Consider the following 72,089-nt stretch of genomic DNA (forward strand, 5'->3'; position numbering starts at 1 on the left):
GAGTCTGTCGTATCCTTTGAGATAGGGCCTAGGCCCACCCCCTTGTGTCTAGGCTCAGGGGGTATCCCTCCATGTGGGATGGGCTCCCAAAGTCCATTCCTATGCTAGGGATAAGTACACTACAAGGGGCCTCATAGATTTCCGAGGTCTCACTGACACCCATATTCAGGGGATCTGGATCAGTCTCATGCTGGTTTCCCAGCTATCAGTCTGAGAACCAAGAACTCTCCCTTGTTCAGGTCAGCTGTTTCTGTGGGTTTCACAAGCCTGTTCTTGACCCCTTTGCTCATCAGTCCTCCTTCTCTGGATTTCAGTTCAGTTCAAGGTTTAACTGTGAATGTCTGTTTCCACTTCCCCCAGCTGCTGGATGAAGGCTATAGGATGGCATACGAGTTAGTCATCAATCTCATTATCAGGGGAGGGCATTTAAGATAGCCTCTCCTCTGTTGCTTAGATTGTTAGTTGGTGTCATCTGTGTAGCTCTCCAGATATTTCCCTAGTACCTGATTTCTCTTTGAGACAGGGTTTCTCTGTCGCTTTGGAGGCTGTCCTGGAACTAGCTCTTGTAGACCAAGCTGGCCTCAAACTCACAGAGATCTGCCTCTGCCTCCCGAGTGCTGGGATTAAAGACATGCGCCACCACTGCTCTCGTATTGTAACTTGTTATGCCATGTTTGTTTGATATCCCTGGGAGGGCTGCTATTTTTATTTTTAAAGGGAAACAGAGAAGGAGTGGATCTTGGGCAGAGGTTAGGTGGGGTGGGGTGATAGGAGTGGAAGTAGGAGAAACTGAGATCAGGATGTAATTTATGAGAGAAGAATAAAAGAGAAAAAGATGAGACAATTCGAGAGATGAATGCTTCAGATATCTTTGTCTCATCTCTACTAACATTATAATTTGGTTGTTTTAGAGCTTGTATTAGCGCATGCATTTGAAATATATATATATATATATATAGATATATTTGGGCAGACAAGAGGACACTTGAGGAGAGTAAATTGGACAAGGGAAGGTGATGCGGGGGTAAATATGAGCAAAGTATAATGCTATACAGGCGTGAAAATGACAAAGAAACCCATTATTCTGAACACTTCCTAAAAATGATTACTAAAAATAGGAAAAAGATGAATGTTGAAAATAGTAATGTCTCAAGGAAGACTGAAGAAATGGACTTAAAAGTCACACAGCAGTCCACAGAGAATGGTTATGTTGCAATTGAGTGCCAAGACTATTGGCAATAACTTTCATGCTGGGTTTGAACTTTGGCTGAGTGATTGGCATTTGAATTTTCCTCATTAAATACACACCTATTGAGAAAGCATTTCAGGGCTGGGTCAGGAGTGGGAGGAGGAGAAAGACACTTTAAATGTCATTCCTAGAGCTTTAGAAATGGACACATTTTATGTTTTTATACAAACTCTAGTCTTGCACTAAAAATCTGAAATTGCCTGGCTAGGAGCAATAAATGAATATTGGGATGTGGGATAGCTGCTGTTCTGGCTTGAAAAATAGTGTAGTACTTTGTGTTTTCTTTGTAATATTACTCTCTGTTTTTATATCCCATTTCCTCTCATGAACTGTATGTTAAAGGCAAGAAAATCCTAAGAGTGTCAGTTAATCAGGCCATTCCACCAACCCTCTTTCATTACTCTCCTGGACAATAGATCTATCTATTTATGTATCTATGTATGTATCTATCTGTTTTTTATTTCTCTGTGTGTACACATGTGTGCAGGCATGTGTAGAGACCAGAAATCAATATTAGATGTCTTTATCATTCTCTGCCTTATTTTTTAAATTTTCTTTCATTTTTAAATTATACTACAGTGACATAATTTCTCCCTTCTTTTTCGTTCCCTCAAGTCCTTCCATATGCCCCTCCTTGCTTTCTTTTCAAATTCATGCCCTTGTTTTTCATTAGTGGCTGTTACGTGCATATATTTGCATATTTATGTATTCCTAACTATAACTTGCTCCGTCTGTACAATGTTACTCATACGTGTGTTTTCAGGTCTGACCACTTGGTATTCAATAACCAGCTGGTGTGCTCATCCCTGATGAAGACTCCCCCACTCCCAGCATCCCTTAGTTGCCTACAGTTGTTTGTGTAGGGTTGAAACCTCTTTTGCTTTCCTAGTTCACTTTGGCATGTCTACTGGTTTTGTCCTTGTTCAGGTCATATTTGCATAGTCATTGTTGGTGAGACTTTCTGCATGTAGCTTCTGATATTACTAAGAAACCATTTCACACCAAACACCCTGCTCTCCAGTCCTTAAAAATCTTTCCTTGCTGGGCATGGTGGCATAAGTCTTTAAACCTTGCACTCAGAAGACAGAGGTAGGCAGATCTGTGTGAGTTCAAGGCCAATAAGGCCTACATAACAAGTTCTAGGACAGATAGGAATCCATAGAGAGAAAAAAATCCAAACAAACAAACAAAAACAAAACTAAAGCCTAGTGGTGGTGGCACATGCCTTTAATCCCAGCACTCGAGAGGCAGAGGCAGGCGGTTCTCTGTGAGTTTTGAGGCCAGCATAGTCTACAGAGCGAGTGCCAGTACAGGCTCCAAAGCCACAGAGAAACCCTATCTTGAAAAAACAAAAAACAAAACAAACACCCCCCCAATACACACACAAAACCCCAAAAATCTTTCCACACCCTCTCTCTCAATGTTTCTGAGCCTTTGGTGGGGGAGTTGATGTGTAGATGTCTCTACTGGAACTGGGTTCTGCAACTCTTCATTTTGATTGGTTGTAGTTTTCTGTAGTGGTCTCAGTCCTTTGCAAAGAGACCACATTTGAGAACACATGTGCTAGCAAGAACACTCCTACTTAAAGAGCAGGATTGCCCAGAGTTGGAGTGGACATGAGGAAGGATTAAATCATAACAAATCTTAACAGGTGTGTTTGAATTAGGTCCTGAGGCCTGTCAAGTACTAACACTGGTACTCAATAGTTGGGAAATGGACTGCAAATCATCCTATCACCCAAGACCCATTAGAATTTCACATTTCATAAAGCACAGCCATGGAGCCCAGTGTTGGAAGCCTTGGGAAGCTTTCCAGAAAATGTTGATATACATAAAAGTTTGAGAGAGATTACTTTAAGGATGTGTCTCCTTAATTAAGTATAGAATCAACCAGGACCAAAACTGAAATAGGATCTGGATGAAATCAAATCCCCATGGAATGACTTTGGGGATTTCACCAAACAACATGGCGAACTAACCAGACTACTTTTAGCAAGGTAGCTGGCTGACAGCAGGGTTTGACAGAGTAAAGGAAGCTGCTTGCTCTGTTGCGATGACTGAGGAAATTGTTACTTTGTTGCCGCCAATTGAGACTTATTTTGAGAGGTTTTTTTTTTTTTTTTTTTTGAATTATAAAACTTTTGGAAGGTTCTAAACGACCACTAGATGGCAGCATAGCGCCACTTCCCGGGAAATCAGCTCCACCCGAATTTAGGCGAAAAACAAGCCTAAGCGTTAGAAAAGAAAGCTAGCTAGCTTTCTACCGAGCACATTGCTAATCCGTTTTTAGAACATTTTGTTTTAGAAGAGTTCTCCATTAATTTTGACGCTCAAAGTTTTTGTTCACTGAGAAGAAAGCCAAAGCTGTAATTTAACCCTTAAGGGCATGTATTCAAGCCGTAGAAGAGAGTTGACCATGAGCAAGCCTTTACATAAATGTCTAGTCCTTACAAACTCACCCTGAGACAGCTGTTACCACATTTTATGCTGAGAGACACCAAGCGCCAGATTGAGTAAAGGATTTCACCTGGATGGCAAGTTTAAGTCTGGAGCTCCTGTTTGTTTAATTTGCCAACAGACTCTACACACTAAATCCTCATATGCACTGGTTTTATTAACATCCCAGTAAATTACAGCCATCTCCACATCCAAGCTTTTAAAGACATGAATGCCACTTAAGGCTTCAAAATAACTCGCTGTACACTTCAACATAATATATATACCATGAACTTGTTTTATCTAGGTTTAGTAATAGTGTCATTGATTAGCATTGATCATTACTGGTTGGTAGGACTTAGAATTAAAATTTATTTCTCTTAATTACACAGAAAATTATGATTTTCTTACGGCATGCATCACTTTCTATTTTGTACAAATACTATTTTTTGTATTAATTTTTTCCCATAAATTTGGAATGATGGGGTTTGTCCCTCAGTTTATGCCTTGCATTCTTGTTTTCTATTGATTTTATTGAGTTTTACCCAAAGAATTTAATTTATTGTGGAAACAATGCATTCTCTTTCTCCTGTACTCACTTTTCTTAATTGCACCTATTTAATTGTACTGTTTAATTACATGTATACTCATAGCAAACCTCAAACTCAGCTGAAGGGAACAGAAGTGTGTAGGCAGTCTGTAAGGGAATCTTTAACATTCAAAATGTCCTGTTTACTGGGCTGCTATTTCTCAGAGAGGCAGAGTTGTGGTTTATGCAGTGAGTCTAGTAAGAGAATTTATGTTGGGTCTGGACTGTGTGTATCCAAATGGTAAATGAAACCACAGGATATATGCCATGGATTGTGGAAGTCGGTCTCACATGCAAAACAATTTTTAGCTGCTCTTTCTTCTGAATTTTTCTGAATGGAATACCATCCTAACACCATACTGACACAGTTTCCCATTGGGAGAGAAATCCAGTTTGAATGACAGATAATATACAGAGCATTTGATCTTCTTAGATGAGAGAGAGAGAGAGAGAGAGAGAGAGAGAGAGAGAGAGAGAGAGACAGAGACACACAGAGAAAGAGACAGACAGACAGACAGACAGACACACACACACACACACATAGAGAAAGAGAGAGAGAGAGATAGAGAGAGAGAGAGAGAGAGAGAGAGAGAGAGAGAGAGAATTATAGCACACAAGAATCCCCACAGAATTCTGATGAGCCTTTTGGTGCTTCTCTGTGCTATGGTTTAAACACATCCTCTCCAAAATTCAGATTTCAGATGTTAAAAATTAACAGTCAATATGATGAAAAGAGGTGGAGCCATCAAGAAATGGTTGGGTTACCAGGGCTACTAGCTCCTGAATGGCATTAAGGTCTTCATGAAAGGCTAGAAGCAAGTTGGGCTCTTCTGCCTTCCCTCCTTTTACCATGTGATGAAGCAGTCACAAAATTCCGCTTTGGGAGCAGAGAGCAGCCCTTACTAGATAGCCACACTTGCTGAGCCTTGGTCTGGAAACTCTCCGCTGATAGAACTGTAAGAAAATCCAATTTTAATATCTATAAATTCTCCTGCTTCAAGTGATTGTTAGGGTAGTGCCAAAAGACTGAGGTACCGGGTTTATAAGTTCCAGGAAGGAATGGAGATTTTCACACATGAGGATCAGTTTCCCTGACAAATCACCCAGCTTAAGCTGTGCTATTCAATTATGCAAATAGACATTATAATAGATGGGCCATTAGAGAGATTCTTTTCTTCCTTGATCCACAGCTTCTTGATCCTATTCTCAGCCTAGCTTACTCCTTCACTTTCCTGCCACATCTTTCTCACAAGTTACACAAGAAAACTTTCTCACAAGAAAACACACACTCTCCGTCAATCTTTCCTTTGAAGATAAAACAGCCCCATCTTTCTGAAGGTATACCTTTTAAGATGATGCAGTGGATATAAGGGTGCCTGGCTGCCTGGCTGGACAACTGAAAAGCTTTTTATCTATGTTCATTATCAGTTAGATAATTGACAGTAAGAAATATTGAACTCAGTCATTGGAAATTCAGGCTGTAGAGCATTTGTTGTCATAATGACTCATAAGAAAAAAAGATCCATCATCATCATCAAAAGATTTTCCTTTACTGGAAAATAATCACTTAAATTAAATGCTTCAAAATTTAAGTAGGTGACCTTTGGGCCTAGATTGTCCAGTTTTGCTTTCCCACTATAATGTTTCTCAGAAGTGAAACTTTATTAGCTTATTTTTCTGAGCTCCAGTTCTCTCAGCTACAGAATAGAGATAATATTTGTCACATAGTATTGCTGTAGGAATTAAATGAGGTGTGTTAAGTGCTTGGCACTGTGTGCTTAATAAATATTAAAATTTGCCATTGTTATTCAGCTGATTGATCATCAGATAGCTGCAGCCACTGATGAAGTCAATTCTGGAAGGGGAAAAGTTAGAGCATACAACCCCTGTTTGCTGTTTTGCAAACTTTAATATTAATACACTCAATTCACAAGATGAGCTTCAGAAAAAATGATAGCTGAAGAAGAAAATTACCTAATCACCAATGTGCTTTAAAAAGTTTGTTTCAAATCACACCAAATTCTAGCACCAAACTGCTAGGGAATATGAAGATGGATACCTCATTCCCAGTGCTATTTAGTCTGAATTGTACTCCACACACTTATAAAAAACTACAGTTGACAAGAAACCCAGTGTATATGTAAGAATATGTTTCCTATGTAAACTGTTTCTTTAAAATGAATTATAATGGTGTTTGCAAAGAGTTTTAGTAATTAGAATTTTACAAATGGTTGGACACACACACACACACACACACACACACACACACACACACACACACACAAAGGACAAAATGTTTTAGAGTCACCATTTGTATTACCAAGTGAACATATGTAATAATTTGGTTTAGGTGGAAGAATTCCTACTTCTGGACCATTCTATATATAAAGCTAACATGAATAAAAATATTTGAGTATTTATTACTGGAAAATCAGGGATGCTAAAATACCCCATTTCTCTTGTTCTCTGAAAGGAGTCAAGAGTCTATTCACTTATCTATCCCATGAATATTACTTACTTACCTAGTTCATATTTTCAAGATAATCACCATCAGTCTTAAAATAGCTCACAAGAGAATGTTACTTATTTTAGTTTAGTGTATTTTCAGCATAGTCGGCCAGCAGCTTTGTGGCATGCCTTTCTACTGAGACTAGTAAGCCCTGAATCTTACTTCTTTGCGGATTGTTTACATTAGGCTGATTTACTGTGTGGCACTACTGGCAGAAAGGGTATGGTTTCAGACCATTGAAGGGAGTCATGTTAAAGACTCAATCAGTACATGTACAGGCAGTTTTCAGAAGAAGAAACACAAACGGCCATTGTGTGTTTTAAAATATGCTCAAGATACCTAATCACCCGAGAAATGCAAATTAAAACTGCTTTGTGATACCACCTCATCTCAGTCAGAATGGCTGTCACTAGGAAATCTGATAACACATTTTAAGACAAAATGTGGGGGAAGAGGAACCCTTATTCACTTCGGGTGGGAGTGCAAATTAGTACAGCCATTATGGAAATCAGTATGGAGAGTCATCAAAAATTAAAAATAGAACTACCATATGGCCCATCTATTTCACTCCTGGGCATATACCCAAGGGAGTCCATCCCCTGCCACAGAGACACTAACACACATGTTTATTGTTGCTATATTCATGAGAGCAAGGAAAAGGATCCAGACTAGCGGCCCATCAACAGATGAATGAGTAATGAAAATGTATACACATGCACAATGGAATATTATTCAACTGTGAAAAAATGAGATAATGAAATTTTCTGGAAATTTCAGTTCCCAATTGCATTTGTTTCTTCTTGCTAGTATTCTCTTGGAAGACATAGAAAGTAAGAAAGGATACAATAAAAATAAAAAAAATAAAGAACATTTGTTGATCTGCCTGTTTGCTCAATTCCTGTTGTAATCCCTTCACATAATTTCAGACTTTTTTTTTTTTTGGCTTTACAAGATAGGGTTTCTCTGTGTCTTTGGAGGCTGTCCTGGAACTCACTTTGTAGACCAGGCTGGTCTTGAACTCACAGAGACTTGCCTGCCTCTGCTTCCTGTGTTCTGGGATTAAAGGGATGTGTCACTACCATCTAGCTTCCTCTTTTTTTTTTTAAGATTTATTTATTTTGTACAATAAAGGAACTTCTGGAGGCATCACCATCCCTGTTTCAAGCTCTATTACAGAGCTATAGTCCTGAAAACAGCTTGGTATTGGCACAAAAACAGACAGGTAGACCAATGGAATAGAGTTGAAAACCTTGATATTAACCCACACACCTACGAACACCTGATTTTTTGACAAACAATCCAAATCTATATGATGGAACAAAGAGAACATCTTCAACAAATGGTGCTGGCATAACTGAATGCGGACATGTAGAAGACTGCAGATAGACCCAAGCCTATTGCCATGTACAAAACTTAAGTCCAAATGGATCAAAGACCTCAACATAAATCCAACCTCACTGAACCTATTAGAAGATAAAGTGGGAAATACCCTTGAATTAATTGGTACAGAAGACTGCTTCCTGAACATTACACCAGTAGCACAGACACTGCGATCAACAATTGATAAATGGGACCTCCTGAAACTGAGAGGCTTCTGTAAGGCAAAGGACACAGTCAGCAAGACAAAACGGCAGCCCACCAACTGGGGAAAGATATTCACCAACCCCACATCTGACAGAGGGCTGATCTCCAAAATATACAAAGAACTCAAGAAGCTAGTCTCCAAAACACCAAACAATCCAATTAAAAGTGGGTTACAGAACTAAATAGACAATTTTCAATAGAGGAATCTAAAATGGCTGAAAGATACATAAAAAAATGTTCAACTTCCTTAGCCATCAGGGAAACACAAATCAAAACACCTCTGAGATACATCTTACTCCTATCAGAATGGCCCAAATCAAAAACACCAATGACAGTTTATGCTGGAGAGGATGTGGAGAAAGGGGAACACTTCTCCACTACTGGTGGGAGTGCCAACTTGTACAGCCACTGTGGAAATCAGTATGGCGACTCCTCAAGAAAATGGGAATCAGTCTACCACAAGATCCAGCAATTCCACTCATAGGCATATAACCAAAAGAAGCACATTCATACAACAAGGACATCTGTTCAATGAGTTCATAGCAGCACTATTTGTAATAGCCAGAAACTGAAAGCAGCCTAGATGTCCCTCAACTGAAGAATGGATAGAGAAAATGTGGTACATTTACACAATGGAGTTCTACTCAGCAGGAAAAAAAAAAAATGGAATCTTGAAATTTGCAGGAAAATGGATGGAACTAGAAGAAACCATTTTGAGCGAGGTAACCCAATCACAAAAAGACAAACATGATATATGCTCAATTATATGTGGATTTTAGACATAGAGTAAAGGATTACCAGCCTACAATCCACAGTGCCAGAGAAGGTAGTAAACAAGGAGAACCCTAAGAGAGACATACATGGTCCCCCAGAGAAGGGGGAAGGGTCAAGATCCCCTGAGCAAAATGGGAGCATGGGAAGAGGGGCCAGGGAGCTAGGAGAATGAGAAGGGGAGAAGAGGAGGGATGCAGAGGACATGAGGGAGCAGAGGGGTTGAGTCAGGCGAAGAATAGAAGATAACAAGAATGGAGATACCATAATAGAGGGAGACATTATAGGTTTACAGAGAAATCAGGCACTAGGTAAATGTCTGGAGATCTACAAAGATGACACCAGCTAACAATCTAAGCAACAGAGGAGAGGCTACCTTAAATGCCCTCCCCTGATAATGAGATTGATGACTGACTTATATGCCACCTGATAGCCCTTATCCAGCAGCTGGTGGAAGTAGAAGCAGACACCCACAACTAATCACTGAACTGAACTGGAATCCAGGTGCAGAGAAGAATGAGTGAAGAGCAAAGGGGTCCAGACCAGGCTGGTGAAACCCACAGAAACAGCTAACCTGAACAATGGGGACCTTTTGGTCCCCAGACTGATAGCTGGGATATCAGCATGGGACTGATCCAGACCCTGGCCAGGAACATGGGTTTCAGTGAGGACAACTCGGAAATCTATGGGACCTCCTGTAGTAGTTCAGGACTTATCCCTAGCATAGGTGTGGACTTTGGGAGCCCATTCCATATAGAGGAATACTCCCTGAACCAAGACACACGGGGATGGGCCTAGGCCCTATCCCAAAGGAAACGATAGACTCTGATGACCCTCTATGGAAGGCCTCACCATCCAGGGGGAGCAGAAAGGATAGGCTTTAGTTGGGGGAGGATGGTAGGGGAGGATGGGAGGGAGAAGGGAACTGGGATTGTCATGTAAAACAATCTTGTTTCTAATTCAAAAATATCTGCAAAAAAGTTTTATTTATTATGTATAGTGTTCTGCCTGCTTGTATGCCTGAATGCCAGAAGAGGAGACCAGATCTCATTATAGATGTTTGTGACCCACCATGTGGTTGCTGGGAGTTGAACTTGGGAAGAGCCAGTGCTCTTAACCCCTGAGTCATCTCTGCAGCTCTTAAGTCTTTTACTCTTAATGGAGTATGCTATGGAGGCCCCCAGTCTGCAGATGAAGCGGCTCCATCTCAGCATCCTAAATCTAGTAAATGATAGATCTGTATTCTGCAGCCTGATTTGTCTTCTGTTTACTATTTCTACAGAGAGATTATCGCAGGTAAACTAATGGTGACACATGGTGCCCCCTTGTCTTCTGCACACCTTCTTTTTGGAAGAACCAGCTTAAATTGGATACTTGTGCTATTTGAGAATGATGGCTAAGGAAGCTGTGGCATCTGTTGAAGACTTCAGTAATCTAATTATGTGTATATGTGTGTTTCTGTGTGTGTCATGTGCATAATGGGAATGCAGTGCCCACAGAGGCCCAAAGAGATTCTAAGATCCCCTGGAGCTGTGAGCTGTGAGCCACGCAGTGTAGGTGCTCCGAACTAAACCTAGTTTCTCTACAATAACAACAAGTGCTTTTAACCATTGTGCCATCTTTCCAGCCCCCTGCTCAGCTCCTTTTAGCACAACATTTTTCCTTTGGTCCTTTGGCTGTCTATATCTAAAGACTGATTGTTGGAAAGTTAGCAGTCCTGTAATTAGCATATTAAATAGACTTTTATCCCTCCTGCCAACGTTGAAACAACTAATTATCAGCCGTGGTTGGGAGCAACGAAAGTTGACCTCTGGTAGACCAACAGAACTCTTCAAAGAGGAAAGGAAGAATGGGGTCTCCTGTTCCATCAGTTCCTGTCATCTGATCTAATTGCCTGAGAATAGAACTCAAGTACTGGAGTCTTCACCGATGCGAAGCCTTAGAAATAATGATTACAGCAAATCAGGCCTCATGAATATGCAGCTTATGTCTGCTTTGAGACATTTCAGCTACCTAAATTAAAAATACAAAATTATGGATCGAAAAGAAAGCAGTAGGGACTTTTGTATTTTAACAATTGGAAAATATCACTGGAAGTGAAGTCTTCCTGCCAACTTTTAACACATAATCATTGTGCCAGGAAAAGGATGCTTTTCTAAATAGTTGTTTTAAATACCCGCCCCCCAACATATGTAAAGATAGACTACAGAAGCTTTAATTCATGTGTTTTTTTCCTGTGAATTTCAGTTTCAGGGCTATCCATTTCAGGATTGAGTCTAACACCAGCTCGTTCACAGGATGCACCCTACATGCAGCATCTACTCTCAGAAATTAAAAAATAAGGACATTGATTTTTCTGCCTTTTCCTTCCTGAGGCACATCACTTTTCTTTAGAATATTCTGAAATGTTTTAACTCTTTTTTCTTTTTAAATTCTTTAATTAACACTCATATTTACATATCCATTCCCCCATTCCCTCACCCTCCCATCCTCCCATGTTCCTCACCAACCCCCCAACCCATCCCCCAATTCCTCCCCAGGGACAGTGAGGCCCTCCACCAGGGACCTTCATAGTCTATCATATCGTTTGGGGGAGAGCCTAGGCCCTCCTTGCTGTATCTGGGCTGCAAAAGTATCCCTCCAGAGGGAATGGGCTCCCAATGTCCATTTGTGCTCTAGGGTTAAAGACTGGCTCCACTGTTAGAGGTCCCATAATTTGTCTTGGCCTCCTAGCTGGCACCCACATTCAGAGGGCTTGGTTCCGTCCAAAGCTGTTTCCCCAGCCTTATGACTAGGGTCTCCAGCTCTCACTAGGGCAGGTCCACTGTTTCTGAGGGTTTCTGCAGCACCTTCTTGGATCCTTTGCTCATCCCTCCTCCCTCTCCACAATTGGATTCCAGGAACGTGGTTCAGTGATTGTTTAGCTGTGGGTGCTTGTTTCTGCTTCCAACAGCTACTGGATGAAGGCTCTAGGAATGGTAACCAAGGCAGACATTGATCTCATCATAGGGGAAGGACATCAATAACATTTTCTCCACCACTGCTTGGATTCTTAGTTGGGGTCATCCTTGGGGATCCCCTAACATTTCCCCTGTACCAGACCTCTCTCCATACCTGTACTGTATCCCTCTATCAGGGCATCTCCTTTCTTGCCCTCCTCTAATCCTCCCCTGTTTCAGTCCTCTTGTTCTCCTCTCCCCTCCCAGTCTTGCCTTCCCATCTCCTTCCTCTCTACTCCAGCCCCACACTCCTACTTTGTTCAGGGGTTCTTGTCCCCCTCCCCTTCTTCAAGGGATTATGCAATCTTCTCTTGGGGTCTTCCTTGTTTCCTAGCTCATCTGGCAGTATGGATTGTAGACTGGTAATCCTTTGCTCTATGTCTAAAAATCATATATGAGTGAGTACATACCATGTTTATATTTTTGTGACTGGGTTACCTCACTCAGGATAGTTTCTTCTAGTTCCATTAATTTTCCTATGATGTCAAGATTCCATTGTTTTTTTTTTTTTTTCTGCTGAGTAGTACTCTATTGTGTAAATGTACCACATTTTCTCTAACCATTCTTCAGTTAAGGGACATCTAGATTGCTTCCAGGTTCTTGCTATTACAAATAATGCTGCTATGAACATAGTTGAACATATGTCCTTATTGTATGAATGTGCATTCTTTGGGTATGTGCCCAAGAGAGGAATTGATGGATCTTGAGGTAGACTGATTCCCGTTTTCTTGAGAAACTGCCATACTGGTTTCCAAAGTTGTTGTACAAGTTTGCACTCCCACCAGCAATGGAGGAGTCTTCCTTTTTCTCCACATCCTCTCCAGCATAGACTACCATGGGTGTTTTTTGATTTTGGCCATTCTGACAGGAGTAAGATGGTATCTCAGAGTGGTTTTGCGCTCCATTTCCTTGATGGCTAAGGATGTTGAGCACTTTCTCAAGTGTCTTTCAGCCATTTTAGATTCCTCTGTTGAGAATTCTCTAGTTCTGCACCCCACTTTTTAATTGGACTGTTTGGTGTTTTGGAGACTAGCTTCTTGAGTTCATTGTATATTTTGGTGATCAGCCCTCTGTCAGATGTGGGGTTGGCAAATATCTTTTCCCATTCTGTGGGCTGGCATTTTGTCTTGCTGACTGTCCTTTGCCTCATAGAAGTTTCTCAGTTTCAGGAGGTCCCATTTATTAATTGTCGATCTCAATTGTTGTGCTACTGGTGTTATATTCAGAAAGTGGTCTCCTGTACCAATTTTTTTGAGGGTACCCCCTACCTTCTCTTCTAGGAGATTCAGTGTAGCTGAATTTATGCTGAGGTCTTTGATCCATTTGAACTTAAGTTTTGTGCATGGCAATATAGATGTCTGTTAATCCCAATTGGGCCATAACTTCTGTTAGTTCTTTTGTTTCTTTCTTAAGTTTCTGTCTGGTGGTCCTGTCTAGTGGTGAAAGTGGGGTGTTGAAGTCTCCTACTTCAAGTGTGTGAGGTTTTATGTGTGATTTGAGCTTTTCTTAATGTTTCTTTTACAAATGTGGGTGCCTTTGTATTTGGGGCATAGATGTTCAGGCTTGAGACTTCATCTTGATGGAGTTTTCCTGTGATGAGAATGAAATGCCCTTCTTCATCTCTTTTGATTAATTTTAGTTTGAAGTCTAATTTGTTAGATACTAAGATATCTACCCCAGCTTGTTTCTTGGGTCCATTTGATTGGAAAGTCTTTTTCCAATACTTTACTCTGATGTACTGTCTGTCTTTGAAGTTGAGATGTGTTTCTTGTATGCAGCAGAAAGATGGATTCTGTCTTCATAGCCATTCTGTTAGCCTATATCTTTTTATAGGCAAGTTAAGACCATTGACATTGAGGGATATAAATGACCATTGATTGTTGATTCTTGTTTGTTTTGGATTTGTTGTTGGTGGTGTTATTATGTGTGGATTTCCCCACTTTTTTTTTTGGTGTTTGGTAAAGTGGGAGTATCTATTGCCTATGGTATTTTGAGCATAGTTATCTTCATTGTATTGGAGTTTTCCTTCCAGTAATTTCTGTAGTGCTGCATTTGTGGATATGTATTGCTTAAATCTGGTTTTGTCATGGAATATCTTGTTTTCTCCATCTATAGTGATTGAAACCGTTGCTGGATACAGTAGTCTGGGCTGGCATCCATGTTCCCTTAGCATTTTTTCAACTTTTTTTTTATTTGAATTAGAAACAGGATTGATTTACATTACAATCCCAGTTCCCTTCTCCCACCCGTCCTCCCCTACCACCACTCTCCCAACTAAAACCCTATCTATCACATATCCTTTCTGCTCCCCCTGGATGTTGAGGATGTTGAGGCCTTCCATAGGGTGTCATCAGTGTCTATTGTATCCTTTGGGATAAGGTCTAGGCCCACCCCTGTGTGTGTTGCCTCAGGGAGTATACCTCTATATGGAATGGGCTCCTAAAGTCCACACCTATGCTATTCCCTTAGAATTTGTAGAACATCTATCCAGGATCTTCTGGCTTTCAAAGTTTCCATTGAGAAGTCCGGTGTCATTTGGATAGTTCTGCCTTTATATGTTACCTGGCCTTTTAATATTTTTTTCTTTATTCTGTAAGTTTGGCGTTTTGATTATTATGTGGCAAGAGGATTTCTTTTTGTGGTCCAATCTATTTGGTATTCTGTATGCTTCTTGTACTTTCATAGGCATATCCTTCTTTAGGTTGGGGAAATTTTCTTCTACAATTTTGTTGAATATCATTTCTGTACCTTTGAGCTGAATTTCTTCACCTTCTTCTATACCTATTATTCTTAGATTTGGTCTTTTTACAGTGTCCCATATTTCCTGGGTATTTTGTGTTAGGGATTTGTTGGACTTGAGATTTTCTTTGGTTGATGACTGTATATTCTCCAATGAGACTTCAACACCTGAGATTCTCTCTTCCATCTCTTGTATTCTATTGGTTATGCTTACATCAGTGGCTCCTGATTGTTTACCCAGCTTTTCTATTTCCAGCATTCCCTCATTCTGTGTTTTCCTTATTGTTTCTAATTCTGCTTTCAAACCATGAACTGTTTGAATTGTTTCCTTTACTTGTTTGGTTGTTTTTTCTGGACTTTCTTTAGATTCTTTAAGAGATTTGTTTATTTCTTGAATTTTTTGGTTTGTCTTTTCTTCCATTTCATGTAATTTTTTGCTTGTTTTTTCTTCTATTTCTTTAAGGGATTTTCTTGTTTCCTCTTTAATGGTCTCTATCATCTTCATAGGATAATTTTTAATGTCCATCTCTTCTTCATCCTCTGCATTGGGCTTTTCAGTTCTTGCTGGTATGTAATAGTCCCTAGATTCTGGTGGTGTCATATTGGTCTTTCTGTCGTTGAGTGTGTTCTTATTCTGTCATCTTCCCATCCCTTCTTCCAGTGGGTGCAGGTGGGGTCACTCCCTCTCTCAGGTGGCAGGCAGAGAGCAGAGTGCAGATGGGGAACCAAGAGTGAGGTGTGTCCATACTCAGGGTGCGCCTTCCTGTATGGGCAGGTTCACTCTTGTCCAGGGGGAGGCTCAGGAAGCAAGCAGGGGCTGATCGGGGAAGGTGGAGGCATAACAGTGTTCAGACTCACCTCAGGCAGCAGTCAGAGGGCAGAGAGCAGAGGGGCAACCAAGAGTGAGGTGCATCCGGACTCCTGTTCTAATTCTTATAATCTCATTTTCTGAAGATTCTGCATCCTATTGATTTTGGCCCTATAGACCTTACACTCAGGCTTGAAAACACACCTCTTTCCTCCACTGCTTCATGGAAATGACTCATCTGATTCTGTCTTCATTCAGCATCTTGGAGACAATCTGGATAGTAAGTGTAAGTGAATGTGGTAACGTTTCATAACGTGTCAGGTTAGCATTGTCTTTTGGTAAGGTAAATTTGCTAACCTAATTTTCAAAGCCCTGAGCGATGCCAGGCAGCTAACTACTATATTGATAAAATAGAGTTGATAATGTGACAAAGCAACTAGGCATAAGAATGTATGACTAAAATGACATGTGTGCTTGATCAAGGTAGTAAAAGATAGTGTGAAGTTCAGTGATACAGAGGAGAAATGCAAAGGCATAGCAGGTAGTTTTTCCATTTTGCAGTGAGAACGTCTCATTCGTGTGCCACACTTTCCCTCTAAGATCTTCCTGCTTTACATGGCAGCTGAAGCAGCCCCTACCAACTGAAACATGGCATTTGGGATAAATCACTTATTTTTTTCTGAAAACAGGGCAAGTTTAATGAAGCAACAGCAAAGACTTTGGTTCATTCAGTTGGTAATGGGAGAGGGTACAGATGACCCTTGGCTAAAGAGGTGTGAGTTTGAAATGAATAAAACAATTTATGCGAAGACAGTTGCAGAATCCAAAGGAGAGGTCCAGTCCTGAATCCCAAGGGCACACAGAAAGGCATAAGCAATCCCGAGGCAAAGCATGCCTGCTGGTTGGATTGGGCAGGTTTGGAATGAGAAAGAATGTGTTGAAATGGAAAACATTTTGCAGCCTTATTTCTGCTTAAGCCATATGTATTTCAAAGTCTACTTACAAGAAAAACAGCTTGGCATTTGTCATTGTAAATGCATATGCTGGCACAGTTGTCGTGTTCTTTACATTCCTGAGTGCGCCTCTGCAATTGGGTGAAGTGCCATCTTTTCTAATAAAAAATAATATAAAAACCAAACCCGTGTGTTTATTTCTTGGGTGATGCTATACCCCTAACTCTGTTTTGCTTTTACGTTTGCTTGTGCTTCCAAATGAGATTGTAATAACAACAATCTGACATTCCCCAGACTGTCTTGGGACTAGTTGACAGCCGCCTTCACTGAATTCTTTCTTGTTATCTACTTGCTACTGTAGAAAAAAAAAAGAAAAATTGAGTTTCATGCCCAAGTTCACCACTGAGTAGGTAGCTATGACTCCTACTATTCCACCAGTAAAGCAGCCTTTAAGAGAAACTGGTGGCCACCATGGTGTTAGGAACTATTATTTTATCATGTTTATCTAATGATTTATCATCTCATTTTCTTAGCTACGGGGGTTACAAATACGGTCAGAGCAGAAAAGATGAGAAGAGTCAGAGAATCTCCTAAGCAGATGCAGCATCCCTAATGTTACCTGACAAGTGGATTCTCACAGAGGCTGGGCTCCTTTTTCCTTTCCATTGCTCTCCTCATTCTTACTCCATCCTGAGTATAGTTAAATACATGGGCCCATGCAGCGTTGAAAGAGAGGATTATGGCAGACATTGGAAGTACAGCCAAGCTGTTTACTAATCAGGAATATGCTAGAAGAAAGCCCAGCCTTTGTCCACATGTCTTTGGATCAATGAACACAGATACTAGAGGAATTAAATCATCTTGGACCAAGGGTGGTCTGAACTAGTTTACACGAGGTCATGTGTACTTCACAGTGAACAGCCGAAGTTACAGCTAAGATTTTTTTTTATTAGTTCAAAATAGGAACAAGCTTATTTCACATGTCAATCCCTTCTCCCTCTCCCTCCCCTTACCCTTCCTACCCAGCCCCGACCTACCCCCCACCCCATCCACCCTCCACTCCCCAGGCAGGGTAGGGCCCTCAACCGGGGCTCCACAAAGTCCACCACATCATCCTGGGCTGGGCCTAGGCCCTTCCCCATGTGTCCAGGGCAAGAGTGCATCCCGACAGCTAAGATTTTAATATGGATAATTCTTAAGTTGTATCAGGAGTAAATCTAGTTTTACCCAGTAAAACAAAGATGAATTTTGGGTCTGTGTTACAAAGGCAATTTTCTTGCTTAATGATTTTTATTTGATCTCGAGAGAAAAGATTAAACTCTTTGTGAGAGAAAATACAATAATGTAATAACCAAGTTGTTCTCACAGGCAATCTTCTTTCTTTCATTTCTGACATGTTTCTTGCTCAACATAGATTTCCATGGCCACTTTAATAAGCACCACTAATTAGGAGATTTATACAACAGATATTTATTGTATCATTATTCTGGAGGCTGGATGTCCAGGTCAAGAAGAAGGCAAGCTTGACCCCTGGTGTGGAGTAGGAAGAAGAATCAGTTCCATGGCTCTCACTGCCTTCTGGTGGCCTGTTAGTAATCTTTGGTGTTTCTTCTCTGGGGAACCATCTCATCACTCTCTTTCTTTATCTTTACATCATATTTTCTTTCTGTACATGCTTGTTTCTGAATTTCCCCTTCATAATAGAACCCATGCTAATGTCCTCATTTTAACTTGGCTTCTTTCACAAAGGCCCTATCTCCAGATAAGATCACATGCTGAGGTGTGTGTGTGTGTGTGTGTGTGTGTGTGTGTGTGTGTGTGTTATTATTTCTAAGATGGGTGTGTTGGTACATACCTATAATTTAATTTCAGCATCTGGGAGGCAGGTTCAAGAGAATTATTAGTTCAAAGTTACGTGTGGCTATCTAGCAAGTTTGAGATTAGCTTGGGCTATATGAAATCTTACTTTAAAATAAATAAATACAAATAACCCATTTTTAGGGTCCCTTCTGGATCAGTGGAGCTGCTTTTTCAGAAAAAACAAACACAGAAACAAAGGGATAAGACTTCCATATTCGGATTTGGGCCATAAACTAATCACTCTTGAATGAATTGTGTGGTTCTCTGATACACACATAGAATCTATACATATAAACTACAATCAAAACAAAACACCATTGCCTTTGAAAAGACTCTGGTTGAATAAGAATTTTTCACTCTAACTTGAAATTGATCAATATCTATCCAGCATTGTGTTGGAACTGGGCAGTAATCCGTTTTCCTATCTGGGAAGTGGAACCGGATGGACAGCTGGCTGTGGAGTTTGCAGGAAGAGCACATAATCCTACTTATATAACCCAGTATGTTTGCAAAATCTGCACTGCAGTTTGGGGGAGGAAAATGAGATGTTTGGAAATAAAATCTGCTGTGCAGGAGTGGAAAATTTATCCTCTTTCCACATGGTTCTTGTCTACATCTTTTATTTGCATCCTCAGGAGTCACATGTCCTTGCTTGAGCATTCTGTCTTTGCTGCTCATGTTAGGGCTGCAGCAAGGGTGAGCTGTGCTGCTTGTGCTAAGCCCTGACTATGGATCAACATCAGAGTTGATTAACCCCTCTAAGGCTGGGCTTCCTTACATCAGCTGGGGCCTAGCTGATGAGATGAAGAAAGAATGCATAGTCATGCAGCCCTTCAAAGTGTGAATGCTGCTTGAACTACAGCTCTGAAAACAAGGTCACTCATTATACTCATTACATCCATGTAGCACAGAGAGAGAGAGAGAGAGAGAGAGAGAGAGAGAGAGAGAGAGAGAGAGAGAGAAAGAGAGAGAGAGAGCTTTTTTCTTTTGTAATAAAGCCAGTATTTTTATTGCTCTTTTGTGTCACAGCCCTATTCCCTGCTTTTTTCCTCCATTTTTAAAATTTAAATTAGAAACAAGATTGTTTTATCTGTCAATCCCAGTTCCCTCTCCCTCCCCTTCTCCTCTGCCTCCCCCAACTAACACCCTACCTATCCCATACCCTTTCTGCTCCCCAGGGAGGGTGAGCCCTTCCATAGGGGGTCTTCAGAGTCTGTCATATCCTTTGGGATAGGGCCTAGGCCCTTCCCCTTGTGTCTAGGCTCAGGGAGTATCCCTCTATGTGGAATGGGCTCCCAAAGTCCATTCCTATGCTAAGGATAAGTACTGATCTGCTACAAGAGGCCCCATAGATTTCCGAGGCCTCCTCACTGACACCCAGATTCCTGGGGTCTGGATCAGTCCCATGCTGGTTTCCTAGCTATCAGTCTGGGGACAAAAACTCCCCGATGTTCAGGTCAGCTGTTTCTGTGAGTTTCACCAGCCTGGTCTGGACCCCTTTGTTCAGTACTCCTCCTTCTCTGCAATTGGATTCCAGTTCAGTTCAGTGTTTAGCTGTGGATATCTGCTTCTACTTCCATCAGCTGCTGGATGAAGGCTATAGGTGGCATATAAGTCAGTCATCAATCTCTTTATCAGGGGAGGGCATTTAAGGTAGCCTTTCCTCTGTTGCTTAGATTGTTAGTTGGGGTCATCCTTGTAGATCTCCAGACATTTCCCGAGCATCTGATTTCTATTTAAACCTATAATGGCTCCCTCTGTTATGGTATCTCTTATCTTGCTCTCCTCTATTCTTTCCCTGACTCAACCTTCCTGCTCCCTCATGTCCTCCCCACCCCTCCTCTTCTCCTCTTCTCATTCTCCTAGTTCCCTCTCCCCTCCTCCATGCTCCCAGTTTGCTCAGGAGATCTTGTCCCTTTCCCTTTCTCTGGGGGACCATGTATGTCTCTCTCTTAGAGTCCTCCTTGTTTCCTAGCTTCTCTGGCGGTGTCTATTCCCTGCTTTTTATGGGAGCTGTCATTTCCTCATTACAGGTTCAGCTGACAATATTGGCTATAAGAATGTACATGTTGGGTCATCAGGAAATCATGTGATGAAGCAGTCACAAGATTCCACCTTGGGAGCAGAGAGCAGCCCTTACCAGATAGCCATACTTGCTGAGCTTTGGTCTGGAAACTCCCCGCTGATAGAACTGCATTAAATCCAATTTTAATATCTATAAATTCCCCTGCTTCAAGTGATTGTTAGGGTAGTGCCAAAAGACTGAGGTACTGGGCTTATACGTTTCAGGAAGGAATAGAGATTTTCCCACATGGGGATCAGTTTCCCTGAAAAATTACCCAGCTTGTAACAGTCAGCTAATTAGAAACACACCTTGGATTTTAAGTACCAGTAGAATGGGCTTTGGGGAAGAAACTTGCACTTTACCCTGGGCTCTCTAAATGTGCATGGTGAGTCCTGTGGGAACTGTCCCTCTACTCAGTGTCTTTTTGCAGAAGCATGTGAGTGACTGACAGGAAAGGAAAGGGTTAGATAACACAGGGGCAACACTAATACAGAGAGGAAAAGAGACAGGGAGGGAGGGGGAGAGAGAGAGAGAGAGAGAGAGAGAGAGAGAGAGAGAGAGAGAGAGAATATGATATGTCAAATTCTTGAGTCAATAAGGTTATCTATCTCATTGCTTAAGCTGAATTTTGCTGGTATTCTGTCAGTAGTAACAGTAATATAGTCCATGAAAGAAGAAAAAGCATCAATGTGAATAATAAAAGCTCAAACTTTCCTCGGGGAACAACAACTGGAAGGTGTTTTGAATCATGGTGTTCTCAAATGCTTATTTAGTATTGACATCGTTTCTAATGTAGTTTCTCTTCTTATTTTATTATTCTATTATTGCACAGGTTTTGCTTTTCAGTGTCCTTGTAACCCCTGAGTCTCCTTCTGCTTGAGGAATGAGGTTCAAACTGTTATCTGACCTCTCAATGGTCTGAGAGAAAAGTTTTAATTTTTATCTTATTATTTTTGTGTGTGTTTGTGCGTGCATGTGTGTGTGTGTGTGTGTGTGTGTGTGTGTGTGTGTGTGTGTGTGTGTGTGTGTGTGTTGTACATGTGAGTGCCTGTAGAGGTCAAAAGAGGGAGTCAGATTCCTTTGCAGATGGTGTGACAAGTGATTGTGAGCCAACACCCATATGAGTGCTGGGAACAGAATTCATAGCCTCTGAAGAGCTCCAAGCCATCTTCCCAGCTCCGCGAGAAGCTCTGTTTTCTAACAGGGATACTCTTTGCTTTGGTCCCTCACAGATAAGATCTGTTGAGTAATCTTCAAGCCATTTGTAAAGCAGCACTGTCATTCCAATAAGTCATAATCACAATAATGACTGTCACCTTGAGAGCTGTTACTGTGGCGCTGAGAACAGTGCTAACTAAGTGCTTTAGATTTATTGCCACAGGTAATCCCAAGTGGGTAACATCAGGCGGCAACGCTGTAATCTTGCTTCATGGATTAAAGGGGATGTTGTTCATAAAGTTTGAGTGACTAGCCTAAGGCTAGGTAATAGTGAATCCAGGGAGTAGAACAAGTCTGACCCAGTTTGCTTTGGAGAGGAGAATTTTGTTGAAGAAGAGGGAAGGAAAGTCTATGAGAGTCTCCTATTGCACTTTATTGTAAATGTGTTGGTGAATTTTCCTTTGCCCTGGCCTTTGGAATCTCATTTGTCATTGGCTGTGTAATCAATTTGTGACTTCAAGCTCCCTGCCTCTTCTGCTTTCATGGCACTATATCAACTCTTTTCTTGTCTTCGTGGGTCATTTTTGCAGGCTTGTTGGACAATTCTAATTGGGAGATAGAAGAGAGTTAATCCAGAAAATACTGACATTGTCTCCATTCTTCCACAGAACAATGGCAAGCATTTCTGGTCTGCAGGAAGAAAGCTAGAAGAATTCTCTGTGTTCATTGCTCAAAGCAATTGATTCATCCCTGAGAAAGCAAGCTGATGGCTGAAGCTGCTTTGTGTAATGACTTAGCTCCAGCTGGGAATTAGCTTACTGGATTTTATTGTCTTTACTTTCTTAGAAAACAGATCAGGTTCTTACAATTTGGTGAGATGGCTGCAATATTTGGAAGTCTGTATAAAAATTTCAGTTAATATCAAGCATTTAAAGAAGTTCCCATTATGGCCAGGTGGTGGTGGTGCATGCCTTTAATCCTAGCACTCAGGAGGCAGAGGCAGGCAGATCTCTGTGAGTTCAAGGCTAGCCTGATCTATAGAGTGAGTTTCAGGACAGCCAAGGCTGTTACACAGAGAAACCCTGTCTTGAAAAACCAAACCAAACCAAACTAAAACAAAACAAACATCACCAGTATGAGTTTTTCACTATTTCAGTCAGCTATTCTAAAAGAAAAAAATTCAGTTTCCCTTTCTTATTCAGTAGCTCTCTGAGTCTATGCAGCCCAAAATACACTCTTAGGGCCTACTAGTGTGTAATATTTCTCTAGCTATATATGCTTTTTTCAAGTCTTAACAATCAAGTTTATTTTACAATATGAGGCTAAGACCGAAAAGAAGAGAATAGGAGCATCCAGGAAGCTGGTGAATGAAAAGACTAAATGCCAATTTAGTAGGAAAGTTGAGCCTATTTACAAGTAGGAAGGCTGTGTCTCTGGGTTGAATCACCATGGATAATCTCAGCAAGTTTCTGCTTTCAGGGACATATGACAGCAGTGCCAAAAAGAGCCCTGACTCTGCACTAGTCAGCTGCAGGAGCTGGACTTAAAGTGAAAGGCTTGGCCAAGTTCAACTTCCTTCAACTTCAGTTATCTGGGAGCGTGTCATTTTAAACATCCTATCCCACCACTAGAGTTATGATACAGCAATAAAGCATCACTCCTAGGCTATCAGTAAACACTTTCCTCATTATAATGTTTGTCATTTCTCACTTCTCTGTGCCTTTTCCTAAGTTCCAGATGGAAAGCCTGCCTCCCTTCTGTGAGCTATGAATGGACCAATTGTTGACAGTAGCAGCACAAATAACTACCCAGCACCAATGGTGATGGCTAACCAAAGTAAATTTGGAATTCTTCCCTTTCAAGTTCTCAATCTAAAAAATAAAATCCAGGTAGACAAGGAGGGAGAGAATGTGAATGAGATACATGGTTAATTACTGAAGATAATTGCATCAGTTGCTCGATGTTATGCTTCATAGGATACCAAAAGCGTTACCTTTTCAAAGATTTTATTATTTTTTTCTTTGTGTATGAGATTGTATGAGTTTATGTGATGATATATTGTTTATGATTTAATAAAATTTGCCTGGGGATCAGAAAGCAAAGCAGCCAGCCAATAGCTTTTACCTCTACCAAGGCTGAAATGGGGATCCTGTCTTCCCTGTGACAGGAAACTGAATTTCACATGAGACCCTTTGCTTCTTCCTTATATAGTTCTCCAGTGCTGGGATTAAAGGCATGAGCTCTGTTATTCTTTTAGATTGATTCACTCTCATGTAGCCCAGGGTGGCCTTGGACTCAGAGATCCACCTGCCTCTGTCTCCTAAATCCTGGGATTAAAGGTGTGTACCACCACTGCGGGACTTCTATGGCTGTCTAATGTGGCTGGCTTTGCATTCTGATCTTCAGTGGCTTTGTTAAATCATAAAAATATATCATCACCACAAGTTTGTATGCACCATGTGTGTTTAAGTGCTGTCAGATACCTTGGAACTGGAGTTACAGATGGTTGTGAGCTGCTGGAGGTGGGTGCTAGGACTGAGTATGGGTTGTTTGCCCTCTTAACTGCTCAGCTATCTCTGTAGCCCAAAAGATTGTTGTGTTTTTCATTTGGGGAGAGTTGTTTCCTCTCAGTTTGCAAGAGAATAAATTGAGTAAGTTCCCACTAAACACAACTAACCAATCAGGTAAATAAAAGAAAGATACCAAAACCACTAAAGGCAAGCATGCTTTACTCCAAGGATTTCAATAAATACTAATCACCATAAAACAAAAAACAAACATCTGAAACACACACACACCACCACCACCACAAAAAACTTTGCTGGCTTGCTCTGTCATCTGTCTGTCTGTCTATCTGCTTACATATCTATCTGTCATCTATCCTCAATCTCCTCTTCGATTTAACTGAGGTAAGTATATAAGGAAATGTCCAGGAGAGCTCACAGCCTAAGGGTGGGTCAGAAAAGAGGAAAGTGGTTCTGAGGTAGGAAAACCCAATGAGGGAGTTTGTGGGAACAAGTGAGACACCACAGCCACCAAAATCTCTGGCATTTCTTTTGGAAAAGGGCCCAGGAATGGAGGGAAAGAAATCTAGACAGTAGGGAGGTCTTAGATAAAAAGGTGTGAATTGAAGGGCTGCCCAGAGCTGCTCAGGAAAGACGGGCAGCTCATGTTAAAACAGCCCAAGCTTTGCTTAAACATAACTAGAAGAGCAGACCACAGCCCTAGGCCTTCCTCTGGCTCCCTGGCCACCAGGCCCACAACCATCATAGTCCATCCTTAGGAAAGGTAGAAGGTGAGGATGTGGAGGGTGCTAGGTAAGGTCTAGGAGGAGAGCTAAGAGGCTGGGGAGAGATGCATGGAGGAGCTCAGAACTGAGGACCTGGAACTTTGGCTAAGTTTGGGCTGTAAAGACTGTTTTCATTAGTACCTTATTTCTTTCCAGTTGTTGCCAGTCACCAAGGAGGAAATTGCAATATTATTATTATCATTATAATTTTTTATTAGAGATTGAATCTAGAGCGTTACTCATGCTAAAGAAAACACCGTGTCACCGAGATAGCTTCATCCCCAGCTGGGGATGACAAGATGATTTTTACTTATTAGCTCCTCATTCTATGGCATTTTTAAAATAAACTGCCAAATCAGTAGGAAAAAATGACTTACATATCTTTAGTTTTGATAGTTTTCTTTATAACAATTATTTTCAAGCAACTGAGTTCTTTTTTCACTATACTTTTACATTTATGAACAAAGACTGCAAGGAACTGAAGAGAACAAAGACTGCAAGGAACTGAAGAGAGCTCAACCAGAACTGGCACTTATATAGTGACACATGCTCAGGCTTGGAGTTAGGAGTCATGGTTATCAGTTTTAGATCTACCACTTGCTATGTGGTCTGGACAAATTGTTTAATTTGAATCTATTTCTTCCAATGCACAACAACAATAACCAGAATGGAATGTCATTGTTGCCAGTAGTCATACTTTATATTGTAGTTGTTGGAGAACGGGAAGAAGAGATGTCTGTGGTGACATGTTTAAAGAAAGTGTAACATTGTGCTGGGCTGTGAGGTGTTTATCAAGTCCTTTTCTAAGGACAAAATAGAACACTCATATATTCAATATACTGGCTTGACTAATGCTTGCTAATAAAAAGAGCCCCTACTTAATGGTTTGCAATCATCTGTAATGTGTTTATGAAAATAAGGGCTTATGATGGGAAATGTGTATCTTTGGCAGCTTGGAAGCATCCCTTAAAGATCCAAGGGCCATTCTCAGGAACGTATCCATCAAAGCAATAAGATCTCAGTCCCACTTGTTTTTCATTTGCAATATGTAAAATGTTTAATCATGTAACGGATACAGAAAACACTTTTTCCTTGTATTCATTGTAATTGTTCACTGAAAAAATAGAATGTAACCACACTGTAAATTTTAAACAGCTTTAAAGATTCTACTGGGGTGTACAAGCTATAAGGGAAAAATAAAGACATAAGGGAGGGAAGACACTGAGAAAAATGTAAAAGGAAAGCTAGAAGGACAGCATCAAGAGAGACAGAAGGGATACATCAGGGCAGAAAAATGAAACAGGAAAGAAATAGAGTAGAACAAACAACAGTAAGAACAGTAAAATGAAGCTTTGTTCCTCAGAAAAGTCTCATGTGTCTATTTGTCTGTTCAGTAGTTCATCTGTGCTGGCTGAGTTTGGGCTGTAAAGACTGTTTTCATTAGTACCTTATTTCTTCAACTCCTCTTCAGTTTCTCAGAGCTGCTGAAGACTTGCCATTCATCAGCACCCTAGGTATGATCCTAACATTTTGGAGGCCCATGTGTGATGGGGAAAGTCCTTCTGCATATATGTTTGTCTTATTGGTTGATAAATAAAGCACTGTTGGCCAATAGGGGAGCAAATTAGGCGGGACTAGGAGAGAAGGAGGATTCTGGGAAACATAGGTAAGGGACACAGTAGCCATGTGATTGGCAGGAAGACAGGACACATTCTGCCGGTGTCCTCGATAAGATAAGTCTTTATAAAATATATAGATTAATAATTATGGTTGATACTTAAGACAGACATAGCAGATAAGAAATCCTAGCCAGCAGCATTGTAATTAATATAAGATTCTGTGTGTTACTTGGGACCTTAACCTGGTGGCAGGCGAAATTCGGGTGGCTTGGCTGAAAAACTTATCGTTATAGGTGTGTGTGTGTGTGTGTGTGTGTGTGTGTGTGTGTGTGTGTGTGTGTGTTCTTTTTTAGCTGGCCCCAGAGAGTTAAGTTTTACTCCCTCAGTTAGAAAAGTCAAGTTGAGTGATAGCCTGCCTACTCTGTTGTCTCCTCCTCACTGGAATCTGGTCCTCATAGCCCAATAGTTATTTACTTTGTGTCTAGTGTCCACTTATGAGTGACTACATACCATGTTTTCTTTCTCTGTCTGGGTTACCTCACTCAGAATTATCTTTTCTAGTTCCATCCATTTGTCAGCAAATTTCCTGATGTCATCATTTTTAACTTCATTTTGAGTAATACTTCATTTTGTAAAAGCACTACATTTTTTTTTGTCCATTCTTCAGTTGAGGGACCCTTAGAATGTTTCCAGTTTCTGGCTATTATGAATAAAGCTCTATGAACATAAAAATACTCAATCCACAGGTCCCCATGGGAGGACAGAATCCTATGATAACTACCAGCCATCATTGTCCAAGTGGCCAAGTCTCATACAGACTAAACACCTTTCACACTTTTTACTCCCCTGATGCTGAGCCTCATGCAGTTCCTTAATTATTTTGTTTTATTTGTCTGTATAAATGACAAATTTTGGAGCTCACAATGTTAAGCTATACCATTAATTCTCCATGAGTTTTATTCTAGTTAATATTGATAATTTGTAGGTTATGATAATGGCAGTTGCTTACGTGAATTTTCAGGATCCCAAAGACCATGTTTTTCTGATGGAAGAGGCCATAAACCCTCACTTTCTGGTCATACTGATATTCTAATTTTTCTAGGCATTTATTTCACAAAAAGCCACAAAGATTGATTATGCACAGGATATTTCAGCACCTGTCTGTAATAGAAGCATTCAGTAGGAGAGGTCAAGGTCACCCCTAGCTGCACAGCAAGTTCAAGGCCAGCGCAGTTACTCTGATTATGTTTGCACTGTTCACTGATTGACTGCACTTCAATCACCCTTGCCCAAATGCCTTTAGTATTTTTGTTTTCTTATTTATTTACCTTTATTAATTCTTTTACACAGAACATGTTTTGATCACATTTCCCCCCATCTAACGACTATTCCCAGATCTTCCCCATCTCTGTACTCACCCAACTTTGTGTTCATTCTCTCTCAAAAAATCCCAAACAAACAAATAAACAAACAAAAAATAAAAGGAATCAAACAAAAACATTAATAAGCAAAGATTACCAAACCAAGCCAAACAAAACAAAAAGTGCACACATAAAAGCAGAGTCCATTTTCAGTGACACTCCACTGGAGAAAACTGATTTTCTCTTTCTCCATGAATATATAGCTTCTTCATGAGGAGTGGAATGTTGTGTCTAGTTTCCTTTCTCAATGCTGGGATTTTTTCTTGTTTGAACTTGGCCCAGTCTTGTGTGTGCCGCCCCAGTCTCTGAGTTCTCATGTGCATCTGTCCTGTTGCATTTTTTTCTTTGGAGCAATTCACCACCTTTTTCAACCTCTTCTTCTGATCCTGAAGCCTTGAGTGGAAGGATTTGATAAAGACATCCCATTTAGGTTTGAGGACTCCAAAGTTCCCTCTTTTTGCATATTGTTCACTTATGACTCTCTATGCTAATTACCATTTATGGCCAAGAAGAAGCTCCTTTGATGAAGGAGGAGCCATGGTTCCCTCTATGAGGATAGCAATGTGTCATTAGGAGTCATTTTATTGCTATGTTCTTTAGCAGAATAACAATAGATTTCCCCCTAAGGCTCATGTCCTATCTAGTCTCAGGTTCTTGGCCACTTTAACAGTGTCAGGAGTGGGTTTCATCTCATGAAGCAAGCCTTGTCTATGGTCATACTACCCTGAATGTGCCCAGTTTCCTCTGGTTTCAGAAGCTGAACAAGTGTGGGCTGGTGAGTGCTTGGATGGGAGACCTATTAAGTCATTCTTTATTCTATAATACCTCTAAATTCTATACCTCAAGGGTCAGATTGAAGATTTGGGTCTCCAGCTGGGTAGTAGTGGCACACACCTTTAATCCTAGCACTCAGGAGGCAGAGGCAGGCAGATCTCTTTGAGTTTGAGACCAGCCTGGTCTACAAAACAAGTTCCAGGACAGTCAGCTAGGACTACACAGAGAAACCCATGACTTTAAAAAACAAACAAACAAAAAGAAAAACCTAAACAAATAAACAAAAAAGATTTGGGTCTCTTCATCTATGCTCTTAACTCCTTTTCTGGTTTGTAAAACTCATTGTTTCAGTGATGGACCTATTACGTCACAGGAAACACTAGCACACTGGATTTGAATTACAAGTCTGATTTGTCAGCATCTTCTTCTTTCCTAATAATTTATTTAACTTTATTTTATGTACATTGGTGTGAAGGTGTCAGATACCCTGGAACTGTAGTTCCAGGTAGACATTTGTGTGCTATCATGTGAGTGCTGGGAATTGAATTCAGGTCCTCTGGAAGAGCAGCCAGTGTTCTTAACCACTGAGCCATCTCTCTAGCCCATGTCGGTATTTTAAGTGAAACAGAAGATTGACAAATAGGGACTGGAATGATGGTTCACTGGTTAAGTGTGCTTACCACTCTGCTCTTTCAGAGGACCAGAGTTTGGTTCATAGAACCTACGTAGAGAGGTTCACCACCACTTGTAACTCCAGTTCCAGGTGATCTGACATCCTTTCCCAGCCTCCTTGGGAACTTGCACATACATGAACATACCCTGACACAGATACACACATATCCATAAATAAAAATAAATCTTTAAAGAAGGTAAAACCCTGATAAATAGTTATATACATTACCATAAGAGGAACACCCCTAATTGAACACCCAGTTATGAAATGCTTGGAATGGAAAATCCTTTACCTAACATCATGTAGTGGAGCCCCAGAGCATCATTTGGGGAGGCCCAGCTGAGATGCTGCCTTTTGAGGGCAGCTGATATGTTGGATCCAGGGGTTAAAATTGGGTGCATGGTGCCATTTGAACAACTACGGTCTAGAAAAATTTTGAGTTCAATCCCCAAAGGCCTTTACAGACAAAGATAATGTGTACTTGGGAATTTATTTTGAGAGACTTTCACACATTTCAAAGCAGAATTACATATTAGAGATTTTGTAGTCATATGGGAAAGTAATGAAGAACACTAAATGTAATATTCTGTTTCAATGCATTGGATCTTGTACTTCCTCAGTCAAAAATTTTTATTTATTTATTTATTTTTGTACTGACGACTGACTCTAGGGTCTTACACATGGTGGACTAGACAAATTACTACTGAGCTTCATTCTAAGCCCTGGCTTAGAAAGATAAAACAAATGTTATTGCCTACTCTAGATCTGGGTTATGGTTTTAATTTTAAAGCAGGACAAACCGGAGAAACTTTAAAAAGATAGTTATTGTATGTGTGTCTGTGTCCATGTCCGTGTGTGTGTGTGTGTGTGTGTGTGTGTGTGTGTGTGTGTGTGTGTGTGTGTGTGTGTGTTCACAGAGACCAAAAGAGGATCCTAGATTCCCTTGGAGCTGTAGTTGTAGACAGTTGTGAGTTGCTCATCATGGGTGCTGGGAAACCCAGATCTTCTGAAAGTTCACCACTTGGTGAACTTTCTACTTTCTTAATTACTGTCTCTCCAGTGCCTAGGAGAAATGATTTTAGAAACTACAGACTTCATCACGAAATTCTATTTTTATTCGGGTCATTTAACATTAGAAATTATTGATACATTGGTTCGTATTTAAAATTAAGAAAAACAAGCATTCAGTAATGAAGGCAAATAATTAAAGTTATATTTATTAAGGTAATTATCCATCAGTCAGAGGTTTAAGATTTAATTCTAATTAGGTGAATTATCTCTGTATGTTCCAACACAAATATTTAATTATTTTATCAATTTTGAGTTAGATTTCTCCCCTTGTTATAAAACAGTAACTTGTGGCAACAGGGTGATAAGATATTTGGCACATAAACTTGGTGGCTTCAGTTAGATTCCTATAATCCAGGTAACTGTGGACAGAAACAACCTAGCCCACAAATGATGTTTGACTTCTACATGTGCACTCTGACATATGTATCCATACACATACATCTTGTTCACACACACTCATCATACATACACACAATAATAATAAATTAAAATCTGTAACTTTGAAATGCCTCTACCTTATAATAAAAGTTTAAGAATCAAACCACATCATTGGTAATTTAGTTCAATTGTCAAAAGAAAAGGTATACATGCAAGAACTATTACCCTCTTATTTCTGAGGCTGGGTCTCAAACTCATGCTCTTCCCATCTTGGCCTCCAAAGTGGTAGGATTATAGGTGTGTGTTACCATGCCTCTCTGGAGTCATTATTCTTCTCTATCTCTCACTCTCTACGCCCATCTCTTGTGAAAGAAAGAGATCTTGCATGTGTATGTGTGTGTGGTGTGTATGTATGTGTTCATATGTGTACAGAAACCAGAGGTTGATGCTGTGGGTCTTCCCCAGTCCCTCTCCACTTTGCCTACTGAGGCAGGGTCTTGTCAAATCCCAAACTCATCAGTTTGGCTAGTCTAGCTAGCAGGCATGTCATGAACATCCAATTTCTGCCTCCTGAGCGCTGGGCTCACCCACTAGGCTCTACACCTGCCCTGCTCTTTGTGTGGCTGCTTGAGAACTGAACCCCTGGCCTCCCTAATTAATTGCAAGTGTTTTATTGACTGAGGCATCTTTCAGCCTTCAGAATCATTACTCTTACTGGATTTTTTTCCAACCCTAAATTAGGAATGTTCCTAGAACCCAAAGAGTAAAGAGAGAAGTTGCATAAAAACATTTACAACATGATAGTAACAATAAATCTCCAAACTGGATTATGTTGCTGGACTCAACTTCTAGTCCTTGTTATACAAAGGGGTTATATAGTTAATTTCACTTTTTTTAAAATGTCTGAACCATAAAGTTAGCTACATGGCATCAGTGCAGCTCTTGAAGGGCAGGAGAGCCCATACCTTTTTTTTTTTAATTCTAGCCTATACAGTGCTAGATTGTTGTTTAGAAGAATCTTTGCCATGTGATACTATAACTCTTCTATTCAAATCAAGCTGTTAGCTGGTGACCTGAGCCAGCCGGAAAGTCATGATGAGATTTCCATTAGCAGGTAGGAGCTTTCAGGGGCATGAGTTCAACCTGTCTGCAAAATAATAAATTAAAGCAGTTTCCTCACAAGCTATTGTCCATAGAATTGATCGTTTTAGAAATTTTCTGACCTTATATAACCACTGAAGTTAAATATTAAATATAGTCATTATAAATAACAAAGTCATCTTTTAAATTAACTTTTAAAAATTAATATATATTCAAAGGATTATTGTGACATTAAAAAGTCATTTCCTTATCTGATCGTTCTGCCAATTGAGCAGAGTGAAAATTAGCTCTGGACATATTCTAAAAAAGGCCATAATGATCAAGTTATTCTCCTTTGTTAGCTGATTGATAGGGAAAGAGAGATAGCTGCCCAAGGTCACCCAGAGTGACAATTCAAACTCAGTTCCCTTTTGAAATTGTTTTTTAGAAACACACACAAAAGCAATCCTTTACAGTATAGAAAGACACTATTTTAGACAAATGAAATAACATGATTAGTTACCTATCACTTCATTCATGAGACTTGGCTGCAAATTATTTGGGGTTTAAAGTGTGTTTTTTTATATGTTTGCATGAAATTGTGTTTAGTTGTATATGTGAGGGTGCACATGTGTGTGTGCAGGCCAGAGGACAATCCTCAGATGTCCCCTTAGGAATGCCACCCACTTCTTTTTTTTCCATTCATTTATTTAGCTCATAAATAAAGTCATGCACAATTATGATACACAATACAGTATGTTCACGATGGCATGGCTAAATTAAACCAATTAACATGTTATATCACACATATTCATCATTTTTGTTTTGAGAACACTTAAAGTATACTATTTCACAACTTGTAAAATATAACATATTGTTATCAACCATATTTATCATGCTCTCAGTAGACCTCAAGACTTCAGAGAGTTCATGCCTCTTGTTCAATTGCAGTTTTATATCCTTAAACCAATCGTTTCCCCATTATTAAAAGACCCACATTGAAGCCTAATAGCCACAATTCTGCTCTCTGTTCCTATAAGTTCATCATTTATAGGTTACACATAAAATTGAAATTGTGTGACATTTGTCTTCCAGTGTGTCACTTTTTTTTTGGCAAGCCTATAACTTTACTACTTACTAAAGATGAAATCAAATTTGCATGCACAGGTGAGCACTCACTGAAACACCTTGGATTCATCACATATTTGAGTTTCAATTAGCATATATATATATATATATATATATATATATATATATTGGCAATATGTTATGCATCAATAGCAGCAACAGCTTTTCCAGGTTCTTCAGTCATTTGAACAAAATTGTAGAGAAATCCAGCACATTCCATTTAAAAAAAAACAAAAAACAAAAAACATACAAAAACAAAAACAAAAAAACAAACAAACAACAACAAAAAAGTAAAAAACAAAATCCCAGAAAACAGCACAGTTCTGTTACTCTTGTGGTACTTGGCACCATTTTTTTTTTTTAAATTAGCTTCTCAGTCATCATCTGGGAGGAAACCATTCTGAGCAACATCATTAAAAACAGCTCTGATAAAGCATGGTCACTGCTATGTATCATAAAGCAGGTCCACATATGATGAGTACATATCATATTTGTCTTTTTGTGATTGGGTTACCTCGCTCAGAATGGTTTCTTTGAGTTCCATCCATTTTCCTGCAAATTTCAAGATTCCATTGTTTTTTTCTGCTGAGTAGTACTCCATTGTGTAAATGTACCACAATTTCTCTATCCATTCTTCGGTTGAGGGGCATCTAGGCTGCTTCCAGTTTCTGGCTATTACAAATAATGCTGCTATGAACATGGTTGAACATATTTATTGTAGGTTATTATTTAGGAAAGCCACATATTTCTACACCTTTCTATCTAGTTTGCATTGTTATATGAATGTGCTTCTTTTGGGTATATGCTTAGGAGTTGAACTGCTGGATCTTGTGGTAGACTGATTCCCATTTTCTTGAGGAGTTGCCATACTGATTTCCACAGTGGCTGTATAAGTTGGCACTCCCACCAGCAGTGGAGGAGTGTTCCTCTTTCTCCGCATCCTCCCCAGCATAAACTGTCATTGGTATTTTTGATTTTAGCCATTCTGACAGGAGTAAGATGGTATCTCAGAGTTATTGTGATTTGCATTTCCCTGATGACTAAGGCTGTTGAACACTTTCTCATGTGTCTTTCAGCCAATACATTCCTCTATTGAGAATTGTCTATTTAGTTCTGTACTCCACTTTTTAATTGCGTTGTTTGGTGTTTGGGGGACTAACTTCTTGAGTTCTTTGTGTATTTTGGAGATCAGCCCTCTGTCGGATGTGGGGTTGGTGAATATCTTTTCCCAGTCTGCCACCCACTTCTTTGAGACAGTGTCTCATGTTGGTCTGGAGCGATCAACTATGCTAGACAGGCTGGCCAGCAGATCTTAGGGATCACCCTGCCTCTGCCTCCAGGTAATGAGTTTATAAGCAGCCGCCATCATGCTTACCATTTTTATATGGGTTCTAGAACTTACTTGAACTCAAGACATCAAGCTTTTGAGGTAAGCATTAAGTTGTTTTATTAGAGAAACTTTCAAGTATATACAGAATGACACACAGGTAATATATTCCAATATTCCTGTCTCCCACTTGTGACAACACAAACATCTTGTCAGCCTTCTTTTAGATCCTATCCCAGCTACTGCTAATATTGGGTTGATCCTATTGATCCTATTATTTTGGCTATAGAGTATTTCATGTTTCATAGAAATCACCAAGGGACATGTCACCTCACTTGTTTTTTTTTTTTTTTTTTTTTTTTTTTTTTTGTTTGTTTGTTTTGGGTTTTCGAGACAGGGTTTCTCTGTGGCTTTGGAGGTTGTCCTGGAACTAGCTCTGTAGTAGACCAGGCTGGTCTGGAACTCACAGAGATCCGTCACCTCACTTGTATTTCTATTTATGCATACATGTTATAAAATAACACCTAGAATACATCCACGCAGCCATTATAGTTATCAAATTGACTTTCATTTCCTTCTTCTCTTCTTTGAGACAGGGTCTCACTGTGTAATCCTAGATGGCCTGGGACTCAATATATAGACTGGGCTGGACTTGAACATACAGAAGTCCACCTGCTTTTGCCTCCTGAACCCTGGGATTAAAGTCACCTGTCACCATGCACAGCTGACATTCATTTCTTTGTTTTACCTATCTCAAGTCCATTTTTAGTTTCCATGATTATTTAAATTTCATTTTTTTGCAAGAATACAAATCCACTTTTTTTTAAATTTAGTTTTTGTTAGTCTAAATCCTCTAGGGAACAGCATTACAGATATTCTGTTGCAAATAAATGGCCCTAATAAGAAATTTGGTTCAGACTTTGGCACAAATGATGCTACTGTTTCCATGGCTACTAGCTTTTTCTAAAGATCATTTATTTTCCCACCTGGTAACCTAGAATTACTCCTTTTTTTTCTTTCTTTTTTCTCTCTTTTATTTTGTGTGTAAGCATGTCTCCTGCCAAAGTAGAGTTTAGTTTCATCCTAAGTGCTAATGTCTTTAGTTTTTAAGAGAGTTGTCTCCTCCCTTTGGTTCTGGAGACGCAGGTTATAGCCAGCAGAAATAACTTTATACCACAGCCTTCCACAAATATTCATGTTCTAGAAGTCTAGTCCCCACCGGCCTACACAGGTTCCAAAATAGAGGAAAGGGGACTTAGAGGTTTTTGTTTGTTTATTTCTTTGTCTGAGGTACCAAAGGAGGCATGCCCATCACTTTTCTTTTTCATATTACTAATTCAACTTACTAGAGTTTCTCCATTAAAACTGCTTCTTTTGTTAAAGGAAGCCATTTATTGAATAAATTAAACCTTTTGTTCTACAAAATGTGCTACATTTTAGGTACGTTTAATTGCTTTCTTTTGATGATGTTTCCTTACTTTCCCTAGCTCCTATGTTAAGTGTAAATATGGATAAACTTTAGGATTCCAGAGAATGGAGAGGTAGCTCAGCTTAAGAGCGAGTACTGCTACTACAAAGAACCTGAGTTCAGTTTCAAGTACCCTAACAGGACAGATCACTACTACTAGAATTCCAGTGCCCGGGGACATTTGAGGCCTCTGGTCCCTGCTGGCATCTATGCTCATGTGCTCACCTCAACCAGAGACACACATACATAATTAAAATAAAATAAACCTTAAAAACATCAGGACTTAGCCGGGTGGTGGTGCCACACACCTTTAATCCCAGCACTTGGGAGGCAAAGGCAGGTGGATCTCTATGAGTTTGAGACCAGCCTGGTCTACAAGAGCTAGTTCCAGGACAGCCTCCAAAGCCATACAGAAACCCTGTCTCCAAAAACCAAAAAAAAAAAAAAAAAAAAAAAAACCAAAAACCAAACAAACAAAAAAAAACCAAACAAACAAAAAACAAAAAAACCCCCAAAAACCCAAAAAACAAAAAAACAAAACCAAAGTCAAAAAACAAAAAAAAGCAAAAGCAAAAACAAAAACATCAGGACTTTCTGGGCAATGGTGGTGGCATACTCCTTTAATCCTAGAGATTGGGAGACAGAGGCAGGTGGATCTCTGTGAGTTCAAGGCCTGCCTGGTCTACAGAGTGAGTTCCAGGACAGGCTCCAAAGATACACAGAAAAACCCCGTCTCAAAAAGACAACCAACCAAACATCAGAACTCCGGAGTCATGTTTACATCCATTTCTCCCTTAAAGCCAGTGTTTTGCTTGTTGTTTTATGCCACATGAGGAGACACAGAACTTTGTATGGCCCACTCCCAGATGAGTTCAAACTCATAAAATCTTATCTGATATTTCTATTATCTACTATGATCATTGCAAGGTAGTGATTTTTCTAAATGTATTATTCTTACTGCATTTATTATCTAGAAATGCTCTGTAAGAGACTTTTTCCTGCAGCAATTATTAGTTATGCTGCTGTATATTTTATACATGAAAGCTGGGCTAGAAATGATTGATTTCACCTGTCAGTTCCACAGAAATGGATTGGAGATACAACAAAGTCCAGTGACTGTGAGTTCTTTGGCTTATTTAGTATTAGTATGGCTTTTGAAGCACACACACACACATACACACACACACACACACACACACACACAGAGTCACTATAGGGAATACACTCAGGATCTTGTGCATACTGGACAAATTCTCTACTACTGAGCTATAATCCAAGTACTGCATTTGCTACATTTCAATCAAATACATCTATTTTCTTTTACACTTTCAAACTGTCATACCTTAGGCCAATAGAAGTCCTTCTAGCTCTTGAGATCTTATACTATGGCTTAATAAGAACAATACATATAAGTAAAAGGCAAAATTTGCAATATAAGCCTTCAAAACAATATTTTCTAGACTCTGTAGTCAGGGATTAAAAAACATTATCATCTTTCAATTACCATAGTAATATGGGAATACCTATTCAAAATTACTCCTATTAAGTGGATGGTCATGTAGGTGTGCTTTTATCCTTGGATAATGCCCTAGTTACTTTTCTTTTGCCATGACAAAACACCATACTAAGGTAACTTAAAAAAGAAAGAATTTATTTTAGGGCTCGTGGTTCCAAACGGTTAGAGTTGATGACCATTACAGCAGGGAGCATGACACCAGTCAGGCAAGCATGAAGCTAGCACAGTGACTGAGAGATTACTTGTAGATCCACAGGCACAAGGCAGAGAGATAGATAAGTGGGAATGGCATGGGTTTTTAAACCTCAAAAACCACCCCTAGAGACACACTAGGCCATACCTTCAACAAGACCACACCTCCTAATCCTTCCCAAACAGTGTCACCAACAGGGGACCAAGTATTAAAACATATATGACTATGGGGGCCATTCTCATTCAAATTTTTAAAATTAAATTTAAATTTTTTAAATTAAAAACATTTTTTTCCATACAACCTATTTTGAACATATTCCTTCCTCAACTCCTCCCAGATATTCCCTACCTCTGTCCTCACTAATTTATGATCTCTTTCTTTCAAAAACCTCACAAATTAAAACCCTGAAAAAGCAAAAAATGAAAATCAAAAGAGACAAACAAAAGAAAGGAAAATGAATATGACAAAAATTACCAAACAAGACTAAAAAAAATCACAAAGCACACACACACAGAGAAAAACATGGTAACTATCTTGTGTTGCCCAACTGTTTCCAGTTATAGGGCAAGCCTTGAAGTTTGGTTGATATACCCAGTGACACTTGATTGGAGAAACCTATTTTCCCTTTCCCAGTCAGTATCAATGGTAAATAGCTTCTTGGTTTGTGGTGGGATTTTGTGTCCATTTCCTCTTCTCAGTGTTAGGATGTTGTCTGGTTTGAACTGGGACCTCTCTCCTCAGGCAAGAAGTGGAGCAAGCTCTCCCAAGCAATGCTAGTGGGGGCAGCTCTCCCAGGTCTGTGGTGAGGGGTAAAACCATCTCTCCTGAGTTAGGTAGAGAGAGAGCAGCTCTCCCAAGAGGGTTTAGGGCCATCTCTCCTGTTGCAGTGTCCAGTGAGAGGGCAGAGTCAACTATCCCAGGGCCAATGAAGAGTAGTCCAGCTCAGCACAGCCCTCAGATTTCAATAAGCCTGGTTCCTTTGCCCCTCTGTGGTAACACGGGCCATGTACATCAACGCAGACATGGCCCTTGGCCTGGATGTTATAATGGCCCTGGATGGCAATACAGGCCACTCAGATCAGCATGGTTCTGGTGGCAGCATGGCCTTCGGACACCAACATGGCCACAAGTGGTGGCCCAGAGCCCAGGCATCTTTGTGGCCTTTGGTGGAAATATGGGTCATGGATGCTAACACAGATCTTGGCTGAAGTAGGATCATGAATCCAGATTTGGCCCTTGGAAGCAGCCTGGGTCTGGAAGTTACCCTGGCCAGGGGTAGCAAACAGGCCACTCATATCTGCCTGTTCCTCATTATCTTCTCTTCTTCAGTTCTGACTCTTTCCATTGCACATGAACCACTCTGCTTCTCTTTCTCTCCCATTTCTCCACCATATATTTGTTCATAGTGGCACTGTGGCCTAGTGGTTGCCTTCAACCAGGCTGGGCTGTGAGGACCCAGGCTGGCCCGTGGGTGTCTTTCACTCACCTGAGCCAAGTGCTGTTCAAACTTTTGCCTACGTGATGGGGACATGAGACTAGTTTGAATTGCAGTGGAAGAGGGAAGAGCATTTATAATGAGGGAGGTATAGGTACAAAGACCATGCAGTTAGAGGATGATGATCAATGAGAAATGATGATGTGCTCAATTAAGTGCAACTTGGAGATCAAGGGATGGAGAGGTTGAAATGGCTCTTGGGGAAGGGAGCACAAAAGGCCTAGCCCTTCATGGTTTACAGTTAATATTAGTGGTTTGGTCTTCATCTCAGTCAGTGTTCTATGCCTACAAAGAGACACCATGATCAAGACAACTCTTACAAGGTAAGAGAAAGAATTTAATTGGGTACTTGCATATAGTTTCAGAGGTTTAGTCCAGTATCATTATGGCAGTGAGCATGGCAGCATTAAAGTGGTAGCTGAGAGCTACATGCCGAACCATAGGCAGAGAGAATAGAGAGAGACTCTGGGCTTGGTGTGGCTTTTGAAACTTCAAAGCCTACCTCTAGTGACACCCTTTCCTCCAACAAAGCTATACCTCCTAATCCTTCTAATCCTCTCAAACAGTGCCTTCCCTAGTGATCAAACATTCAAATATATGAGCCTGTGGGGGTCATTCTTATTCAAATGACCATAGTCTTAAACTTATGGTTAGAAGAAACTCATTTCAAGATTTCTGGTAGGAGAGAAAGAAGGTCAGTTTTAAACCCCTTTATCCATTCCTTCATGCTTTATAGCCACACTCCATTTCTGTTAAGGTATTTGTATTTGTTCTGTTGTTAGGAATAAGCCTTAATAGGTTCAGAGGTTTTTGTGTATGTGTATGTTGATGTCAACCCTGGCTTGCATCTGGTTCCTTTATGCTGGGTTGTTTGTTCTGTTGTTTGCATATTGCCTTGAGCTACAGTGTTCAGAGGATTCTGAATATGGTTGTTTTTAGTTTCCTTCACTTTCAAATCAATTTGCGTCATCATTTTTTAGATATGATTCTCACATTCAGCCTCTTGTCAATCATTCATTTTATTATGTCAAAGAACACTTTGTTTCAGGACTGATGGTTGTTACTGCAGGAGTCTGCTACAACTCACTGATTTATTTCTAAATAAATGGTTATTTTCATTTACTTAAAAAATCTTAATTTTTGACAAAGGAGCAAAATCCATAATACGTAAGTATTTAAAGTGCCAATTTCCATCTCACAATATGGAATCCCCCTACCTGCTTTATCCAATGTGGTGGTCACACAGGGAACCGAAACCAAAGAACACTTTGCTTCAAACATGCAAAATGCAAATGAAAAAGTCAAATAAAAAAAGCTATTTATAAAGTGTATTCTACTTATTACAGAAGAGAATTTTGGAGCACATTGAGAAATCAGAAATAGTTCTTGAGATAGGAATATTGGGTAATTTTCTCCCCTGAAAAGAGGAACACTTTTTAGCAAAAAATTGAGGAAGAATAGAAATTGTATGTTCAGCTATGAGGCTTCCTGACCTATGTACAGAATCACTGTCAGAACAATTTTTTTCATAAACAATATGCTATAGAGAGACTGGCAATATGGACCCCCCACTTCAAGTCAAGGTACAAAGTTGTGCCAAGATTGAGTAGAAATCAATGGAACTATAGGAGCCTTCTGTATATTGGAATACCAGTAGTGGCAGAGTTTCCTTGAGAATGAGAAATTGATTCTGGGCATGACTGGAGGGAGAGGGCAAAAGCAACAACCATTTTTTTTTTTGCCATAAGGACATTAATGAGACATAGCTTTTATGCAGTTTTCTCAAGAGATCAAAGATCTAATGAGGTGAAGGAGGAGGCCATACATGCTAGAGACCAGGGATTCTAGGCAAAAATACAACTTTGAAAAAAAATCCCAGTAGTAAGATGGCTTCAAAATTTTGAATAGCAAGGGTATGTATATAAGATTAGGTAAACAGAGCAGTGGTTGCACAAACCTTTGATCCCAGAATTCAGGAGGCAGAGGCAGGCAGATCTCTGTAAGTTGGAGGTCAGCCTGGTCTACAGAGTGAGTTCCAGGATAGCCAGGACTACACAGGAAAACTCTGTCTCAAAGAAAAGCAAAACAAACAAACAAAAAAGGTTAGGTGTGCATTAGATTTTTCTGTAGTCTGTGGTGATAAAATTTATTTTTGACTTCATCAGCACCACATTGCAAGAATTACAGTTTGGGAGAGATACTTGGGCTCATATGGAGTGGAGAGAAAAGAATAGGAGACCTGCTTGAGTGAGAAGACTTCTGTAGGATTTTTGAGTCAGAGTAAATAGGAATCATGAGAATACAAGACCCTAATGATCTGCCATACGCTTACATGAATATCATCGTCCTGGATCCAGAGTACTGGAGGCACAGCACCATAAAAGTGAGAACAGGCAGATGAGTTATGAGTGTAGGGCAGCTTTTCTTCTATAATTATATCATTACAGGTGTCTTTAGGTGGTTTTCACATTTTGATTGATGTGAAAATCCTCCCCAATCAAGGACTCAAGAGTCTGCAAAGGTCTTTTTCCTCCCTCTTATCTGGAATGAAGTGATAATTGAGTTCAAACAAACAAAACAACTTGGTACATTGCTCATAGCAAAGCTGGCAACATGACAAGACTCTAATTTTATGGCCTAGATAGGCTTCCAGGGAAACCCAAGACCAAATGCCTTGAACAGTTTGTTAAGGGTTCTGCACTCTAAGTGGCCTCTAGATCCGTGCAGCTGCAGGCAATTTGTAGGAGAGGCAGTGTGGTGTGTGGGTCCCTGGCAAAGAATGTTAATCTGAGACTATCCCCTCTAACAGCTTTTGCCTTTCATCATTTCCACATCCAGATGGCTCCCATTGTCTATAGATTCCTCTCTCTCTCTCTTTTTTTGTGCAAAGTGGCCGCTCTTAAATCTGTGGTGTGTTAGTGTTGGAAGCAATTTTATTATTCATCTAGTAGTCCAATTACCACTCTTTATAGAAGAGGAAGTGGAAATCCAAAGAAGGGAAATATCATGGTCAAAACTACCCAGTTACTTTGTGTCACAGCTGAAGGAAGAGCATTTTTGTCTTTTGGATCTCTGCCTGGGGCTTATTTCAGTTCACCAGAACCTGATCATTTTTGGGAAAACATGTAGCACAGGGTTTGGAATCAGCTGACGACAAATTCAAATCTCCTCTCTGGGATTTGATAGTTACTTGACCTTGGATAGTTAATCCTTATTTTTCTCATTTGTGAAATGGAAATGGCAATAGAACTGCTAACGCAAGCTGTCACAAGGGCAAATGAATATTGACACTTAAGGTGTTTGTCATAGTGTCAGGTACACATGAGCACTCAGTGAATCAGTCCTTATCACTATAAATGCAAATGGCTTTAACACTAGATCATGAAGAACCAGTTCTTTTTGGAGGTAGGGAACACAGTATTTTCTAGATGAGCATCTGCAGACATATATACTCTAGTATGTATCCTAAATTATAATCCAACCAAGCAGTCAAGACTTTCGACTCTGACAGTTATAAAAGAATTTCTAGAGGAAACATTTTATTAGACAGTAAAGGGAAGAAAAGAGAGACAATGGGTTCTCAGTTGTCTGCTGCACAGAAGATGCTGAAGATCTATGGACCCTGACACCATCTTGAAGCACTGCATGTGAAGAAAAGAAGCTCTCTGGATTTTTAAATAATGTACATAACTAATTAAGGATCTGTTTGGTTATTTTGAAGACTTCGAGATTTGGTTCACAGTGGAAAAAAAACACTCACATGGTCTGAACTTCCTAAAGTGACTGGTATAAATAACATTGCTAATGTTTAGATGCACAGTCAATTCACGTAGAAACCTGGGAAGGAAGACAATACACGGAGGGGGTATACAGAACAGCTTAGAGGTTAAGAGTGTGTACTGCTCTTGCAGAGGATGCAAGTTCCACCCCGTGTACCCTTGTCAGGTGGCTCACAACTGCCTGTAAGTCTAGTTCTGGGGAATCTGATGCTTCTTGCCTCTCTGGGCATATTCACTCCCATGTACCCCTCCACAAACACACATACAATAAAAAAATCACAAAGAAGGCAAATGGTATTAAGTAATTTATAGTTTTCCTTTTTTGGTGTATATTTGTTCATTGTCAATAGAAGACAGGTATTAATGGGCGATGGTGGTGCACACCTTTGATGCCGGCACTAGGGAAGCAGAAGCAGGCAGATCTCTGAGTTCAAGGCCAGCCTGGTCTACAGAGTGAGTTCCAGAACTGTCAGAGCTACATAGAGAAACCCTGTCTCTCAAAAAACAAACAAACAAAAAAGAGAGAAGACAAAAATCTTGTAGAGTATGATGTATTTGGGAAATACACTTATAAAAAACTTTTAAGAACATTTTCTTATGACCTTTGAGACACAAACATTTATTCTTTTCTAACAAGTGTCTTTGTTGTCAGAAAATATTTTCCACTAATACAAGGTTAGTTTTCATGTCAACAGACCAGGATTTGCCTCTGATTAGTTTCAGAGGGATTACATGGATCGGAAGCTTTGTGAGATGCTGTTCTGGGGTCATGCCCTTGAGTTTAGAAGGCTTGGGATGGAATCCAGCAAACGGTGTGTTTAAAGTCTGCCTAGTATGACTCGGGGGCACTTTGGGGACATTAGAACCTAGTCCTTCCAGCTTCTGCTGTAAAGAGCCTCACAGAGCCGGTCGTGTCCACCCCTTCAGGCTGTTTCCCCCAGAGCTGGATATGTCTGCTCTGGGCTGCTTACAGCTCTGGGAATTGGAAGCTGTCTGACTTCAGTCACATAGCGTAGCTCATAAATTAATTAAGCATACTTCCTCGAGGTGGAGGCTCTCCCTGCTCCCCTCAGAAACTTAAAGAGTAGGCTTGGCTTTGTGTGGTGAAATGGAAGCTTCTTACTTATGATCTATGAGTCCCATCTGCCGAAGCATTAATAAAGCGCTCCTCCCGAGCACAAGTCCACAGAGGGCCTCGCTTTTTCACCCCTCTTCTCTTCTCTATGCCGGAACCCCTACAGGACAGTTAATTATTTGGAGGTTACGGGTCTGAGGGAAGTTTTACTTTGTTGTTGTTGCTTTTGTAAAGCCGGAAGTCATACTCAAAGTTTACACAAAAGCAAAGTTTTACTTGAGCATGGAATAAATGCAAATTCGCAAACAAGGGTTCATTTAGGTGGAATGAGCATTCCACTGAGAACGAGTGGGCTTGGGCTTTTGTAAAAACAAATGGCACTCTTGTGGGGGCCAGGACAAACGGGACAAGCAAGTTTAGCAGTTGGAAATTGGCTTAGAGTAGGGTGGCCCTGAATTTTTTAAGTGCACTATGATGTCCAGATGAGGGTGCAAAACTAGTTATTTCTGTATTTTTTAGAAGTTTTGAAGTATCATTAGATTATAAAATCATGTTTCATCCCTCTGGTGGACTCAGTTCCTGACAGGATGTTTGAAGGGCAATATACTTCCTATCAATATACTTCCTATCAGGAACTGTCTGAAGCTCAGGATAGGATTTTTTTTTCTTTGATCACCCTGTCTTCCTTTTGATTTGTGCATTATCATTTCAAACAAAAATGCAAAGACAAGAAAATTTGAAGTATTACTCAAATACACACACATCCCAGAATAAAATGACTAGATAATGACAATATGTGCTGCTTATAGAATTATTTGTCTTTTTTTTTTTTTTTGATATGGTGTTTCTGCTGTGTAGCACTGGCTGTTCCAGAACTCATCCTGTAGATCAGGCTGGCCTGGAACTCACAGAGATCCATCTGCCTCTGCCTCCTGAGTGCTGGGATTAAAAGTGTGTGGGTGCACTGCTCCCACTGCCTGGCTAGAATTCTTGGTTTGCTGAAAGGGTCTTGGGATTTTGGAGGGGGAAAGTGAGCTGGTATGCACACATGAATATTCTCTTCAGTCCAACCATACCAGCCTCACAAAAAAAAAAATGGAGATGAAAATTACAAGTAAACTGCTAATTTCAATCTCCCCACCAAGACTGACCTCCTTTCTAATGTCTAGCTTTTCTGGGTTCAGTGGTCACCAATATCCAGGCCAGTGGCTATTTACCACTTTGTAGCACACAGCATTTTCCTCAGATACATAACCTGACTTCCTGAAAACATTATGCGCACTCCCCAGTTCTGGGTCCTGGAAGTCTACTGAGAAGGTGTGGTCTGGGTTGATTCCCTCCAAGAGCTCCGAGGAAGAATCTGTTCCATTCTTTCCTTGAAGCTGCCTGTGAGTTTTGTGTTTGTGCCTTGGAGAAAGACCTGCAGTTCCATCGTCATATGGGTTGTTCTCTCCATGCCTGTTTCTTTGTCCATACATTCTCTTTCCACAGGAAAACTACTAATACTGCATTGGGGCCTAAACTAATGACCTTATTTTAACTAACTATAGCCACAGTAATGTTATTTCCAATGAGGCCCTGTTCTGATAGATGGGGGGTTAGAACATCAATATAGGAATGTTTGAAGAACAAGTTCAGTCCCTGGTAATAAATTTATCTTTAGCATGAAAGAGAAGAACATATTTGAAGATGATGATGTGAATTTTACCTGTTGGAAGTAAACACTTTTTTTAGGCCTGGAGCTATTTAGGAGAGTGTGTTTGTATGTGTTAAGTGTTTCCAAAAATGATTAAATTAATTTTTGAAATTTATTTATTTATTTATCCTTTTGGTTTTTCAAAACAGCTTTTTTTTTTTTTTCTGGGTAGCCCTGGCTATCCTGGAACTCACTCAGTAGACCAGGGTGGTCTCGAACTCATTGATCCGAATGCCTCTGCTTCCCAAGTGCTGGGATTAGAGGTGTGTACCACCACTGCACAGCTTATTTTATGATTTGTGTGTGTGTGTGTGTGTGTGTGTGTGTGTGTGTGTGTGTGTGTGTGTGTGTTTGTATGTGAATGTAGGTGTCAGAGGAGGCCAGAAGAGGGCACCAGATACTCTGGAGCTTGGGTTACAACAGTTTTGAAGCTTCTGATATTGGATGATGGAAACCAAAGTTGAGTCCTTTGCAGGAGCAGTGCTCACTCTTTACCACTGAGTCATCTCCCCAGCCCTTGGTTATATTTGTTATCCATGTAGTACTGAAAATGAGTTTGTTTCATTTTCAATGTAACAGGAAAAATAAAAGACCCAGAGACTGATATTGGGGTTCAAGATTTAAGCCGAAGATCAGAAAAGTAAAGCAGCCAGCCATTAGTTCTCACCTCTACTGAAAGGTGGTGATCCTGGCTCCTCAGACTGCAATCCAAGACTTCTATGCTCTGCTCAGCATGGCTGGAGAATCCTGAGACTTCAATGCCTTCTTATCCTCATTGTGGCTGGAGAATGGATGCCAGCTCTGAGACCTTGCTCCTGTCTTATATACCTCCCTAATGCTGGGATTAAAAGCATGTGATTTCAGGTGCTGTGATCAAAGGCATGAGCTCTGTCACTCTTGTGTAGGCCTTGGTGGCCTTGAACTAACAGAGATCCATCTACCTCTTAATCCTGAGTCCCGGGATTATAGGTGTGTACCACCACTGCCTGATCTCTATGGCTTGAGGATGACTTTGCTTTCTGAATCCTCAAGCAAGCTTTAGTAAATCATAAATAATATATCACCACAGTCTCCAAAATCATTTGTATTAACCATAGTTTTTTTTAGAGAAGACAAGTTCTATTTATTTATTTTTACCTTTCCTTTGTTTGTTTCTACAGCAAAGTTATGCTCAAAATATGAACATTGATGTTATTTATAAAATGTTATTTATGCTTTTTGTTTCCTACAAGCATATTTTTGGTCTTACCCATGTGCATCTATTTCAGAAGATAAATAAAATTATATCCCCTTCTAATTTCCAAAGATTTAGAGACTCCATTAATTTCCTGGGATTTCAAAGTCTCTAGGACTCCTTATTCTGTTTTTCTTCATTATCATTGTTATTATTTATAATGTAAGTTAATAGCAAAATATTGCTCTAGGCTACATGTGAAAACTTGGATTGAAATTATCAGGTCATTTTTCCATGTTAATATGTATGAGTTGCTGTAACAAAATATCCTAGTTTGGGTGGCTTATAAACAACAACAAAATCTTCCTTACAGTTTGGGAGTCCAGAAAGTTTAAAATGAAGGGACTGACAGATTAAGTGTCAAGTAAGCGTCTAATTCCTTGTAGTCAACTGCTGTTTCCATGGTAACTTCCCATAGTGGAAGAGATATGAGGGATATCCTTCAGGTTGGCTTTATGGAAAGACACCCCTTGAAGACCTAATCGCACACATCCTAAAGATGCTTCCTAACACTGTCATCTCAGGGCTGGATTTCACTTTGTGAACTGGAGAGGACATAAACACTGACACTGAGACAGACTAGATGATGCACTCCTTCCTGGGGCACCAGGCATGAGCTAAGTCCTTTTAGGCAGTGCTAAATGCAATCAGATAGAACTCAGCGTTACAGGAATTGTTAGTTCTTGCAGAGCTTTTGTTAAGCCTTTACTCTAGATGCTCTCTTAATGCTTTCTGTGAATGATTGCAACTGTCAGAGTGGAGTCCTTTGCCAGGCTCTTCCCTTTGCATAGCTGGCAGCCTCGAGTGGGGAACTGTCAGTTAAGTATTCTCTTTCCTGGCAACTGGATGCACTGTCCTTATGACAGTCTGGCTGTTGGCTCTGGGAACACTCCAGCAGCTGCAGAGGACTACTAGCCTCAGCCCTGGCTAAGAGTGTGCTCCTGTCTTGACCCCTCCAGACAGCTTGCACCAGCCTTGAAAAACAGAGCTCCAAGCTATGAAGTCCCACAGGCATCTTTACCCTATCTAAAGGGGAGCACTTCTACATTGTCCGGCAGAAAGTTGGTGATTGGTGCAGATCAAAATCCATCATTTGCTTTGAAGGCTATGATTGGTGCAAGCATTCTTACCATGACTGTCTTCTGGTTGTATGTGAAGGCTGTTTGATCTTTTGAGCCAGTCAAGAGACACCCTCCTGTTCTGCCGTTTAGTGTTGCAGAAAAAAAATACGCTGTAAAAATGATTATCCATGCATGCTTTTCATCTTAGTCATTAGTAGAGTGAACTGAGCTAGAAACACACAGAGGTGGCTAAATGGTAGCGGGATGAAGCAGCCATGAAGGAAAGCAGTGTTAGGCAGGAGAAGGTGGCTGAAGAACACCAGGGAGTGACAGTGTAGAAACAGTAAGGTACAAAGGCATTAGGAGCAACAGGGATGGAGGAAGTATAGAGGAAGTGAGAGATAAGAGAGTCAAGGCTGAAGAAAGAGAGAAAGCTGTGGAGAGCCAAGACAAGAACTGTGGGCCCTGGTTGTTGAAAGAGGTCCAGAGAGCTGCTGGACATAAAGGGCCAAGGGTCCTCATACTCCATGCTTGATTGCTTAAATATTAACTCCTGTAGGAGCTGAAGATCTCAGTACCTGAGGTCTGCAGGAGGAGCTGACACTGGCAAGCACTGCCTGCTGCTAGGTATGAAGGATAACAATAGCTGCCAAGGGCTGGGGCTGCTGGTATTTAAAGCCTTCACTTATCTGTTCCTAGAAATACAAGGCTTTGGTTTCTAAAGCCTGGATAGTAAGTCTCTAGGAGGCCTCAGGCACTAGTAGGTCAGACTGGCAGCACTAACAGAGCTTCTCCTCAGCTGCTCACAATGCCAATCAGGGTAGAACAAAATGGTGATAATCCATTATTCTCTGTCAACACTCAGTGCTGTAATGTAAGAGCTAAGGGTATAGACTATGTAAGGGATTGGAAAAGTTTTTTTAAAAGGTTTTTGCTTTTTTTTTTTTTTTTTTGAGGCAAGGTCTTACTATATAACCTTGCCTGGCCTGGTACTCAGAGTGACCTGCCTGCTTCTGCATCCTGGGTGCTGGGATTTAAGGCATGTGCCATGACACCTAACTTGATAAGCTATTTTAGTGGAGCAAATACGCTGAGTGGTATGCATAAACTATTGGAATGTTCATTCCTTTGCTTAGTCTGTGGCAGCTTTTAAACTGATGGCAGAATAGACTGGATATTGAAGAGATGGTGTGGCCCGAGAAACCAAAGCGTTTACTCCCTGTTTGGTCTTCATACACAAAGTTTGTTGAGTCTTGAGTTATAGCATTATCAATGTTTTGCTTGGTTCACAGCACTCCATCTTGAGTGCTATAAAGTTCAAGTGCAGGCTCATGCCTGAGGGCACAAAAATGCAACCTACTTTAGATGCATGTGAAAAGGTCTAAGAATGTGGCATCTAATGTGAAAACTGGAAGGTTTATAAGTTGAGATAGGCCAGAACAGAGAAGGGCAATCTGAGGAAATGGGGGCTTTGAGAGCTTTTATATCTAAGAGAAATCTTGATGGCTCAGTAGGAGGAAGAGTTGAAGACATGAGTGTTGCCAATATCGTTGTTATATGTTAGATAAGGTGAGACTATTTATGGATGAACCAGTGGTCTGACAACCTTCCTATAACTAACAAAGCATAAAATTAGTTGTTATTTAATCTTTTAAAGCAAGAGTCATGGGATATATATAATCATATGTCTCATATAAATATATGAGACACTTTCATATAGCTCATGCTGAATTTCTGATCCTCTTGCCTTTAGCTCCATGGTGTGAGATTATAAGCATATGACACAGTGCCTGGTTTAAGGTGCTGCTGGGACCTGGACTAAGGCTTCCTGTGTGTTAGGTAAACATGATATTTACTGAGCCACATGTCCAGACCAGCAAACTTTTTCTTAGAAGGAAATTAGCAAGTCATTTGCTTTTTGCTAATTTTATCATAGGCTTTTATATCTATCATTGTAGCATGAAAGCAGCTATAGACAACATATTACCAATGGTCATGCTTTATTAAAACATTTCTAAAACTGGAATTTGACCTTCATATGATTTTATAAAACTCTTGGTACTTTAGTTCTCTTTCAATGATTTATTTACTTACATATCAGATTCACTATGTAGTTGAGGCTAGCCTTGAACCCATGATCTTCCTCCTTCTTCCTTTCCAGTGCCACAATTACAGGCATGTAGCAGCAGGCCTTCCTTTTTTCAGTGTGTGAAACGTGTTAAAATGATTTTATCTTCTGGGATGTGGGAAAACAGATTGAAGTGAATTTGGTTGATGAGCCACAATTTGTAGATCCCTGTCTTAGTCTTACATTCCTGGTGAGGGAAATGACAATTTATTTTCTCTATCTACCTCCCAGGGTGTTGGTAATGGAGGGAAAGACTTTTGTCCTTGAGAGTTCTTTGCATAGGACAGCATACTCAGATGTAAGATGTCACCCCCTCCAGAGTCACGAAGTATTTAATTATCTGCCATTGCAAGATGCACAGATCTTTTGGGAGTTGATGAGAAATTTATCTTTTCCATGAACAATTTTTTGCTAGAAGAAAAGTAGGCACACATTTTGCATATATAATAGACTCAAGGATGACTGTATTATCCTAATATTTCTAGAGCATTAGGTGAAGTAATTTCTTTCTTCTTCTGTTATTTTGGTTTTTCAAGAGAGGGTTTCTTTTTGAAACAGTCCTGGCTGTCCTGGAATGTTGGCCTAAAGAGGCTTGGCTGTGCAACTGCCTGAGCCTGACTTGAGTTTAAGGCTCAGATGTGAGGCCAAGTGTAACTTCCTGAGCCTGGCTAGAGTTTGGTGACTTGTTTTTGCCTTGTAACCTCCACAAGGTGTGAGGGGTGACTCAGCAAGGACTGAGTCACCAAGACTGGCCCCAGCCTACCTACCTGCCAGCTTGGTGGAATATTATTGGCCCTTACTCCTCACATCACTTTACCCCATCCTGAGATTCCCATCCCCTACCTCAACCCTGCTGGGGAATGTACTGTGTATGTTTATCTTATTGATTGTTAAATAAAATACTGTTTGGCCAATGAGACAGCTAGTTAGACGGGGCTAGGAGTCAAAGAGGATTCTGGGAAATGTAGTAGAGAAGTGGTGATCCAGGCAGGAAGTGACATAGCAAGGAGACTCATATTTAAGCGAAGGAGAAACAGGAAGGGCCCTTTTTTCCCCTCTGCTCCTGCTCCAGCGGCACAATGTGATCCACCGGCAAGGAGGGACGCCAATAAGGTGTCCGATAAGATAAGTCTTATAAAATATATAGATTTATGATAATTGAGACTGAGCTAACAGATGAGAATCCTATCATTGGCCAAGAAGCTTTGAACTTAATACAAATTTCTGTGTATTCATTTGGGCCTAACTCTGGAGGGCAGCTGGCGTAAAGCTCACATGTGGCGGTGGGGCTCATGTGGCTTTTGGCAGAAAGATTTATCTAACACAACCCTATGTAAGTTCCTACCTGTTGGAATAAAATGAGATTCTGCTTTGACAAGTCTCCTGACTCTGTGTTTCTCTCAGGTACCTAGGAGGGAGGGGTCTGAATAGTCAACACTCACCATCCAGCTCAGGCCCAGAAAGAGACCAGCTGGACAGGCCCTTCCCCAGCCTTACCTGCTGGAGGAACCTTCACTGGAACTTACTCTGTAGACCAGGCTGGCCTTGAACTTGAAGAGATCTGCCTGCCTCTGCCTCCCAAGTGCTGGGATTAAAGGCGTGTGCCATCACCTCCCAGTTCAATAAGTAATTTCTTAAGCAGGCAACATTATACATTGGTTATATCAACTTGGAAACTCCGCACACAGTCACATGGTATTAATTAAATGCTGTTCCCCACTCTCCATAGGCTCATGTGCTAGAAAGCCTGGTACCCAGCTTGTTGTGGCACTGTTTTGGAAGGTTGTATGTAGTCTTGAGTGGCAGAGGTGGGTCATGGGGATCAGGCTTTTGAGGGTTATAGTCTGGCCTTGCTTATTGAAAACTTTAGAAGTTCAGTGTCTAGAGTTTTCGCTCAGGGTTAAAAAAGAACTACAAATAAGTGAAGGAACGAAAATCTGAGGAAAAAAGGAATTGACTCACACACAATCGCTCCTCTGCATGCTCTTCATTCTTATTTTGCTCTCTTTCTCTCTGGCTGTTCTCTCTCTGTTTCTGTTTCTTTGTTTCTCCCCTATCTTCTAGAGCTCAGTGGAGGCATAGACCTTCAGGAAAGGTTACTTTTTGCTGAGGATGAGCAAATGGGCCAATTACCTTTGTCTTTATCTTCTCAGGGGAAACAGGAGGGGGCAGTAAATCTCTGAGCTAAAATCTTGAGATACTAAAACAAGAAGTTTGAGAATCTTTTAGTGCAGGGTTAGTTTAGGTTATCACTTCTCTATCTGCCAGTGAGGTAAAGCTAGGGCATGCTTATTTTTTTCTATTCATCGAGGCAGCTATGAATCAACAACTTCGGGAATGTGGTAATTCTGTGTCCTTGGATATCTGGGAATGTCTTAGATGGAATGCTTTTCCCTGGGTCCTAAACACTGACCAAATGTCTGTCAATAAAGATAATTGCAGGAAGGCAGGTCTCTGTAATTACAATGGAGAGGGGAACAAGGACCTGACAGTGGGAAACAGGTCTCACACATAGCTAAGGAATACAGTCAGTAAACTAGGACTTGCTAATGGAGAACAGGCTATTTACATATAGCTAGGGAGTGTAATCAGTAAAACTCCAAATGCATGAGGGAAATTTATTCCCTGTAAATGATCAGATAGTGCTAAACTGTGGGAAGTAAATCCCAAGTTTGTTACAGAGAGAAATAAGCAACAGGAAGAATCTACAGCAAGAAATAGCCAATTCATTCGCAAGATTATTAACACCAAGTATAACTTTTGTACTGGTTTAATCCATCAGGAGAATTCTTAATTCTTCTGAGTTATGGCTGTATAATTACTCTGTGATCTTGTGGCTTGTAGAACTTGCTTCCAGTTTTGTTTTCTGTTCCCCATCAGACACCTTGAGTAGAGGCCAAAGCCTCAAGCTTCCACTGCCATGGATAGGGGCTGCTCTTCCATACCTTCCCCACTGTCATAGACTGAAATTCTCCCAAATGGCAGCCAAAATGAACATTCTGTTCTTTAAGCATTTGTTCAGATCTATGGGGAAAATAACTTAAAACTTGATCAAAACTTCCACATTATCTGGGAGAGGTGAGCCAGTTTTCTTCAAGAATGCTGGAAGTCTCCCATGCTCCAGTAGAGGGCCCTACACCTGTATACATACTGGCAGCGCTTAGTCAACTGAGTGGGTTAAAAACAAAACAAAACACATGAAATCGGAAAGAATAGTGGTAAGGAAGATGGTGGAGGAATTGGAGTAGAGGGAATAGGAGTGGGCTTGGTCAAAACTCAATGTGTGCATATGTGAAGTTCGTAAACAACAATAATTAAAAATACCTTTCATGTCTTATCTAGCTTTTCTCTCGCCATCATTTTCCTCCTAGGTCTGTTTCCCAACCCCATAATGCCCCTGTGAAGAAAGGTTGCATGGTAACACCTTATCTCTTTCTCATAGGGAAATTTTTTAAAAAAGCTCAAGGACAATTTTATTAGTTTAAAAGAAAAACATACAAGGACAGGAAGGCTGTGAATCTTGGCTGCTGCCCAGAGGAGGGCAATGGAGAAGAGGAGGGAAATATAGTCATGCTGCTTAAGTTAAGCTGTCATCGAGGTTAACCACATGGTGTCAGGCAGGCACATGGCTGGGTGGTTGGGAGGGCTGTGGAGAAAGAATAAGGAAGCCAAAATGTTAAGGAAATAATGCTTAGAACAGAAATAGGAAGAATAAAAGGAAATATTACAATCTTTCCTGAGTAATTCAGAGAAGTCTTCAGATTTTACAATCTTTTCTGAGGAGAAAAAGTAGACTATCTCATTAAAGCGATAATTATTATATTTAATCTCCTTACCATGACTTAAAGTGAGCTTGCTTCCTAAGGGTGAGGAGTGACTCCTTGGCCAGGTCATTGACCTTCCATTGTTAGGTCTCCATCCAGTCCTGAGATTTTATTCTCTTGACCAGAAAGAGCGTTCCCTAAATGTGCGTTCATCACTACTCTGACAGTCCCACCTCTGAGAAGTAAGTAACCCTATGGAGCATTTTGATGAACTCCATGGAGAGCCTATGAAGAGCAAGGCCTCTTAAACTACCCACTCCCCTTAGCTCCCGTGTGCTGGTGATGCACTGATTAACTTTCCTTCATCTTGGAGCAAGCTACCCTTCTGTCACAGCCCTACCTTCTCCCCCTTTCAAACCTGTGTTCCTCTCTCTTCAGGAGGCATTCCTCTCAGACCTTTAATAAATGAGGAAAGCAGTTAAACATTACAGTCCTCTACTCTCACACACACCCTTCAAAGTTTCCCCTCCTCTCATGGAACTTCTGATCTTCTTTCATTCTAACCATGTTTAGAGTGAACTGAAACTTACCAAAAACAGACTGTCCTATCTTTTACAATATTCTTCAGAATGTGTGTCCAACACAACTATGTTGGACATGTTATATTAATTATTATCAGCATTGTGTTCCATGACACACCAGGAGTTGTCTTTTTTCTCCACACGACTATTCGTTCACCTTGTTCCTAATCGTATATTTGTAGTTACCAAGGGCAAGAATCTCTCTGAAATTATCAATTTTAATACTTGTTAAATAAGTAAGTAGACATCCATTCCCACCTAGTTATTAATTAAAGTTAGTAGGCTGGCTTATTCATTTAATATTAAATAACTGTGTGCCAAGATTTTTAGTTTTAGTTTATAGTGGAGACTAAAAAGACATAGCTTATGTTTTTCAGCTTGATGTGTATATGTGCGTTTATTTGAAAAATCACAGAAATAGAGAATTCATTGCAAGTTTTGGTGAGTGTCCCTAAATGAAAATATGGGGTTTGGTCAGATGGCATTGCTGGTATTAGTTTTTATGACAGTGATATGTGCCTCAGGTTAGGATATTTAATTTGAACCCTATAGGGTTTATCAGAATTAAGGTAGGCCAAGAATTCAAAACAAAAAAAGCATGTGAAGGACCCCATTAAAATGAAAAGCTGCCATTTAGGGAAAGTTCTGAGTGAGATAAGGAAGGGAAATATGCCTTGTAGTTGTGAGTTGGGTGAGCAAATCAAGCTCAGGAGCATAGGAAAGGATCCTGCCAACTGAAGGGAAGAAGGTACAGCAGGCAGATTGATTCGGGTTTATTCTCAGAGCCTTTTGGGAGCTTTTGGAGGGTTGTTTATGTACGGAAATGCCACATCTTCGTTTTTGCCCAGGAATCATAGATGATAAGTTCAGGAGAAATTCTTCTCCCCACAGAGGTCAAAACCTCAACCTCAGCCTTATGAGCAGTGTGCAAATGTTAGTGCACTCCGTGAAGACACTCTTGCAAAAACAGCATGCTACCTGCTGATCTGAGATGGATTTGACCAGATGAAGCTGTGTTGGGAGGGCAGCCCACTGCTCTTCGGAAACATTTTGGTACAGTCCTGGCAATTTGGGATAGCCTACCAGTGAGAAATCTGTCCTTTCACTGGGAAACTATGGCAACCTACCACTTAGAAGTCACACTGTGTAATCTGTCCGCTCTTTGGTTAGTATTGTGTAGTCTAGTAATAATCATCTTGTCTAATGGGAGTATGCAGAAGGTCAGGCAGACTTAAGCCTGTGGTACTCCCTCTTACCATGGGGGTGGGTGGGTGGGGTGGGGTAGGGTGGGGTGAGGGTTTATACTATGGATCCAAGATCAGTGCCTTGGGTCTGCCATGGAGAAGAAATCAGGGCTAGTAGCTTTGTTTTCAGAACAAATTATAAGCCACTATTTAATGTCAAAGGTTAAATGATGGAAGCATGAATTATAGAGTTACTATAAAATTACATATATGCTTTATATATGGATAAACTGCCCTGGACACAATTCTTACTAATCTGCAAGACTGATGTTCAGAATTTTCAATCTACCATACTTTTATAATTTCAGGACACACATTCTTTTCCACTTTAGATACAAAATTATAGTCTGTAAACTCTTCAGGAATAACATGGAGGACACAGGAGGCTAAGACAGCATAGTGATACCTGGATCAAAGCCAATAAAGAAACAAATACATAAACAAACAAATAATTTTATGGAGGATTTCTTGTGTTAGCTGTGTAATATAGAGAGCTGAAGGTGCTGGCCTGGTGTACTCAGGAGCAAAAGTGTTAAAAGGTTTTGTGAAATAGAAAGGGAGAATGGTAAGGTAGTTAGAAAAGAAGTTTCAAAATAGTTGTTCACAGCCTAAACTCAGTCTCTGGTAGAGGATAAATTGAAGGCCACATGTCACAGAAAGAAAGAAGGAAAGGGAGAGAGAGAGGAGAGAGGAGAGAGAGAGAGAGAGAGAGAGAGAGAGAGAGAGAGAGAGAGAGAGAGAGAGAGAGAGAGCCTCCTGGGTTTCCAGATTAGCAATTCTAATTTTTTTACATGTCAATGTCCACTTTCTTTTCCTTTTACAATACTAAATGGACTATTTTTTCCCATTAAAAGAAAAAAAAAACACCTACAAGTTTACAAGGTCTTGCCTTTCTTTGTTTTTGGCGTCTGTTACTTTGCCACAATGTAATTTTGTCTAGTAGCTCCAAGCAGGCTCTCTCTAAGGGCTGTGATGGAAGGTGTTCAGATCTATCAGTCTCACCCCTTGTCCAGGAATTCTTCTGGCTGCTATAGACATCTACTCGACAATGTTCCCTGTTAGTTCACATTCACTTACTGGCACATGATCCTATAACACAGGACGAGGGAAGACAGGGGATGCTATTGGAGCACAAAATGGTCACTGGACAGGTGGTCTCTACCAAAGGTTTGAAGAAGCAGAAGGGTGTAACCAAACTTCTGGTAAAGATGTCTGGATGGATTTGACTTTCATCAGTTCTTCATCTTTTGGTTCATCCTTTTATTCAACAGATATTCTCTGAGCAGATGTTCAGGCATTATGTCCATCATAGAACTGGATCCAGTTCTTACCTTCAAATAACTTATAGTCTGTCATTAAAGAAATATAAGTGGCCAGGTGGTTGGTGGCACACACCATCAGTCCCAACACTCGAGAGGCAGAGGCAGGTAAATCTCTATGAGTTCAAGTCAGCCTGGTCTGCAGAGAGAGAGAGTACCAGGACAGACAAGGTTACACAAAGAAGCCTTGTCTCAAGAAACAAACAAACAAAAAATTACCAGTGCATTATAGTGTGATTACACTTGGAACTTTAGGCATGTGGGTTTGTGTGATAAATGTCACCTAGATTATGGCTCTGAGATTTTATGGATTGTTACTGGGGCATAGCATATCTTATCATAACTGACAGTTACCTGGATAGAGACATATTACACCTTCCCAAATCATTCTGGAGTCTTTCTTTCCATGCTTCAAGAAGCACAAGATATCGGAGGCCAGTTTCATTCTGCAAATGGGTTTCTGTTTAGCCACAGTCACTGTCAACCTTCACCTTTCCTTACTGATGCTTTACCAACAAGACAGCTCAGGAGGGCAATTGCAGCAGCTTGCCTTGCATCTACAGGCCTCTGTGACTTGGCTGAATTTAACATCAGAGAACATTTCACACTCTTCTTGTTTCTTTTTTTCCTTTTCTTTCTTTCTTTCTTTTTTTTTTTTTTTGTTTCTTGAGATGAGTCTTGCTTGCTAAGTAAGTTTGGCTAACCTGTAACTTACTATACAGATCAGACTGGGCTTACTTGCAGTGATCCCCCTGCCTCTGCCTCCCTAATACTGGGATATCAGGTGTGTGCCAGCATCCCCAGCCTCACACTATCCATTTGTATAAGCCAAGGAGAAAGTTCTGTTTCTTCCCTCATCAGATTCCTGCCTGATGCAAATACAATTGAATAGTTTTCTTATTGTCCTTCTGGAATCCTGGAACTATCTTTAAAATTGGGAGGCTACTGTAGCCATTTTTAGCAAAGAATCCACTTGTATATCATCAAGGTTGGAGCGAAGGGGTTATGGTGATCAAAGAGATTTTAGTGTACGTGCTGCTGACATTGACAAGGAAGTGGAGTCAATGCTTAAAACACAGAGCATGCCACCTGTCTTTTCTCAACATCCACCAGACGAGGGCAGTAGAAGAACATAGTTTAATTTTCTGGAGTCATACCAACTCAAGTGTTTTACTGTTTTTATTAGGAACAACACCAAGTGTTCTGCAAAATGATTTTTACATATATTTCTAGGGATGGGAACTTCTAGAATCTTCTGAAAAAAATATGATGGTTTCTTTCCTGCCTTTCTGCCTGCCCCGAAACAGGGTTTCTTTGTGTAGCTCTGTAGATCAGGCTGGCCTCAAACTTACAGAGATCTTCCTGCCTCTGTTCCCAGAGTGCTGATATTAAAGGCATGAGCCACCAGTGCTTGAGTTAAAAATATCATAGCTTTAAAAATGGATTTGATTTCTACTTCTGGAGGCTTTAAAAGAGGAGTTGGGTTTTTTGTTATTGTTGTTGTCATTTTTTTTTCCATGAAAGTTTGGGTAAAAAGGTAGTTTTTGGAGGAAGCTGGGAAAAATATGTGTAATTCCATAGTGGCCTTTGGCCAGCTTCTGCTTTGGGAGAGGTTGGTGCAGAGTTGAAACCTACTATTTACAGAATTTGGTGTTCTCATCTAGGGCTCCTGGCAAGAGGCAGCTCACATTCAGCAATCCTTCAAATAGGAGTCTTGAGTCAGCACTAATTTAGCATATTCAAGGGCACTGATGGCAGTTTCTTCATATTAGGATGGGGAATCTCACAGGTGTGGTGAAACAGCAGAGGGCTGAATATATGTCTGAGAGCTGGGGCAGGTCATCCCATATCTCCAGACTTCAGAGAAGGCTGGAGAAAATAATCCTCAGGCTTTTCCAGGTTTGGATAGCTCTGCTTCTACAAACCAGAGTTAGTTTTCAGCAACCATGGCTAGTCTAGTACTGCCATATGTGACATTTACTACACACTCGTGTGTGCAAGGGCTTGCACTATATTCTTGGCATTCCTTATGCCCTGTGATCTAGTAGCGGTTTAACACAGCTGTTATCAATCTTGTTCCAGGTGAGAAAGACACTGATCAGAAGTTCAGTGACAGCTCAGGTGGGTCTTCCTGCTGCTTCTGTAAAATGCAGTACTGTGATCTGGCTGAACTTAGCAGATGAGGTCATTTTACACCATTCCAAAATTCTTTATTTTCTCTTCTTTTTTTGAGGCAGGGTCTTAGTAAGTACCTGGCTGACCTGGATCTTGCTACATAGACCGGGATGTCCTGGAAATGGCAATAATCCCCCTGCCTTTGAAGTTCAGAGTTAGCAGATAAAAAAGACTTGATTCTCTGTTCCATTTCATTTCTCCCTAAGGCTTACGGCACTGTTGCTATTAAGTTTTCATTGTGGTACTCGGTAGCTTCTTTGCATCCGTCCCTAATGCTCATGCTTCGTGGCAGGCCACCATGGTGGCTCTCCCTAGCATTTACCTTGTCCCATTACATTTTCCAAATCTCCTAGGCTCTTCTTCTTGGCTATTAAGTTATTATTTATTCTTCAAGTTCCTTCCTCTTGTCTCTCTATTCTAACTCATACTAGTCTGTTTTTCCTCTGAGGTTTTATTGCATTTATAATAAAATCTATATGGTTCAGTGTGTTGGTTAGATTTTTATCAGCTTGGCACAAGCTGGAGTCATCTGGGAAGAGGGAATCTCAACTGAGAAATTTGCACCTTCACATTGTCCTGTAAACAAGCCTGTGGGAGCATTTTCTTGACCGATGACTGACATGGGAAGGGCTAGATTACTATGGGAGGTGTAACCCCTAGACAAATGGGCATGAGATGTATAAGGAAGCAGATTGAATAAGCCATGGGGAGTAAGCCAATAAGCAGCACTTCTCTATGGTCTCTGCTTCAATTACTGCCTCCAGGTTCCTGCCTTGAGTTCCTGCCCTGACTTAGTTCAGGATAGACCATATATTTTAAGATGAAATGAACCCTTTCCTCTCAACTTGCTTTTGGCCACAGTCTTTATCACAACACTAAACAAAAACTAAGGCACTCACCATATTGTTTCATTTTCTTGGTTTCTAAATAAGCTAGTTTTCTCAGTGTTGGCTACATGGGAAAGCTTACATGTTCACAGGGCACTTTCCATCCCTTTTAAGCCTCTGTCATGCAGGGCACAGAGCTAAGGAACAACTTAGAGATTGTAATAATTTCTTTTTCTTTGTCATCAAGGACAAAGGTAGGATTTGTATTTGCTTCCCTCTGTTGGAAGTTAGCAGAGGGCCTAGTGGCACCATGAACACTAGTCTTCTGGGAGTAGGCTTTCAGGTCACTTTCAGCTCAGTTTCTCTTGGTCTTGTGCAGGATCATAATTTTATTGATCTTGATAAGAAAGGGAAAAAGGTCAAGGATGGGATAAAGTACAATGATCATGGAAAGAGTTACTAGGGAGATGCTGCCAGGAGCCATAGGATGCTGAAGTTACCGGAAGCTATGGGAATCCAGAAACAAATTCTTTTTTGGAGATTTTGTAAAGAACTAACCTTGCCACGAGCTTAACTTAAAACCTTCAAATCTCATCTTGGCTTATGTTCTCCAGATTATAAAATAGCAAATTTATGTTGTTTTAAGCTATTAATTTTTGAATTACATTTATTTATTTATTATGTATGTATGCCTCGGTGTGTGTATGTGTTAACTTCAAGGACAATTTGGGAGTTGGTTCTGCCCTACTAGGAGAGTCCTAGAGATCAAAGTCAGGTCATCAGCTTGGTGGCATGTGCTTTTAACTGTGGAGCCACTGATTTTGTAGTGATTCCTTATTATACCACTAGGAAACACATACACAGAGAAATAGTTCTAACTGCGCATACTCATTCCCAAGGCTGAGGAGCAGAGTGGGTCCTGTGGTTTATAGTAAACTCTTACAGCCAGTCTTTAATCCCAGCACTTGGGAGGCAGAGGCAGGTGGATCTCTGTGAGTTCAAGCCCAGCCTGGTCTAGAAGAGCTAATTCCAGGACAGCCTCAAAGACACAGAGAAACCCTGTCATGAAAAACCAAAAAAAAAAAAAAAAAACCCAAAACAAACAAACAAACAAAACTCTTACAGCCAGAATTAATGAATTCATCTTAAGGGAAGAAATGAATAAGGACAAGCTCTAAATGAGCAGATGAGCAGGACAGGAGCAATGGGTGACCAAACCTACACCCTATTGAGACTTTTCTATATTTTGACAAAGTGAGGGAGAATCTGAGGGAATAGGCTGTTACTGCATGGTGTACTCTAGGAGGAGATGGGCTTTCTATCTGTCACTTCTCCTCCTCTTCCTCATAATAGATTTCTTCTCAATTATGTCTGTTTTCTAGATACAAACAGCACCACCAGCAACGCAGGAATTATCCCTGGAAGACACCACTGTTCAACATGCTTGTGCTTTCTGCCATTCACGTCATTTGTAAGCAGTGACTCTGCAGCTGACTCTGCTTTGGTCACCATTATTACATATTCCTTTGAGCTGGGAATAAATGTTGACCTGGGAGGCATCCGTGGTTTTGGAGGACAATGAATAATGTACAACGGCTTGAGTTTGACAATGACAAACAGAACCCATAGCTGTTATGAGCTTTGCTGAAGAGTTAGCAGACAACACCTTCCATGAGATCTTTTCTGAGGATGTGCTGGTGAGATCATCCATCATGCCTGCTTCACTTCATTCCTGCTTAATCCCACGGAACTTGGCTGCTAAATCAGCAGCTGAGAATGCCACAGACTACCTGGAAGAATCACCTGGAAGCCACACAACACAATGATTAATGACAAAGGTTTCTGCTCAAGAGCTCTGAAGTGCTGGTGGTGTGACCTTGTATAAGTCATGTAACTTACTAGAATCACTTTGTGACTTACAAAATGGGGTTAATCCCTGTTTCTCATGTGCTTACAGGTCTTATCACAGTATGTGTCTCTGGGGGACTTGTCTAGACTTTTCCAGTTGTAAATAGCCAAAACACATTTCAAACTAGATAAGCAAGAGTTCTTGAACATGCCACACACCTGGAAAATCAGAAGCCCCAACATTTGGAATGGGCATTAAAAGATCCTATCATTCAAGGGAAAGCTACTTTTTGTAGAGATTGCTTAGCAACCATGGAGAGAGGAAAGAGAGCATTTTTTTCCCCCCTGGAATTACTGTCTGTCCATTCCTGGGCGACCCTGTCTTGGTTCCTGTTGTGCATCCCTGAACGCCAGTCACAGAATTCTGAAGGGTTTATGTGCTTTGCTTGGCTAGGCCTGGGTGTCACAGTTGTTCATATCTCCTTTGCTTATAAAATAATTATTATTTTATAAACAAAACTGCCAGCAACTCAAAACAAAGAAATCTAATCAGGTTCATGATAAATTTATTTCAAGTAAAGATAAAATGCAAACAATGTCATATCAGACTCTCCCGTGCCTCTGGACTCAGTGTCCCATGCAACACCTTATTCTCAAGGCTTCATGGTGCCCTGGCAGCTGAAAGTTGTCTCTTTACAGGGTTAAAGTGATTTATGTCTCACACTACACTGTCTTTATTAACACAAGTACGATCTTTGCCACTCATTCAATATCTGGTATTAATTCATTCTTACCTGGTAACAGGTCAAAGGCTTCTTATCATTAAGCCTAGGGAATGGGACTCATTTAGTATATTAAGCCAAAGTTATTCACTTATTCATCTAGGAGCATAATAAAGTGTTCGAAAGGCCTTGCTGGTCAGAGGTTGCGTTCTATCATGGTCTAGAAGCCTTTTTCCAAAGCTTGGTGACATGTGGACTCCCTCCACGCCCCGTCAACCCCCTCCCCACAGTGAGACTTCCTGCTCTCTACCTGCCCTTATATGGAGAATGTCCCTGGGCACAGAGGACTGACCTTATCTGAAAGCTGTCTCTAAGCCTGGATGACTGATTTATCTTTAGCATGACCCTTGGCACAGTTCCCTGCTAGAAGCCTTTCCTCTACTGCACATATGGTAACTAAGAATTGTACTAGGCGCTTTGCTATAGGACCCTATTGCCTCATATACCGTGCCAGGATTAAAGAATGAAAGATGAGATGAATGATAGATTGACTTGTTGGGAAAAGGAGGGAGAGGCTGGGGAGAAAGGTATTGAACTAGCATAAACCTTCCCAGAACTACTGGTTGTGGCTTTCTGACTTCTGAAATATTAATAGAAATAAAAAGAAAAGATGATGGGTAGGAACAACCACCTTCCAATATATTTTAGTTATTTTATTATACTATTATCTGTTCATTTAATAGAAATTAGTGTTCTTAAAACGATACGACATTCTCAAGGTAGCAGATATAAGGGGCTAATGTGATACTGAAGCAATAGCTAGGGCTATATTCTGTATAAAAGTAGATGTGGGGAGCAGAGATGTTAGAAAGTCCTCTCTGTTGGCAGTGGTTTTAATGAGAAATGTCCACCATAGGCTCATGTATCTGAACACTTATGCTTATCTGTGGGGCAATTTGAGACCATTATGGAACCTCTAGGAGGTAGAGCCTTTCTGTCATTGTGGGTGGGATTTGAGGTTTTACAGCCTTGCTCCACTTCCTGTTTTCTTTCTGGGCTTCTTGTGTGCAGAAGAAACTGTGATGAGTCAGCCTCCTGCTCCTTGTACCATGCCTGTGTGTTTGCTATGCCTCTCCACCATGATAGACTATATCACTTCTGGAACTCTGAACAAAAATAGGCCCTTTCTTTCCTGACTTTCTCTTTGTCGGGATATCTTATCATAGCAACAGAAAAGTAACTGACTGTCTTTGAGCAGAGATATCCTCTGACTACTGTTTTTCTGGTGTGTTAAAGATAATTGAGCTTTCTACAAATATATTTTTCCATCCTGGTATTTTTTATTCTCTACCCTGAGTTTGTTAGCACCCTTTCCCATATGATAACACATCTAGGTTAAACAGTATATCTCTTAATTTTCTAGGACTTGGGAAAATTTTATATCAGTAGATTTTAACCTTCCTAATGCCATGGCTCTTTAATACAGTTCCTCACATTGTGGTGACCCCCAACAATAACATTGTTTTGTTGTTATTTAATAACTGTAATTTTGCTGCTATTACAAACTGTAATACAGGATATCTGACATGTGACCCCCATGAAAAGGTTTTATTGACCCCTCAAAAGGGTCTTGACCTACAGGTTGAGAATCCCTGCTTTGTACTATTGGCTCAACAGTTTTCTTGATGTGGTCTTTGCTTTTAGCTACTTCATGCTCTCCTCTTACCTAGGAAGAATGTCTTTTTATTATTATTATTTTTTATTATTTATATATTTGAATTACAAACAAGATTGAATTACATGAGGATCCCAGTTCCCTTCTCCCTCCCTTCCTCCTCCACCCCCCCAACTTAAATCCTATCTGTCATATGTCCTTTCTTCTAATCTACACCTGACTCAAAATTTCTGCTTCCTCATGGCCTCTGCATCCTTCCTTTTCTTCCCTTCTCATTCTCGTAGCTTCCCCCCCACCTCCCATGTTCTCAATTTGCTCAGAGGATGGTGACCCTTTCCCCTTCTCCAGGGGACAAAGTTTGTCTCTTTTAAGGTGGAAGAATGTCTTTTAAGATTCACTTTTTTTGTTTTCTCTTTTAAAGCACTAGGACATTACCAGTTGCCATCATATTCTATAAATAATAGGTCCCATCTGCCTGGCTCTTCTTCTTCCGGTTGCTCTAGCAACCTCCATGTGTCCAGCTGCTGTTCCTTTGTGACCTAGTCTATTCAATCAATGACTTCAGCACCCCATTTCTGCATATATTCATTTTCCTTTGTTTTTGCTTTTAAAGGATTCTTGCTTCCTTTTACAAGAACTGTGCCAATTAGTAAGAAGACTTTCAAAATCATGGAAACACCCGAGTATTTAATAATTGTGACTCTGACTTTGCCTTTAGAACAACTCAGAGGTGAACCTGGTCTAGAAGAGAGTTGAATCTGGTTGAGAGAAAAGAAAAGCTGGTAAGTGAAAGATGGGAAAGTGGGTCACATCCAGATCCTCTTAGACAATTCTTTCAGTCTGGTAGGGATTTCTACTCTCTGAGGATTTTTAAAAAAAATATTTGTAGGTATTACTTTTTTTTCTGAGTTGTTAAAAGGAGCTCAAATCTGTAATGTGAAAGTGATAAATGTACTAAAAGCAAAAGCTCTGCAATACAAACATATCATTTAAAATCATTCTTTCTAGAAGACTTACCAATCTGCCAGAATAGTAAAAAACAAAGGAAAAAATCAAGCATGTACTACAAGGCATCCTGAAGACTGGAAACATCCAATTCCTTACCCTAGAGGGTCTATGTAAATTCACTGTAATTCTGTCTCCAGCTCACTGGCTTTGGTTAATGATAACTTTGATGGAGATATAATTAGTGCTATCCTTAAAAGCAGGTCACCTACATGTTTATGAGCCAGAAGTTTGTGTATGGGCAAAAGGAAATATCTATTTGCTGGATTTTTCCTCTCTTTCTTTTCTGCATCATGCACAGCCTGGGCTTGTGCTTCTGAGCGTGAGCTTCCTTCTCTTTCTAATTGGATGGGTGGGGAGGATAAAAGGACATGTTGAGCTCATCATTTAAAGGATGGTAGAAGGGTTGTTCAGGTAATGTGGCAGATGTATTTACAAGCTCTGAGGTAGGCAAGTGATGGGGAATGTACTGTGTATGTTCATCTTATTGATTATTGAATAAAATACTGTTTGGCCAATGAGACAGCAAGTTGGGTAGGACTAGAAGTCAAAGAGGATTCTGGGAAATGTATCAGAGAAGTGGTGTTCCAGGCAGGAAGCGACATAGCAAGGAGACATAAGAAAGGAGAAAAAGGAAGTGTCCCTTCTCCCTTTCCTCCTCCAGCAGTGCCATGTGAGCCACCGGCAAGAGAGGGCACCAGTGAAAGGCGTCCTCTATAAGATAAGTCTTATAAAATATATAGGTTTATGATAATTAAGACTGAGCTAACAGATGAGGAATCCTAGTCATTGGCCAAGCAGCTTTGTACCTAATATGTCTCTGTATTATTTTGTCCATCCATGTGGCCGGCAGAACTCGGGTGGCTGGTGGAGACCACACACGTGGCTATAGGGCTTGGGTGGCTTTGGTGGAAAGATTTATCGAATCAGGCAAGAACTTCAAAACAGCTAGTGTGAATGTCAGTAGTGAGGGAGAGAAGGGTGGGTTAAAACTTAAGAGAATGAAGGACCAGGCAGCCACCTCAGTATCAGAATTGTTGGAAACCTACTAACCAGCATAGATGATTTTAGTCAATGTAAGGGAAAGCCATTGAAAGGATTTAAGCAGGGAGACTTCTACTTTTTTTTTGTCTTCAAAATATTACATTGGTTTAGTGAGAAAGAATTGACATTGATACAAATGACACCAAGAGCCCATTTTGAGGGTGATTTTAATAATCAGGACAAGGGTTTCGGTGGCCTGGACATGCGTAGTAGCTATGGAGATGAAGAAAAATGATAGGCAGAAGATATGTTAGAAATAGAAGAGATAACATGATGAAAGGGAAAGACTTGGAGGAATGTGGAGGAAAGCAGGGTCAAGCTTGACAAAAATTTCTGGTCTGAAGAGGAATGATGATGTCATTTAGTTTGATCTCAGTGACAAGGAAGGGACAGGTGGAGAACCTAAAACACGAGGTGTGCTTAGGGTATAGTAATCAGGATTCCATTTGATCAGTTTCAGAATACCTGCTAGAAGCCCAGAGGAAGTCAGTTAGAGATGTTATCTTGAAGTTCCCTGTAAAGAGAAATTAATTAAGGCCACAGGAATATATGTAGTCACCTGAAAGTGTAAGGAAAAAAAAAAAAAAAAACAGGCAGGGACAGATAAGCATGGTGAAGCTCAACTGTTTAGAAGTCTGAGAGGAAGAAATGCAACACATCATGTGTTCACACCATACCTGCTGAACATGGTATTCCACTCTCCCCTCATGCTTCATATTTCAAGTTTTGTGGTTTTCATTCAGGTGCTTTCAATCACAGAGCTAGATTCCCACCATCGTCCTTCAATTTGCAGCTGCCTACAGATGGTGCAAGAAATATTAGTGTTCCACAGAGAACAATGCACAGCTTTCTTTGTAGCTGCAGAAAAATGAATTTGTTTTGTGTCATAAAATTCTAAGACATCCTGGATATCATCTAGATTATTTCCGATACCAAGCACCATGTAAACAGTTGCTACACTTTAATGCCAAGTTGACTGGGCTAAGGGATGTACAGATAGCGAACATCTTAGTTACTGTTCTATTGCTGTGAAGAGACACCATGCCCAAGGAAACTTAATTATGATTAGTCCATGATTATCTCGATGGGATGGTGGAAGCATGGTGACAGGCTGGCATGGCTGCAGCAGATGAGCACTTACATATGATCTGTAAATAAGAGGAAGAGAGAGGGAGGGGGAAAAAGAGAGAGGTGGGGATAGGGAGAGAGAGACAGAAAGAAAGACATATGGCAGAGAGAGAGAGAGAGAGAGAGAGAGAGAGAGAGAGAGAGGGAGGGAGAGATAGAGAGAGAGGGAGAGAGGGAGAGAGGGAAGGAGGGAAAGAGGGAGGGAGGGAGAGAGAGAGAGAGAGAGAAAGAGAGAGAGAGAGTGTGAGAATGGGCTTTTGAAACATCAAAATCCACCCCTAGTGAAACACCTTCTCCAGCAAGGCCATGCCTCCTAATCCTTCCTCAACATTCCACCAACTAGGAACTAAATAGCCAAATATATTAGTGTTTGGGGACCATGTTTATCCAAACCACCACAGCTTGTAAACAATATTTCTTGGTGCGTCTGTGAGGGTGTTTCTAAATGAGGTTAACATCTGGATAAGTAGACTGAACAATGAGAGTTGCACTTACTACTGGGTGGGATGAATATCATCCAAGCTTGTGGGATAATGAAAAGAAAAATACTCCACACACTTAGTATATACATACATTGTCTGTTTAGAACATACACTGTTTCTTCCCCAAATATTTTCCACCTGTTGCCAGTTGGATCTATGAATGTGGAAGCCACAGTTACAAAGGGCAGAATGTAAATCCCATGGCTTCTCTTCTGTGGAATACTGAGGAATAGAATTTGCTTATAGTCTATGAATACAGTCTCTGGACTCTGACTCCACTGTGTCCTGACAGTGCCTCACTTTCCACTTTTATGAAAGATGGCTGATTCTGCTATTACCCCCGTGGAGCTATTGCAAGGATTCAATGAGTGAACGTGTGAAAAACTGACAGCAGGATCTTTTCAGGGCTAGAGGCTTGTTCTCCTTTTCCAGTCTTTCCCTGCGGCTTTCAGGGGCTTAGCTCTTCATTTGTTTTATGCACTGTCAGAGTGGAAGTATGGATGAGATGGCTTCTTCAGTTCCCCACTCAGAAAAGAGCTCCATCTTGGAAGCTTCAAACATGGCCCCTGCATCTGACAAAAGCTCACACCATCTGCGTTCTAACAAAGGATGATTAAAGTTGTTGGTTTCTGAGATGCTAGAAAGGTGTGTGGAGCCACCTTTGGCTTTGCTACTATCTGTGATTGAAAAATAGTACTCAATTAGGTTGAGGTTTTACTAAAGATTTTTGCTTGGGAAATTAGGATAATGCATCTCCTCATACAGACTATTAAACACAACAGTGATAAAATGGCAGGTGTCAGTCCATAAAAGAAGCTGACACAGAACTACCTGCAGTAAGGTTTATTGGAATGAAAGGACCTCAAGGACAGGACTGTAGTATGAAGGAACATACTAGACAGGAAACACACACTATTGAGATCTAAATGTGGTGGAGGCTTAAAAGGAAGAAGAGGCTTCCAAGAGGAGCATCATTAAGAACATACACAGATAGTAGATGGCCAACACAAAAATGAATGCTGTATATGTGTATGTGTGTGTGTGAGAGAGAGACAGAGAGCGAGAAAGAGTGAGTGAGAGAGAGAGAGAGAGAGAGAGAGAGAGAGAGAGAGAGAGAGAGAGAGAGCACTGTCATAAAGAGGGGTTGGGGAGGGCGCAGTGGAGACTCTTCAGAGAGCAGTCTTCATCTGTAGCCCAAATCCTGGAGCAGTCTCCCTGAGTTGTCTTGAATTAATCCCAGAACAAAGGAAAGGTTTGGTTTTTTACTTTTGGGGTAGTGGAAAGTTTCACATGTAATTTAGTCCAGCACAAGTGTTTGACAAAGGACACTGAGGAGCTAGGTACGGGTTAGGCCACGGGATAGAATGTTTCTTAATTTTTGGTCCCAGGAAGAGGTGCCAGGGGCCATGGCCTGATTCAGGCTTTGGGATCAGACCCAAGGTGCAGGCCTGTGTTCTAACACACAACCCTTAAAGTACAGTCTCCAGGGATGGGAATGTAGCTTAGTGTTTGCCTTGCATACAAGGAGCCCTGGGGATGATTCCCAGAACAATAAAAAGAAATCAAGAATGGAAAAGTAAGGGACAACCTTTCATAGTGTCTAGCATCTTCAGATTGTGGATCACACGATGAGCTCATGTTAATTCAAGTTCAAATGTAGAGTGAATCTGAGTTATTTCTGGGTTCATTAGCCCGTGCCAGAAGAGGAACTTTGCTGCAGAGTTAGCTCTGAACAAACCTGTGCACTTTGCATTGTGTATGCCTTCACAACACCTAGCACCCATGAATGCCTGACACACCCCAGCTCAGAGCAGAGCCTACTGCATGCTATCAATTCCGTTGTTTCATTGATAGGATGAAGCTTTCTGCTCTTAAACAGAAGAGTTTAATTGTGGAAAACAAAGACTTTAGGTATGTTCCTACTGTCATTCTTTAGCAGGTATGTATCAAATTTGTGTGACTGTTGTCTTGTGTCAGAATGTTTAATTAAAAAAATTTCCATTTGAATAGTTGCTTTGAGTTTCATAAAAAAAAAATGTTAAATGCCTGTTGGTTCGGCCTTAGGACAGGATGTGCCACAGTTTCTGAACTGACTCTAAGCTGACTTCCGCCTTTGTGTACTGCCATGGGCAGAGTGGTGTTCTCAGCCTTGATGATCACAAAATCAAGGTTCCAATCAACTCTGAAGAACGGTGATGATGCAGTACATCCTGCAGCATCAAATATTTGCCTGAGAGGTAGGTAGTAATGTCAAAAACGGGGCAGTACATCTGCCTTATTAATATGCAAATTTGCTTTAATCTTTCATAAATGCTACAATTATATGTATAGCAAAAATTGTTTAAAAATATTTCCCCATGATTTGCTGCCAGAAAATGTTAGATTTGTGTATGTGTTTTATAGAGCCAAATAACCAGGTTTTCATGGAAATCACTTCTCCAGTGAAAAGGGGCTACATGTAATAAACATTCAAGAAGCCCTGTTGCCATGGATATGATTTTGCTGGGAAAAGAAAGGATAAAAACTAAAGAAATAATGGAAGAAGAACTAGAAGACTAACTGGAAGTTTTTTTGAATCAAATACAAAGCTTAGGGGAGCTTTATAAATGTGAAATAAAAAATCTTAGTGGCTCCTCAGGCTGGCCTTCTAATTGGAGCCTGTTGGCTTTTGATGGGTGTGTTGTTTCTTAGAAGGATCAGACACAGTCCAGATAACTGAAAAATTGTTTACAACACAATGAAAAAACATCTTCCCCAAATGTGACACCCTTGCACCTAGGGTGGCTCAGAAAGTTTTTTCTCAAAACCGTTCACAGACGCTGTTTATCTCCAAAGCAAAGACAGGCTGATCTGCATTCTGCAGTCGGCTGCCCAGAGCCTCTGCAGTGTGAAGATTTGAAATTGACTTTCTCCCTCAAGGGTGTTCCTTGGATGCAGGAGGGGGAAGAAGAGTCAGCTAAGCCAGGGCATCTTTAAAGATCTTCTCTCTGAAGCAAGATACAAACTGTGCTCTTTAAACAATGCATTTCCAATCTTCTGAGCTGCGACCTCACCTTACTTGGAGTGAATACCAATGAAATCAATGCTTCCTCGAGGGAGAGACAGAACTTCTGGGGCTACTGGGGAGGTGGGAAAGGAATATATGAAGGAAATAGTAGTCTTTCTGGGGTCCTTGGCAATTTTGCAGATTCTATGAATAGGGAAAACGGAGGAATTAGTGAGATATTAGCTTAAATCTTGGAAATCATAAAAATTTAGACTGTTATCACAGTATGTACATTCAGAGGTTTATTGACAGAAACACACCCCATTTTCATTGGAGGGGCCAGCCTTCACACATGATGTATTCTATCTGTACTTTAATCAGCATGTCCTTGCACAGAACTAAGTACAGGATGGAAGAACCAGGTTCAAGTCTTGACTGTCACTGATGGCACTTAGTGCTCCCGAGAACCTCTTTCCTTTTCTGTAAAATGAAAACAGTGAAGTTTCCCAATCATTAAAAGAATATGTACAGTTAATGCAGTATAGGCACTCATTTGTTGCAGAGATATAGTCTCCCTTTCTCTGTCCCTATCTGATTTTCTCTGGGTGTCACATCTGTCTCTTGGTGTCACGGTTGTCCCCTCTCTCCTCCCTCTCTTGCATCTCTCTCTCCTCACTCTTTACCCATCTATCTCCCTCTTCCTCTCTCTCCTCCCACTCTCTGTCTATCTATCTTACTGCTAACATCTCTGCTTTCTGCTCTACCTCCCTTCCTCTTTCTCCCATCTACTCATTCTTCATAACTCAACTTCCCCCTCAAATCTCTTGGCCCCTCCTTCTGCATATTTCTTCCCCCCATTATTTCTTATACTCTTAGTTTTAATTCATTCCCCCTCAGCAATTTACTATTTCATTAATGCAGTGAATCCTTTATTTTAAAACACGTGTCTCCCAAAATTTGAACACAAAACACATCTACAATAAATCCTTAATGGTTGATATTTGTACTTATATGAGATAGTTAATACCTCATCTCAATTTCTTTTTTCTAAGTTGATCAGGGAAAATCATGGACAATATTTATAGGATAATTGTATGGTTTCCATACCTGAAAATGTCATAGGCATTCTTTGAAGCATTTTTTATTTTAGCAATGAAGAAACAGA

Source organism: Cricetulus griseus, chromosome 7 (genome assembly GCF_003668045.3).
Source record: "Cricetulus griseus strain 17A/GY chromosome 7, alternate assembly CriGri-PICRH-1.0, whole genome shotgun sequence".
Taxonomy (NCBI): domain Eukaryota; kingdom Metazoa; phylum Chordata; class Mammalia; order Rodentia; family Cricetidae; genus Cricetulus; species Cricetulus griseus.